A 72089-nucleotide genomic window follows, 5' to 3' on the forward strand; every position below is an offset into this window, starting at 1 on the left:
CTTTTTGTTTGTCTGTTTGTCCGCACAGAATAAATATGATTTTCTCTGCAACCATTGGTCCGAACGACATGAGATTTTCACCATCGGTGCATCTCCACCTGTAGAATGTTTTAATGATAATTATGATGTCATAGGTCACATGGTTTGGCCACCATCTTGGAAAAACTGAAAAACTTTGCATCTCTCTTTCTCCGAAAGCGCTGAATAGAAAAAATTGAGATATGGCTCATTGTAAAGAACTCTCCATGGGGAGTAAAATATGTTAATGATGATGTCATAGGTGCCTCCATTATGACGTCATTCGACAAGTACAAAACTTCATCCTATCAAGATGAAATTTCTTGAGCGCCATGTCGGCATAAACTGGAGAGAAAAAAAAAAAATGATGTCATCGGACACGTGGTTCGGCCGCCATCTTGGAAAAACCGAAAAACGTTGCACCTCTATATATCCGAAAGCACTGAATAGAAAAAATTGAGACATGGCTCATTGTAAAGAACTCCATGGGGAATAAAATATGTTAATGATTATGTCATAGGTGCCTCCATTATGACGTCATTCGACAAGTACAAAACTTCATCCGATCAAGTTGAAATTTCTTGAGCATAATCTAGGAAGAAATTAGTTTAGAAAATAAATAATGATGATTTCATCGGTCACGTGGTTTGGCCGCCATATCTGTTTTACACAAAAGCCTTAAAAACCACTGAAAATGCATCCTGGCAGGGTTTTGCAATCTGATTGGTCTTTTTTCTTGTCTCTTATGGAAATCATACCTCCTTTGGCAAATTTAAGTGCTTGTATAGTTTCGCTCCCCCTAAAATGGTGCATTCCATCCCTGTATAACATGAAGGTGTGGAATGTATAAATTTGACCCACAAGTTGGTACATGTTGCAACATGAATTCTAAATGATGCTCTGCCTATTGTGATAGTATTATTGATGAAATATACTCTGAACATATAATGAGTAATGTAAAGTGATGATTTTTCCATCTTCCCAGTATTTATGCGATTCTCACTCATTTTGTTTTCCACGCTGTGCGTGGATTATAAATAAATGATGCTCCACATTTTCTGAATGTTTAGATTTTTTTTTTTTTTTTATGATCCTTTAAAAGTTGTTAAAAGTCGGTGGATCACAAGTTAGTGCATGAAATGGATTTGTAAGCCGATTAATACCTTCTTAAAATGTATTTATGTGGTTGTCTGTGACGAGCTTGTTGTGCATGGTCTTCTGGTGATCTTTTTGTCATAAGTGATATGGCCATGGTTGTGTATGTAGCTTCTTGTTTTGGTTCAACCTCGGCTTTTGTTCCTTATGCTGTTGGGATTTGACTGATGTTCAGTAAATGAAATAAAACTTTAATATCATGTGTTTGATTTGTTTGTTTATGTAATGAAAAACTCTTTCTTTTGTGTTCCCTATTATTTATCTTGTACATGATGTAAGGCTCATGGTGGAGCTGAGACACGGACACACAAACGACCCACAAAAACACACGACTGTTAGATAGGTACCAGCGCCGTCACAGCGATGGCGCCACTTTTTGTACCACACTCAGCAAGGGGAATTTCCACCTCCATGGATACCAACCTATGGTGTTTGTCCATACTTCTTCTCAACTTTTATAAATGCTGAACGTCAAGTAAGGAATCGGCACGTACCATTTTTTAAGTCTGGTATGACTAGGCCAGGGTTTGAACTTCCAACCTCCCAGACTCGGAGCCGGATGCTCTAACAATTACGCCACTAGGTCTGGTTCTTTTCAAATAACATTGAAAATTGTCTTGTTTTTTTTCTTTCCCTTTGCAGAGGTTGAAGCTTGTGGAAGGGCTATAAACGGAGAAGGCTGGTGCAAAGACTGGCAGTGAGAGGCAGAAGGGAGCAAATGGACAACAACACATTAAAGGGACTGGTAGGTAGGAAAAGGGGTTAGGAGTCAGTGAGTGTAGAAAAGAAAAGCTCAGAGGTGAATATCGAAGACACCAACGAGCAGCAGTTTTGAAGGCCTGAAAGGAAACTTACAGAAATAGTCTGTTGGAATGAAGTCACAAGCACAGTTATGATGTGTGATCTGCGATGGGACATTGATTTGACCGATTCAAAATTTTCCTTGCAAATGCAATTAACATTTTACAATATGTGCAATTTCAACTCCTTCATAAAAGGATATGAATACTTGCATGAAATTGTGCAAATGTAGTTTATATTCAAGTGCTGTACTGCATTTTACTAAACCTGCATGCAACTGCTTTTGCCCAAATTAATCTTTCTTGCAGGTGTCCCCCAAGCAAAGGTATTGAAATGGAATCCATCTTTGCCATCCCGATCCCTCTGTAGATAAAACTCCAAAGGCTGGCCGAGCGGTAGGATAGGCCTGATTTATAAGAATCTAGAAACCAAAACTTACACAACAATATACAACAACCCAGCGATCAATTGACTGGCGGTGTGGATTTGGCTGCATGTGCGCTCATTCAATTAAAATATGTGGGAGGATCGGTTCAAACTCCAAAAGAAAATGCATATCAATTAAAAATAAAAGTTGAATGATGGGGAAGGAATCGCAGAGGCAGGAGGATACATGTTTAACTCAAACACAAATGGACTCGTCTTACTTAATATTGTCTTAATCACACAGACACACCTGGGAGGGGGAATTGGGGGGAAAAAAGAAGAATGATGCTCTAATGTCTAAACTCTTCAACTTCCTGCAGCATGCCACAGCTCATGGTGATCTCGATGTGTCAGGCCTGCAGCAGGAACCAGATCTTATTCACAGTGGTGTTTGCCTGTGCCCTACAACTCGACCACTGCAGCACGGAGCGAACGACCCTTCCTCTCTCAATCTGCTCTCTCGTGCTGCATTGGTCACTTATCTTCTCCTATCTTGCTCTTCTGAGCAATTATTCTTTCCCCCTTATTCTGATTCTGAGCTTCAAGATCTGAGCAATTATTCTGAGCTTCAAGAGCTCAGATCTCACGAGTTCAGAAGCACGCGAACCAACCAACTGGTGCCCAACTTCCGGAATAACATCATGCAAGCTGCTTTGTACATGATGAAGCTATTGATCGTTGGATTACCAGACAAATCTCAAATCCAATTGGTCACAATGTATCACTGACCACGTGTCATGATGCACATAGTATCAACAGAACAGGTCTGCTCAACCACTACTCTGCATTGGACTAACATCAATAGTGAAACAACAGAGGGATTAAAGGATGGTGAAGTGCTATCTAAACACTCTGGTGATACTAATTGGGGTAAGTGGTAGGACAGCTAATCCAGACATCAGGATATAGTTAACTGATCTAATTAAATTATCCCTTCCATTAGGCCATTTATTTTCACTATTCTGTGAAGTTTGTATATCTAAGGTACAAGTAGGTAGGTACAGGATTGCTCAAGCCGACAATATGTGTGCTTTGATGTTGCACCTACTAATGCTCAGGGCCAAGGTAATGGAAATGTATGTGCAAGTGCTGAGTGAAAGTGGGCAAAGCCACAGTGGATTGTCGATAATTTGGCCGAGAATGAGCGAAGCGAGGTTGAGGTCGTTTATTCCTGGTACATGATCAAACACCCTGCAACCCCTGCCTGCAGAAAACTGATGATTTTGTTTTTTGGAACCCTGGCCACATTTCATCCAATCATCAGGTGCCTTTGGTTAAAAAAAATTATCCATGGGCAGGAGATCCTATGTTGAAAGTTTGATGTCAATTGCTCAAGCGGTTGCCAAGAAAACTTTAAAAAAAGAATATCGTTGAAGACGTGAGCATGAACCACCTTTAGAGGCCATTTTTCCCCGCAGAGCAGGGGTTGGCCTTTTTCAGGCACGTGGTCCCCTTTTTGAAGCAATGTTTTATGGCCAGATGCCCTTCCTGTCGCCCACCCTGTTAGTCGCCTCTTGCGACACACAGGGAATTACCAGAGGGGGAAAAAAAAAAGGAAATTGTGTTGGTATTATCGTGCAAGCCCCATCGATGGAGTGATATGGAATGCAGCTTTGAACTGCAGGAGAAAAGAAGGAAACAAGAAATTATCATGCGAAACCATTCCTATACCTTTCTTTAATATAGACTTGGAGTCGAGACTCTATAGAGTTCATAGGACATCTTACCACATGCAGTCTTTGGGAAAAAAAGACATCAGAAGGGTCTTTTCAACTCTATTAGTTTTCGAGCACAATATATTTTCTACGAGGCGCCATTTTCTCTGAATTTCGATATTCACCAATGCTGAGATAGCAAGTGGAAAATTTGATTGGACGAGATGGCGTAAAATGGTGTAATATTTTGACAAGTACTGCAAAACTGGAAGCTTCTGGAAGTGGCAGAATGGTGATTTGTGTTCTTGATCAAGTATATAATTCCATTGAAATGAAATAAAACATTGAAAGGCTGGAGAAAAAAAACATTTTTCAGATATTTACCGCATTTTTCAGAAAACATTGATGCACCGTCTTTCACACCACCTTATTCAACACGTTACATTAGTTCTTCAAGCCTGTTGTTTGTGTCCTTTATGATGTCCCTAAAAAGTACGTTTCCCAGTTTGGAATAATTTTCAATTTCATTTGACAGGCAGACAGACTAAACGAAAAATCACTCATAGAGCGACACTTGGAAAAATAGAACAAAGCAGAATGGCACTCAGTAGAGCATTCTTTTGACCTCTTAAATAATTGGTGGTTGAATTCAGTTAGCTGACATGAAAATCCAATTCAAATTTCAAGTCAATGGGATGAAAATTGAGGCTTTTAGAAATTTGAAAAAAGTGGTTGACCTTTTGCCTATTTTGACCTTTTGGCCTATGCTGATCTCAAAAATAGTTGGTTGAATTCAGTTAACTGATATGTAAATCCTCTTCAAATTAAGTCAATTGGATGAAAATTGAGGATTTTAGAAATTCAAAACAGTGGTTGACCTTTGGCCTACGTTGACCTTTTGGCTGATGCTGATCTCAAAAATAGTTGGTGGTTGAATTTAGTAAGCCGATATGTAAATCCTATTCAAATTTCAAGTCAATCGGATGAAAATTGAGGATTTTAGAAATTCGGAAAGAGTGGTTGACCTTTGGCCTATGTTGACCTTTTGACCTCAAAAATATATAGGATTTTGTCGGACCACGAACTCTACCATTTGGTAAAGTTTCGTGAAGATCGGTTTAAAATTGTGTCCTGTAGGCAAGTATAAGTGAGCGGACAGACAGGCAAACACACACACACACACACACACACACACACACAAACAAACACACAAACTGGAGTGATCAACATACTTGCAAAAAAAAAAAAAAAAATCGCCAAGTAACAAACAAACACACACACACACACACACACACACACACACACACACACACACACAAACCGGTGAGCAACATACTTGTGAGTAACATACTTGTGAGCAACATACTTGCAAAAAAAATTTTTTTTTTTTTTGCCAAGTAATAAATTGTACGAAACTTTAAACATAGGAGGGACTTCACATGGAGAATATTTTATTGCGAACTGACGACATAGGCCACATGGTATGGCAGCCATATAGGGTTAAAGTAAAAAAATTTGGACATCATTTTCTCTGAAACCGCTCGACCAAAAAAATTAAAACTTGGCATATGTCATCAACTCCACTGTGGGGTAGATAGGGTGATAACGATGATGTCATCATTGAGGTGGATTTTCAGCCATAATTGGTTGAATTTAAATCTTTATCCAAAAAATCTGAAACTTCATATATCTGATCGATGACTCGATGTGAGGGAAGAATTACATTTATGGCGTACATAAGCCAAGCCAAGAAACTATGCGACATAATAGGGTGCTTGGATGATACGGGTATATGGGCCATAACAGTGGTGGTCCACAATGGGACTTTTGTTCAGAATGAATGCACTGAGCAAGACAACACGCCCGACGAGTGCCGTTCTAGTTCAGGACAGGGATTTGAATTTTACCAAGATGTGCACAATGTCCTACTTTTTGAAAGATACCATGGAATCTTTAACTTTCACAAGTGAATGCTTGCAGGTGAGTCAACTGGTTGAACATCCATTCTGAAGGATGATGTACTTTGATGAATATCCTTTCCTGGAAGCATCAGGATGAGTTTACAGTCAGAAAAAGATTGCAAGAGTCAGTATCTCAAAGGTGAGTATGCTACCTGTGAACTATCCTGGTAATCCCAAATAATGGGTTTTTACCCAGCTTAACATCCCAAAAGGAATTTGCAACAAACAGGTTATTTTGCCTTTGTAAACATTTTATTGCCATTTTAAAAAAACCATTAAAATACATTTATGCAATCGTTTTTGTTAGCATCCTGTTTCTTGGTGTTTAAAAGGCAGCTATTATTGTTCTGTTTTAAGCAAAATAAGTACAAAATAAAAGAGCTTCAAGTTGAAATGACCCAATTAAAAATGACTTTTATAAGCCTTAAGCTCAGGTTGCACTTGTTCGTGAAAATGGCATTGTCCGTTAATCCATTTCGTTCTCCACATTCACATACCCGTAGTGTCTGCCTACCCAATGGAAATGGTCATCCGTTCTTACTTTCAACCATTGTGACCTATATTCAATACAAAAAGTAAAAATTGTGTGTAGTGTTTATTTTTGCTGTCATTCCTCCTTCCAAGTTTAACAATATTTAGCGAATGGTTATAAAGTTTAAAAGGGTAATTGAGCCATGTAAGGTAACGTCTTTGAATGCAAATTCATTTGAAAAGTGGATAAAGATGATCGGCCGTGCCGAATTGGAATTCGGAATTGATTGGATGGAATCGATTGGATGCTCGTGTGACAAGCGGAACATGTCTTTCGATCCTGGCAAACCTCATTCTAACCATTTTGCTCTGGAAGGATCTTAAAAATGAACCCATTATTTCAGTGGTTGGGCACTAGAAGTGGGATCAGTCCTGAACAGCTAGGCCTCACCACTAGTATTGCCTTCTTGGACTATCGTATATTAAAGTTGGCCTCCAAAGTCAGCTGCAGACTGTACATCCTGGTTTTTCATTCGAAGTAATTCATGGAAAAATCCAAACTACATAGCCTACAAGGCTTTTGTTCATAGCTCAATGGAATACTGATCCTCTCTGGGCTGGTGCTCGTATTTCACATGTCTCTCCTCGATTCTATAGAATCTAAGGTTCTAAATCTAAGGTTGGCATCTTCTGCGACGAGGCAGAAGCACATTGGTTGTTGCTCTCATCCCAGACAGGTTGGTTTACTTTGCTTTTACCACCTCTCCCACACCTGTTATGATTTCCCGATTCTTTGAAATTACAACATTCTGCTTTTTCATCCGTCTGACCCTCCCTAGCTCCTCTTGGACTTGAGGGCTCTTTCAGTAACCACATCCTGGTTAAACTCCAAAAATAAAGGCTTGCCTGTCAACTCTTTTGTTCCTCTTCCCACAACACTCCCAACCCCACATTTGTGGATCAACCTTCCCGAGGCAGTTAAATCCCACTCTTCAAGTTGGTGGTACACCACCATCTCATGTCAACCCAATACAAGGCGAAACAAAAGCCATCATGCTATGAATTATATGGGCGCATTATTAGATCTGTGCTCTGGCAAGGTGATTGATAGGCAATAGGCAAATAATATGCAGCCTAAGCAGAAGCCGAGAGAGCGATGTAATAATCAGCCTGCTCGCTATCCATATACAAATGGAAATGCAGACTAGAGATTTAACAAAAGCAGATAAAACTGTTTGGGAAATATACAAATTTTGACATGCCACCTATCCAAATCAATATATATATATATATATATATATATATATATATATATATATATATATATATATATATATATATATATATATATACTTGCCTATCAACTCCTATCATATATAAAATCAAAGACAAGCACAGCCAACCAAGACTTTGTACAGAACAATACTCCACCCACACCAAATCATTACTTCTGACCAAATCTGAAATTTCACGAGTTGAGATAATGTGTGAGCACCAGTCAATATGTCAAAGCTACAGATTAGTCAATCTACCTGCCACCATTGATTAGTAATATAGATTGAAACTGTAAACATAGCATAAGCATTTGTTCTGAAATTATTTACTCTCTAAAGGCATTGAGTGGCAATTATTGCATGCAACGCAAGTCAATAATCCAAAGCCAAATAATCTCTTTGCACTACATGCAGTCTGACCCCGATTAAGTATTTTCATGTGAATGCCAAAGTTTGATTAAAAATCGCGGAAATTAATAAACCAGTTACTACGGATTACCGGTTGCTATGCAAACATGCGTCGGTATCGGATGATATTGCATCCTTGATACACAATTCATAACTTGGGCCTCAGACCTTCAGCAACACAATTGGGCCTGAGGTAGTATATGGGACATGGATGAAATGTCACCTTAGAGCAAGTCTGCATTTTCCATTTTCCCACATAATTGGTGGAGTTGTATGCAGTAAAAGTTCTTCGTTGGCTGTTTTCTTCTTTTTTGATGAATAGATTATCCCAATTGATCTAACATTTGTGTCAAATAGACGGTACATGGTATTGCATTTTTTTATGTCGAGTCACTGCTGCTGAAAACTAGAAAGCATCGCAAAATGCAAAGCTCGTCTGTTTTGTACTCTATCGAAACTTAACACAAACAGCTAAAAAATAGAAATGAAATCGATTTGTGTTTTCCATGTTCTCATAATAAAGGTTTGTTGAAAAATTGATAACAAAAGCTCAATTGGTAAAAAGTTATGGCCTGGACAAACACACTAACACACATACTAACGCACACACGATTGCAAAATCGGCTCCCGCTGCACAGCGCACAGGCTAAAAAGTTTAACAATTTCACATCATGGATTTTGATACATTTTACTTAAAATCCATAATCCATAAATTTCAAATCCATAAATTTGTTCCTATACATGTCAGCTGAAGCAGCAGGTCTTTGGCCTAATATGAGATTGCACCTGTTTCTTATGGAAATATTCCACAACAAATTGCATTCATGTCTATGAAAAAAAAAAAAAAAAAAAAGGAGTGCTGGACTTCTCAGGACAGACACAACTTACCCTAGAAGTGTAGACAATTGTAAACATCCTCACCAACAACTACAGATCTGTCATCACCAACAACTCGTGAAAACGTAGAAATGTGAGCCAAAAAACGGAAGAGCCAAGTGTAACCACAGCCTTACAATAACTGAATAACAAGTGCTTCTTTCTTTTTAACTTGAAATGGGATTTCAACCTTGGTTACACTTTTATCACAATGATCTAATGGAGGTTGGGAAGTCAGCTTGGGGAGTGGAGGAATTGTAAACGTGTGAAGCATCAGTCCACCAGCAGAGAAATGACAGCGATGACTGTTACACCGCCAAGCAAAAAGGAGATCTGTAGGACCACAGACCTGTGGGAAAAGCAATTGAATGTCTCATAAATTTCGTACACATTTAAAATACAAGTATCGAGGCTCGTGGAAGAGCAGAAAGACAGGGAATGGATGATTGACTAGACAAAGGGAACAAATGTGGAGGAATTGTTGAAGGGTGAATACATGGCATCTCAGTAGGTGGAGTAAGGCGTAGTCCCACATCCAGCAGCTCACCTTGGTTGGTTATTTGTAAGTAGGTCAGGAAGCACGTTGACGAGAGCAATGTACAGGAAGCTTCCAGCCGTAAAGGGTAGAGTCCAAGCTATGTTGTTACCTACAAATGCGAGAGCTAAATCATTACATGGAAACTATTTTAATTTAAACTAAAAGGGCATAAACAGTGAGGTAAGACATGGACTGCAAATGTTTTGAGCTGTACATGAACTGGCATGACTGATGGAAAGTCTTTATTACCTGCATGTGATGGAGAGTGACATACGAGTAGGAAGAGTGCTCCGGCAACACCGCTGCCCGCCGTCACTGCCTGCAACCAGGCTGCTTGCCAACGGTCAAAGCCAGCACGAAGCAGGATGGAAAAGTCTCCAAACTGGGATTGAGAAATAGATTTCTGCATTGGCATTTATACAGGTGATGTTTTCATGTAATTTTTTTCTGCTTGTCAGTTATCCATGTGTTAAAAAAAAAAAAATTGGAAAAAAAAAATCGCCCTCGCAAAACTTTTTTCTGTAGTTGTTTTGATTGTGGCATCTGCAGCCATGACTGGTGCCCCAAATGAAACATGGTTAAACTGGAACAGCACCCAAACACCGAATTTTCATTTATGCACTCCCTTGGAGGTGACTTAGTAGCATGCATGCAAAGTTTCAGGGTGCTAGGTTTCATGGTTTTGGAGTTATGGTTGGCACACACGTGCACACACACATACACACACACACACACACACACACACACACACACACACACACACACACACACACACACACACACACACACACACACACACACACACACACACACACACACTATTATAGATTGAAGTACCTCTTCATATAATGCCTCAGCCAATGTTATATATGCAAATGATTGACAAAAGACCAGTTCTGTTTGATTTAGAGATAATCAAATGCCATTTTATAACAAAAACCCTCCTGCAAAAATGCTATTTTAATTTCATATCGTCACCCTCATAACAAAAGTGCCTGTCATTTTTTGCAGTTTGGAGAAAAAGGCAAAAAAAACTGCTGCAATTCTACATCAATGAGTATTTATTAACTATTTATTGTACATTTTTTATTATATTTATTTTATTTTAGTTATTATATATTTTTATTAGTCCCCTACCGGTGTACACCAGAGGGGACTATAGGTTTGCACGCCGTCCCTCAGTCCGTCAGTCCGTCAGTCCGTCAGTCTGTCACGCAAAGAACAGTTTTCTGGACTTTTTTTCTAAACTCTTAATGCTAATGATTTCCAACTTGGTACATGGTTTCCTCATCATAAGTTACAGATCAAGTCCGAACTTCACGACGTTTCGATCATTTTTGACAAAGTTATGGCACTTTGTTTATTCTAGAGTTCTCAAGCCGCACCGCGCGCCCTCAGCCTCGTCTCGCGAACGTCAAAAGCGCGACACCGCGTACTTTCGGGAGGGGCGGAGCCAAGCCGAGCAACATATATATATACACATCGATCATTGATCGTGAACCGGAAAATATAATAAATTACTGATATTTAGCGACTCGAAAGGTTCTTTATCAACAACTTATTTTGTCGTGCTTCTGCTGACCTGTCCACAAGGTGTATAAATCGAAGTCCCGAGTGCGAAGCACAGGTGAGCCCGTCCTGAGGTAATTAGCGATTGGGAACGATTCAGAACCTGTGGGTAAATAACCCTTTGGTAATTTCCCCAACAGTTTTCCGGACGACAGACTGCCGGTCGGGGACATGTATTGCAGCGAAATACTCAGAATGCTTGTTTATATTATTTTGAGAGGGTGAAAAAATTGCCTAAGTCACTGAAAAATTGCTTAAGTCAAGAACAAATCTGTCTAAGTCACACCGCGGACTTAGGCAGATTAACATAAAGTGGTTCAGGAAGTTATACAATGACTTGGGCATTTTTACAGGTGTCACAAATGATAAAAGAAGTGAGTAAGGCAGAAAATCTCAAAATGGCCAAAAAATGACAGGCACTTTTGTTATGAGGGTGACGATATGCAGTTAGAAGAGGAGTACATTCACACTGGCAAACTAAGAAATGAACTAAAACGGCACTCGGTAGAGCACATACCTCCCCCAGGCTGAACAGTTTACGTTTCGACTCATAGGCCGGATCTGCATCCGGACCTTAACCAAAATCTAACCGGCTTGTTCTCGTTACCAACCCAACTTATCCACCAAGTTTTGGCAGAATCCATCCACAACTTTTTGAAATATCACACTAGATATCATTCTTGGCCCTATCTCTCAATTGTGAAGAATCACTTAAAAAATAAAGAAACACTCTAATCCAGATCTTCATCAAAATCAGATATGCATAAATAACATAAATAATAAATGAAAGGCATCATTATCTCACCTCATGTGGAATCTCATGCAATAAAATTGCAAATGTGGTCAGGAATCCAACCTGCAACAATAACTCAGAGTTGAAGTCATACTTTTATTGATGCAAACTTCTTAACTTCCTGCGATTCAAAAGGAGGCCAACACTTATTTGATATTCTAATGAAGGAGTTCACCTCTATAGATTGCCAACTCGCAGTAGTTGTTTTGAAGTTTCAGGACTGAGTCTGGCATATTAAGACTCAAGTTTCTTACCTTGAAGCTAACGGAAAAACTCCCAGCAACAGCAAGTCCATGTGTGAAGTTGTCGATGGAGTTTGCCAACAAGTTAAGGTAGCCACTCATCTGCACACATAAACATGAGAAAGATAGAAAATGAATAAATTAAATCCTTCATTTCCCATTTCAAGCACTTGAAGAACCTCAACATTTATTGTTTTACCTGTTATTACAATATACAGGTAGTGGACAAAAAATGGAAACGCCAATGTAAAGTCACTTAATAGGGCGTTGGGCAACGACCTGCAGCCAGTATGGCCTGTATGCGCCGTGGCATAGAGTCCACCAGCGTCTGGAATTCTGCAGAAGGGATGTGGCACCATTCTTCCATCAGAAAGTCAATCAACTCACACCTGTTTGATGGAGGTGGAAAACGCTCTCAGGTGTTGTTCCAGAATATCTCATAAATGCTCGATTGGATTCAGATCTGGTGACTGAGTAGGCCATGACATATGGATAACATCAATATCGTGCTCATCAAACCATTGAGCGACAATGGATGTCGGGTTGAAATTTGCAGTCAATTGATCTGCAGTTGCTCTCCTGCTTTGCCTTGCACTTCAAATTAATGGACGGATATCACGATCCTGGAGTATGCACTTCCGCTCACTGTTGCCCTGTGCTGATGATGTCTTTCCCTCTGAGTTCCATGCAGACAACACTTTAGACATCATTGCTCGTGAAAAATCAGCAAGTTGAGTCTCTGTCACTGAAGCTCTGCCAAATGTGCACCAACAAAAACCACTCTTTCAAAACCACGGAGGTCTCCTCTTGCAGCTATGTTAGCCATAATTATAGGCAATCAGGCCTGTGCTGCATTATTAGGTTATTTCAGAATATTTCACTGAAATAACCCCCTGAGTGAGTCCCGGTGTCCGACCATCTGTCCATATGTATGTTCACATTTAACTGAAACATCTCACAAACTACCCGACCGATATGGACCAAATTTGGTATACTGCATCAGGACAGTAAGGTCTCATGGGCTTGTACTCCCCATCCAGATGTGCCCCCTATTGAGGGAATGAAAGGGGGATTTTGCCCCCAAATACACGTATTGGTATTTCATTCCAATATCTTCTCAGAAACCCACAACCACATCCAGACCAAACTGGCCATGCGGTATCGTGACCATGCCCTTACCTTAGGTTGTGCTCCCCTTGGGCGTATCTCCACTGGAAAGGGGGCCATGGGCTCCCTCCCCTAATCCCTCATATTCATTAAAACATTTTTCGTCCCCCAATCCCTCACAAACTACAGACTTGGCATTTAATATGGAATTTTTTTTTTTTCTTGACTTGGGTTTACTTTCTTAACTCGGTATATCAATCTGGTGAGTTTCTTTTACACTTTGGTGATTTATTTGTTAAAAGAACCATGTCACTGATTGTCTGTCGCAGCAAGAAGTCAACAACAGGATTATATCACAGGTGGCGTGGCAAAATGTACGGACAGGTGCATTTGACGATTGGCTTCACATTCGGGTATACAAAGGTTGTTGCGTTCTGTATTAGTGGAAAACAACTGCTGCACGTCTCCAAAAGTTATTGCTGCTTCCTCTGGAGATGGTCCGTCAACTCGACAATGCTGTTTGTCATGGAGTGGTGGCTTTAGGAAATTACGGCATGAAAGAGTGTGCTATTGCTCGGCAGTATGGCATCACTCAAGGTCAGGTGTCAAAGATCCTGAGACGAAATGTTCAGAGGGGTGTCTCTACTCCAATACCGAGGCCAGGACGTCCCCGCCGAACCACAAGGAGAGATGATCGCCAGCTGCACCGGTTAGTCCGCAATGGCCATACCAAGTCAGCTAATCGACTTAGGGCTGAGTGGCAGCAACTGACAAATGTGCCTATATCCAGAAGGCTAGTCAACCAACGACTGGTTCAAGCAGACTGTCGTGCCAGGCGTCACCTGAGAAAGCCATGCCTGACCAGACAACACCGCCAGCGCCGATTGCAGTGGGCCAGAGAGCACCGTCAATGGCAGCCAGGACACTGGAATCACGTGATCTTCAGTGACGAGTCTAGATTTCTGGTCTATCGTCAAGATGGCCGCGTCCGAGTGCGCAGACAAGTGCATGAAGCCTACAACAAAGATTGTATAGTGCCAAGAGTCCAAGCTGTAGGTGGTGGGGTGACCGTTTGGGCTGCTTTTCATGCAGGGGGCAAAACTGACCTGGTTGTTCTGAATGGAAACTTGAACCAGTTCAGGTACAGGGCCATTCTGGAAGAAACATTGCTTCCATTTGCTCGTGCAGCCCTTCGAGGAAACTTTATCTTCTAAGATGACAATGCACGGCCTCATCATGCTCGCGTGATCCAACACTTTCTTGCTGACCGTGGTGTAGAGCATATGGAGTGGCCTGCCATGTCCCCGGATATGAATCCGATAAAGAACTTGTGGGCAGAATTAACGCGTCAAATCGACCACTTGGACCAGCAGCCGACCTTTGTGCGTGAATTGCAGCAGGCTATCGTCACTGCATGGCAAGCGATTCCTGTCCAAACCTTGGCAAATCTCGTGAACAGCGTGCCTCAACGTCTACGTGCTCTCCTGAATGCTCATGGGGGTTACACGAAGTACTGAACTGTAATTTTACTGTCCGTAATCCCAGTCGTAATTTAACTTTTGTTTTTTGTTTAAAATTTTTTTGCCTAATGTGCAAAATAAAGAGATACTTCTGGAAAACGTACAGAAGTTTAACACAGTACTGTCCATGAATTGAGTTCGATATCAGTTTACATCACTTTCAAGGATCAATTTATTTGTTTCGAAATGTCAAATGTGGTTTTTGTTTCTTTTTAAGATCACATTAACAAAATCTAGAATAATTTCAACATTATTCCAATGAACTTTTGGTTCTAAGACATCTTGAAAAGTAAGTTCACCCCCACAAAAAAAATATTCCATATTAAATGCCAAGTCTGTACATGACCAATATGGACCAAATTTAGTACGATCCATCAGGACAGTAAGGTCTCGTGGAGTTGTGCTGCAGATCCGCTCCCTTTAAGAGGCTGAAAGGGGGGTTTCACCTCAAATTCAGGTAATGTATTTTAAAATCTTCTCAGAAACCGTGGGGAAATAGGGGTCAGTCCCCCACGGGGGGGCTATTTTTTATACATTACCCTAAACATGCATGCATTTGCTTAACAAATGGGCCACACCTGTGTGGAAGCAATCACTTCAAATATACTTCATGTCCCTCATTTACCCAGGCATTTCCATTTTTTGTCCACGACCTGTATGATAGTCTTACGTACACACATAGAAAAATAAAAAGTTGGTATCGTCTTCAACTATCGTGAGTATCACAGTGGTCGAACTTTCACGTCTGTGTATAAACTTTTGATAAATCGAATCATACACAGATTTTGCAATGTTTGGCAACCAAACCTTCTCAAGCCTGGTGCAACATCATCCCACATATTCAAATAACGAGCGCATTTAATTTGTTTAAAGCATCAGTGACAGAACTAATGAATCGTGGAGAAAACAAAGTACTTTATCATAGACATCTAATCTAATAACATGTACCGTATCGGTATTAAAGTCCGCATTCTGCTAACAATAAACATACCTTGATTGGGCCACTGCTGCCTGACCATGACAGTCCATTCGACATGGTACATGCAGTTCTCACTTCTGCACCCAAGTTATGCTGAAAAATAGTAACAAGTTCATTATTACAACAACCGAGTCCCAAAACAGGTTATCAGCATCTGTACTAAAAAGTTTTCACTCTCTGCAACAACATCTACATCATTGAAACCGGGCGAAGACTGGGTGAACAATTCCATGAATTGACGTGCTCGACGTGTGAAGCGACAGTCGAAATCTCTCAAAGTGGTTTGCTCAACACTTAATTCTTCCTGGACATTGGTTCAGCAACATGGCAATCTCCGGTATCTTTCTCCATTTCAGTACCACGGCTAGTCACAAGCGCATAGAGCAAAGCCTCATCTACAGGATCAGCAAGTTGGCTCCCCATAGGATCGGCAAGCACTTTTCATTCACTTGGACTTCATGTCTCATAACCTTTCAATCCTTTTATTTTGCTTTATCAACCCAAACTCTTCTTTTTCTTTTTCTCGTCCTCTGCTCTCTCTCTCTCTTCTTCACCCCTTCTCCTCTCTCTCCCTTTCCCTTTATCCTTATCTCTCTCCTTTATATATTGTTTATTATAGGTTTTATTTTAATATCGGTGGATGTGCGGAGTATCGTTGAGAGAGAGGAAGACAAATGATGAAGTGCGAAAGATGATGGGAATAGAGCCTGTGATTGATGCTGTGAAGAGGAACAGGTTGAGAAGGTTTGGTCATGTGTTGAGGAAGGATGAAAGTGACTGGTTGAGAAGAATGATGGAAATGAATGTAGAAGGAAGTAGAGGACGGGGAAGACCGAGAAAGACTTCGCTAAAGATGGTGGAAGAAGAAATGCGGGCAAGGGGGTTAACAAGGGGAGATGCAGAAAATAGGGCAAAATGGAGAAGATTGTCATGGGGACCGCAAGGCTAACCCCCGCTCTAGCAGGGAAAATGGCCTTAAAATGCATGTTGTTGTTGTTGTTGTTGTTGTATAGATTTATCTTAAATATGTATCACTTTTTACCATAGCCACCGACGGTGGATGGAGGTTATGTTTTCACCCCTGTCTGTCTGTTTGTGAACAAGATGTCTCAAAATGTTGTGGACGCATTTGGAAGAAACTTGGTGGAGAGGTTGTGTGTTTGACAAGAACTAATCAATTCGATTTTGGTGAAGATCTGAATATGGATTCGATATGAGAATTATTTAATTAACAAGTGATTCTTCACCACTGAGTAAAAAAAAAAAAACACATTTAGAGGCCATTTTTTTTCCCCGCAAAGCGGGGGTTGGCCTTTTTCGGGGACCGTGGTTGTTGTTGTTTTTCGGTCCCCTTTTTGAAGCAATATTTTACGGCCGGATGCCCTTCCTGCCGCCAACCCTTTTTGTCGCCTTTTACGACAAGCAGGGAATTACCAGTGAACTGGTACTCAAAGTGAACTACTTCACCATTGAGTGATAGGGCTAAAACCGATACATAGCACGATATCTCAAAAGGTTATGTATGGATTTGGACTAAACATGGTGGACCGGTTGGGTGTGTGACAAGGAAGAATTTATTTGATTTTGGTGAAGATCTGAATATGGATCGAGAATTATTTAATTTTTCCTGCTGCAATCTATTTTACTTCGATGAAGGATTAATGCCTGAAATGTCAATTTATTCCCCCACGGAGATTAGCATACCTCAGCAGTGCTGTATTTACAATGGCACCTCACCACCATGCCCACAATTAGAAGGGACCCGTAGCGACATATATATATATATATATATATATATATATATATATATACACACACACAGTCGTGGCCAAAAATATTGGCACCCTTGCACTTTTTTCAAATAACTCACAATTTTCTCGAAAAATAAGTTGAAATTGACAAATGTATTTGGTCTCCACAATTCATTATTTCACTGTTAATATTACAGAACCTAATACAGAATTCAGAACTTAATATATCCTTTTAAATAAATAAAAAATTGTATTGACAAAGCTATTGACCCCCTAAACTTAATACTGTATTTGGTAGCACAACCTTTGGACAAAATAACTGCAGTCAAGCACTTCCTATACCCATGAATGAGGTTCCTACACCTCTCTACTGGCAGTTTGGCCCACTCTTCTTGTGCAAATTGCTCCAGTTCTCCCAGATTTGAAGGGTGCCTTCTCCCAACTGCAGTTTTCAGATCTTCCCACAGGTGTTCAATGGGATGTAGATCTGGACTCATTGCTGGCCACTTCAGAACAGTCCTGCGATTTGTCTTGAACCATTCCTGGGTGCTTTTTGAAGTGTGTTTGGGGTCATTGTCCTGCTGGAACACCCATGCCCTTCGACGGAGACCCAGCTTTCTGACAATGGGTTGAACATTGCGCCCCAAAATGCCATGGTAATCTCCTGATTTCATGATGCCATGCACACATTCAAGGCACCCAGTGCCAGAAGCAGCACAGCAACCCCAAAACATCACTGAACCTCCTCCATGTTTGACTGTAGGGAAGGTGTTCTTTTCTTTGAAGGCTTCATTTTGTTTTCTGTAAACATAGAGATGATGTGCTTTAACAAAAATCTCTAATTTGGTCTCATCTGTCTGCAGGACTTTCTCCCAGAAGGATTTTGGCTTGTTCAGGTGTGCTTTGGCAAACTCCAGTCGGGCTTTCTTATGTCTCTCTCTCAGCAGTGGGGTCCTCCTGGGTCTCCTACAATTTGAACCCCCTTTCATTGAGTTGGCGACGGATGGTGCAAGTTGAAACTTTTGTACCATGTGTCTAAAGGTAAGCTTGAATCTCTTTGGCAGTTGATCGAGGTGCTTTCTCCATCATTCAAACAATCCTTCGCTGCAATCTTTGACCAAGTTTTCTCTTTCGGCCACGTCCAAGGACGTTTGCTACAGTGCCATGGACCTTAAACTTCCTGATAACATTGCGTACGGTGGACACAGGAACTCAAGATCTCTGGAGATGGACTTGATGGACTTGTAGCCTTTTTTTTTTTTTTTTTTTTTTTTTTGTATACAAGATCGAGGCTCGTGAAAGAGCGAGCATTAATCACACAGAAAGACAAACAGACACATAAAACAAATAACATCGGGAGCGGTAGACAAGATGGGGAGAGAGGGGGAAGGACACAAACACAACATTTGAGATCAGGGACCGAGAGACATGGAGACATCGAGAGATCTGTGGGAGGGAGAGGGCTTTGGGGGGGAGGCATGTGAAGGGGGTGGGGGGGTGGGAGAGGTATAAACATATGGACACTGCCAGGATTTCCAGGAAAGAAGTTGGAATTTCAAACAAGGTGGATCTGGGGTGAATTAGTGGGGGTAGAAAAGATCAAGGTTATGGATGGGGGAAGATAAGAGATGGTGGTGAACAGCTGTTTTAAAGACCTGGAGGGAGGAGAGGGATTGAAGGGAGTGTGGGAGTTTGTTCCACAGGCGGGAGAAAAGAGGAATGAAAGAGTGAAGGTGAGCAGAGAGCCTAGATTTAGGCAGTTTAACCATCAGAGGGTTGCTGGCAGATCTTGTGCGACCTGTCGGAATATTTGGGGGACAGAGCACAGAGAGAGCTGGGGGAGCAAGGCCGGAGAGGAGTCGTTAGAAGACAGAAAGACCACCTACCTGCCTGCGGTGAGTGAGTGAAAGGCCCTCAGAGAAAGCTTCATCGCGGGAGATTCCAATGATCTTGAGATTGTCCATGCTTGGCTACAATCTTGTGTCTGACCTCAGACAATTCTCTGGTTACACCCGCCACCAAAGGTGGATGGAGGTTATGTTTTCACCCCTGTCTGTTTGTCCGTTTGTTTGTATCTCAAAAACAAACGGTTTGTTTGTATTTGTAACAAAATATCTCAAAGTTGTGGACGGATTTGGACGAAATTTGGCCGAGATGTAGCATATGTGACAAGGACGAAATGATTAGATTTTGGTGAAGATCCCGATTCCTACAATAATTTTTAAAGTGATTCTTCACCATTGGGAGATAGGGCCAAAAACTATACACAGCAGGATATCTCAAAAGGTTTTGGACGGATTTGGACAAAACTTGGTGGCCCGGTTGGGGGTCTGACAAGGACGATTAGATTCGATTTTGGTGAAGATCTGAATATGTATTCATTCGGAATGTGAATTATTTAACTTTTAAGTGATTCTTCACCATTGGGAGATCGGGCCAAAAACGATACATAGCAGGACATCTCAAAAAGTAATGGATGGAATTGGACGAAACTTGGTGGAGAGGTTGTGTGTGTGAAAAGGACTAACCCTAACAACTCGTTTCAATCCTGGTGAAGATCTGAAGGTGGATTCGGCGATAATAAATATTTCTTTTTAAAATAATTCTTCACCATTGAGAGATAGGGTCAAAAGCGATATGTAACATGATATTTTTAAAATGTTATGGACGAGTTATGAATAAACTTGGTGGATGAGTTGGTTAGGTGACGAGAACAAGCCGATTAGATTTTGGTTCAGGTCCGAATCCAGATCCGGCCTATCAGTGGATACAAAACGTAAACTGTTCACCTAGTGCAGATATGCTCTCTACTGAGTGCCGTTCTAGTTACCCTCGCCTGAGGAGATGGTATTGCATTTGAGTCCGATTGTTACTTGGCAAAAAAAAAAATAGATATATATTGATCACTCCAGTTGTGTGTGTGTGTGTGTGTGTGTGTGTGTGTGTGTGTGTGTGTGTGTGTGTGTGTGTGTGTGTGTGTGTGTGTGTGTGTGTGTGTGTGTGTGTGTGTGTGTGTGTGTGTGTGTGTGTGTGTGTGTGTGTGTGTGTGTGTGTGTCCCCGCTCACTTATACTTGCCTACAGGTCACAATTTTACACCGATCTTCATGAAACTTCACCAAATGGTAGAGTTCGTCGTCAGACAAAATCCTATATATTTTAAGGTCGAAAGGTCAACATAGGCCAAAGGTCAACCACTTTTTTTTTCTAATTTCTAAAATCCTCAATTTTCATCCGATTGACTTGAAATGTGAATAGTATTTACATATCGGCGAACTGAATTCAACCACCAACTATTTTTGAGATCAGCTTTGGCCAAAAGGTCAACATAGGCCAAAGGTCAACCACTTTTTTGAATTTCTAAAATCCTCAATTTCATCCGATTGACTTGGAATTTGAATGGGATTTTCATATCAGCTTACTGAATTCAACCACCAACTATTTTTGAGATCAGCATAGGCCAAAAGTTCAACATAGGCCAAAGGTCAACCACTTTTTTCAAATTTCTAAAATCCTCAATTTTCATCCAATTGACTTGAAATTTGAAAAGGATATACACATAGACTAACTGAATTCAGGCACCAACTATTTTTGAGATCAGCATAGGCCAAAGGTCAACGAAAAATTCTAATTTCTAAAATCCTCAATTTGCATCCGATTGACTTGTAATTTGAATGGGATTTTCATATCAGCCAAATTAATTTAACCACCAACTATTTTTGAGATCAGCATAGGCCAAAAGGTCAACATAGGCCAAAGGTCAACCACTTTTTTCCAATTTATAAAATCCTCAATTTTCATCCCATTGATTTTTTTTATTTATTTTTTTTGTATACAAGATCGAGGCTCGTGAAAGAGCGAACATTAATCACACAGAAAGACAAACCGACACATAAAACATATAACATCGGGAGCGGTAGACAAGATGGGGAGAGAGGGGGAAGGACACAAACACAACATTTGAGAGCAGGGACCGAGAGACATGGAGACATCGAGAGATCGAGAGATCTGCGAGAGGGCGAGGGCTTTGGGGGGGGGGGCATGGGAAGGGGGCGGTGGGAGAGGTATAAAACATATGGACACTGCCAGGACTTCCAGGAAAGAAGTTGGAATTTCAAACAAGGTGGATCTGGGGTGAATTAGCGGGGGTAGAAAATATCAAGGTTTTGGATGGGGGAAGATAAGAGATGGTGGTGAACAGCTGTTTTAAAGACCTGGAGGGAGGAGTGGGATTGAAGGGAGTGAGGGAGTTTGTTCCAGAGGCGGGAGAAAAGAGGAATGAAAGAGTGAAGGTGAGCAGAGAGCCGAGATTTCGGCAGTTTAACCATCAGAGGGTTGCTGGCAGATCTTGTGCGACCTGTAGGAATATTTGGGGGACAGAGCACAAAGAGAGCTGGGGGTGCAAGGCCGGAGAGGAGTCGGTAGAAGACAGAAAGACCACCTACCTGCCTGCGGTGAGTGAGTGAAAGGCCCTCAGAGATAGCTTCATCGCGGGAGATTCCAATAATTCTGAAAGCTTTGGTTTCAACAGCGTGAAGCCGAGCTAGGTGTGAGGCAGGAGCACCGGCCCATAGGGGAGAACAGTATTCCATTGAGCTGCGGATGAAAGCCTTGTATGTGGTGAGGAGCTCAGGTGTGCCGAGGAAGGACTTCGCACGACGGAGGATGCCCAGTCGGCGACTGGCTTTGGAGGCCAGCTTGGAAATGTGGTTTTCCCAAGAAAGATCATGGCAGATAGTGAGACCCAAAATCTTGAGCGACAGAACTTCTTGGAGAGGATTGTTGAGAAAGTAGATGGGAGGGTTGTCCAGTCGATCTTTTCGGAGAGACATAGTAAGAGTGTGAGATTTGTCAGGATTGAAAGACATGTTCCACTTGTTTGACCAGTCTGTGATTTTGTCCAGGTCTTCAGAGAGTGAAGAGGCAGCAGACTGCCGATCTGAGGGAAGAGGAATGGAGCGGCAGAGAGTGGAGTCATCAGCAAAGAGATAGAGTGGATTTTCGAGAGAGTCAGAGAGATCATTGATGAAGACCAGAAAAAGCACGGGGCCCAGAACACTGCCTTGGGGAACTCCAGCCTGAACAGGAAGAGGAGATGAGAGAAACCCATTCAGGGCCACACGTTGACGACGACTAGAGAGGAAGTCCGCCAGCCATGCGTAGAGATTTCCATGGATACCAAAGGAGGAGAGTTTGGTGAGCAGAGCGGGGTGCCAGACCGTGTCGAAGGCACGTGATATGTCGAGGGAGACAGCTCTAATTTCCTGTTTGGCATTGAGGACCTCCATCCATTGTTGAGACAGCAGAAGCAGCATGTCCAGAGTAGAGTGACCTGGTCTGAAACCAAATTGATGATCAGAGATCAAGCCATTGGAGAAGAGGAAAGATTTCATATCCGAAGCAATGATGGATTCCATGACTTTGCTGATAATTGGGAGAAGGCTGATTGGTCTGTAGTTGCTAGGATCTGTTTTTGCACCTTTTTTGTGCAAAGCGGTGATGTTGGCTGATTTCCAAGCAGATGGCAGTTGACCTTGAGCAAAAGAGAGGGTGAAGAGAACAGAGAGAGGGTGAGATAGAGCAGCAGAGCAGGATTTTAGGACCCGTGGGCTAATGCCGTCGGGTCAGTTGCAGAATCAGAGTCGAGGGTTGACAGAAACTTTTCCACCTTGGTCAGGAGGAAAGGACACGGAGTCCAGGAGCAGCAGGGTACGACTGGGTATGGTGGGTACAGAGAGGGATGGGTTTGGGACACAAGATTTAGAGGCAAACACAGAGTTGAGGCATCAGCTTTTTCACGTGCGGAGTCAGCTGTGTAGCCGTTTGAGGTAAGGGAGGGGATGGAGGGGGAACAAACACCAGAAACGGATTTGACCAGACGCCACCAGGATTTGGAAGAGGGAGACAGATATGAGAGTTCGGTCTTGAGAACGGAGAGATATTGTTTCCTGGCTCTCCTGAGGGTGGACACACACTTGTTTCGGGCTTTGTGAAAGGAAATGAGATTTCCTTCCGTTGGATTTGCTTTCCAGGAGACGAAGGCAAGTTGTTTCTGGGCAACAGCCTCACCACAAGATTCCGTGTACCATGGACGGGAGGAAGGGTATGACAACTGAAGACGAGATGGGATAAATCTGTGCATGAGAGAGAGCAATTTACTTTGGAAGAATTCCCAGGATGAGTTGATGTCAGAGGTGGTAGAGATGGGAGACCAGTCCAGATGATTGATGGCTGCTTGAAGACCATGCCAGTTGGCCTGAGTGAAATGCCAGACTCGTCGACGCTGAGCAGGCTCCCTGAGGATGGTCAGAGAGATGTCCACTTTAACAAGGACATGATCAGATGATCCGATCGGTGCAGAAGAAGAGCAGCAGACATTTTCAGGGAAGTTAGTCATAACGAAGTCCAGAAGGGAAGATGTTCCGTTGACTGAGATCCGGGTCGGGAAATTGACAGATTGTGTCAGTCCCAGTGAGTCGCAGAAGTCCTTTGCTGAGGAGCCATGGCTGGTGAGAGAGGTACCCACACCCAGCCAACTGGCATGATGACAGTTGAAATCACCACATATGAGGAAGAGAGAGTTGGGATGAGTAGATAGAAGTTGGTCCATATCATCAGACAGCGAGATGTAGATGGAGTCATCACTGTTTGGTGGACGGTACAACACACATATGAACAAGAGGTGGGAGCGAAGGGGAAGCCGTAGCCAGAGGTATTCCTGGGGGTGAGGTGGAGAGAGTGCAGTGCAGGGCGAGTGAGGAAGAGAGTTTTTGATAAAGATAGCAACCCCGCCTCCAGGACGAGGCTCAGGTCTATCATACCGGAGGAGGGAGTAGCCCGGGAGAGATACTATGGAATCAGAGACATCATAAAGGAGGAAAGTTTCTGTTAAGCAGATCACGTCTGGTTTGACAGAAGCAACCTGTATGGAGAGATCAGTTAAGTTTGAACGAAGGCCCCGGATGTTTGAGGTCCATACCGTTAATGAAGAGGAAGGGGGAGCATCAGATACAGAACAGGGGGGAGGAGGGGTAGGGTAAGATGTGGAAGAGGTGGAAGAGGTAGGGAGAGCTGTTGAAGGTGTGTCAGAGATTTCAGAATAGCTCGGAGAAAGGGAAGGATGGGGCGGACAAAAGGTTTGATGGTGATTGGGTGAGCCACAATGAGGTGTTATTTGAGGAGGGGGAAGAGCGAGGCAGAAGGTTGGGGGAGATGGAGGTGAGAGTTTGAAGGGGGAAGAAGCGGGGAGGACGCTTTGAGGAGGGGGAGTGAGAGGGGGGAAATTGAGAAGCAATGAGGGTGGGGAGATTTGAAGGGGAGGGGTGAGGGGGGAGTTTGGGAGGGAAGGGACAAGGGGAGGGATTTGAAAGGGATGGGATATGGGGGAGATTTGGAGGGGAGGGGTGAGGCAGGAGTCTAGGAGGGGAGGGGCGAGGGGGCGTCTTGGCGGGGAGGGGTGAGGGGGTAGTTTAGGAGGGAGGGGGCAAGGGGGGAGATTTGAAAGGGATGGGTGATGGGGAAGATTTGGAGGGGAGGGGTGATGGGGAAGATTTGGAGGGGAGGGGTTATGGGGAAGATTTGGAGGGGAGGGGTGAGATTGGATTTTTGAAAGTGTACGATTTATGGGAAACGAACATTTATTGCAAAATGAGTTTCTTGTGACCTTCGAGTTAAAAATACGTTTAAGGACGCTGGATGGAGGATGGAGTGCAGGAGAGTTTAGGGAATGTAGAAAAAAGGCACTATAGGAGATGGATATTTTTTTTGGGATGAATTGATTTGGTGAGCAAGTCGAAAGCAGCCTTTTAAAGAAGAAGAAGAAAAAGGTGTTATAAAATATGACGGAATACATAACTTGAGGGGAAAGTGTAGACATTGAAGGTTAATGAGTGAAAACTATCTGGGGAAATGGGGGAGAAACACGTGGTCGAAGAACGAACGAACAAGAATGAATAAACGAATGAGAACAGAGAAGGAAATGTTTTTTTTTTTTTGTTTTTTTTTTGAGTTGAGATTTACACAAGGAAGTAGGTAGGCTATGGGTGAAAAGACTGGGAATACAGAGAACGAAAGTTATTGGATCACAAACGACGGACCGCTGAGAGAAAAACAAAGCCTCAAGGTTGTACAGTGCACACTGTACAAGGCCTCAAGACACGACACGAATTAACACGATTTTCAATACAAGTATGAAAGATTTGCACCGAAAAATCTTCGTCGGGACACAATATACGTACAACACCATAAATAAATACAGTTTTAACGAAAATACAAATGGGAACAATCACTTAACTTCGATTTCAAATCGTTCGCGACGCGGCAAAGGCCTTGCTTGCGACACGGCAAACAGACGATCAATTTATGAAAGATAAACACCGAGAAACAACTTGGAATTTGAATCCGATTTTCATATCGACTAACTGAATTCAAACACCAACTCTTTTTGAGATCAGCATAGGCCAAAGGTCAACAAAAATTTCAAATTTCTAAAATCCTCAATTTTCATCCGATTGACTTGAAATTTAAATGGGATTTTCATATCGGCTATCTCAATTCAACCATAAACTATTTTTGAGATCAGCATAGGCCAAAAGGTCAACATAGGCCAAAGGTCAACAACCATTTCAAATTTCTAAAATCCTCAATTTTCATCCCATTGACTTGAAATTTGAATAGGATTTACACATCAGCTAACTGAATTCAACCACCAGATATTTTTGAGATCAACATAGGCCAAAAGGTCAACATAGACCAAAGGTCAACCGCTTTTTTCCAAATTTCTAAAATCCTCAATTTTCATCCGATTGACTTGAAATTTGAAGACGATTTGCATATTAATCATCTGCAATTTAAACTTGTAAATATTACAAATAAAACTTTTCTACAGCTGTGTGCTGTGTTAAACCATATATCTATGTAGATCTTCTGTCTTTTGCAATGGTTCCCCAAATGGGGGCCCACAAAACTCTAATACGGCCCCTGTATCTCAGTCTAAGTTTTGTTGATTTCATTTCGTAGTCTCAATATTTAAATTAAGGGGAGAAATTTTAGGGGGATTGCAATCCAATTTAGTGAAATAACCACCAAAGTCAATAAATAAATAACATTACTAACTATAAAGCAATTTCACCAAAACATAAATCTTATTATAATAGAGCAATTGATTGAGCAATTTTGGTGTTGGCTTAGCGGTTAAGGTGCCGGCTTGGGATCCTAGGATCCTGGGTTTGAATCCCGGTCGATCGCTAAATTAACGCCAGGGGGGTTGACTCAGCCTGTCATCCTTCCGAGGTCGGCAAATTGAGTACCAGCTTGCTGGGATGAATGATCCCGGTGTGTACCCCGATTTAGAATAGGTACACCGTATCCCTGCGCATCGAAAGAGGCGAATAAGGGTTGGTGCCAGGAAGGGCATCCGGCCGTAAAAACATTGCCTCAAACAGGGAACCATGATTGTCATGGGGCCCGCAAGGCTAACCCCTGCTCTAGCGGGGAAAATGGCCTTAAAACGATCATTCATTCATTCATTCAAACGTATATGGTTATGTCGCTATGTATGTTTATATGTGACGAAAACGTCTTCTTCTTCTTCTTCAAATAAAATTACCACCCTCTTATTTAACCCTCTTAATTGCGATAAGACTGCTGAAACCCCACAGACCTTTGACGACCCTTTAATCCCCCCAAGACCCTGAAGACCACCAAGACCCCTGAAGACCCAAAATATCCAGAAGACCCCAAAGACCCAAAACACCCCCAAAGACCCAAAACACCCCCAAAGACCCAAAATACCCTTCAAGGCCCTAAGGCTAAAAAATACCCTGAATACCCAAAAACCCAAAAGACCCCAAAGACCCAAAACACCCCGAAGACCCAAAACACCCCAAAGACCCAAAACACCCCGAAGACCCAAAACACCCCGAAGACCCAAAACACCCCGAAGACCAAAAACACCCAAAAGAAACAAAACACCCTGAAGACCAAAAACACCCCAAAGACCCGAAACACCCCGAAGACTCAAAACACCCAAAACACCCAAAAGATCCCGAAGACCCAAAGACCCTTAAAGACCAAGAGGAACCAAAAGACACCAAAGACCCTTAAGACCCAAAAGCCTCTGAAGACACCAAAGGCCCAAAAGTCCCTGAAGACCCAAAACACCTCAAAGACCCAAAATACCTTTAAAGGCCCAGAGGATCCAAAAGACCCTGAAGACCCAAAACACTATGAAGACCCAAAAGACACCGAAATGGTCAAAGATGCCTACCCCTCTGAAACGACATGTGGTGAGGCGCGCAGAGCGCGCCGAGTCACGCTAGTAACTTTAATAAAACAACTGAGTAGCCGTCTCCACTGAGAAATGTAATTACCTCCGCCACCAAAGGTGGATGGAGGTTAAGTTTTCACCTGTCTGTTTGTCTGTTTGTCCGTTTGTTTGTGAACAAAATATCTCAAAAAGTTGTGGACAGATTCGGAAGAAATTTGGCAAAGATGTAGCGTATGACACAAGGACTAAATGATTAGCTTTTGGTGAAGATCCGGATTCGGATCCAGCTACTCGAATTTTTAAGTGATTCTTCACCATTGGGAGATAGGGCCAAAAACGATACATAGCAGGATATCTCAAAGGGCCAAAAACGATATATAGCAAGATATCTCAAAAAGTTATGGATGGATTTGGACGAAACGTGTTGGACAGATTGGGTGTCTGACAAGGAAGAATCGATTCAATTTTGGTGAAGATCTGGATCCGGATCCAGCCAGTATAATTTTTTAAGTGATTCTTCACCATTGAGTGATATGGCCAACCAGGTGGAGGTTCTCGTTTACCATGTATTTAACAAGTTAGATCAAATATCCTTTTCGAATCAGTTATCAAACCGGTGCGTTAGCAGGTGAGTCGGCTGGCATTTCTGCCACTACCTTGGATGTATATTTTTGAACAGGAGAGCAAAGGTCCCCTGTTGGTGTGCTCTTGGTTATGCCAGCATGCCGTTTTGACTTCCGCTGCCTCTTCTGTTGTGGTTGTTGATCGGGAAACGCTTTTTCCAAAATGAAAAAAATGATGAGACCCGCAATGACCCAGAGGCCCACATTCACACAGCTTTGATGGCCTGATGGATAGAGCATGGACGGACAGGTTAGGCCAAAACCAAAAACATCTCAAGATAACCATTGGTCATATTTTTAGAAACCAATTCAACAAATGATAATGAAAATTGATATATGTGGGAAAATTACATGCCCAGACCAGGAATCGAACCCAGGTCCTCTGGAAAACCGTACCAGTGCTTCACTATGCCCCCAGTGGTGTTTATAACAGAGGACATGGACTCATCCCCCCATTGGAGGAAGACTCTCTCGTGTTCAGGCCGTTGGTGCTCCTATGGTTGGCAGCGAGTGCCCCGGAAGCATTGACGGAAAGAGAGTGGCAATCATATGTGTGGGAAAATTGCATGCTTAGTGAGGGTAGCCCAGATAGCTCAGATGGCAGAGCACTGGCACGGTTTTCCAGAGGACCTAGGTTATATTCCTGGTCTGGGCATGTAATTTTCCCACATATATCAATTTACATTATTTAATCCTGTTCATTAATCGAAATGCTAATGTAGTTTTTATACAAGGCTTACATGCTAAGTGGTTGTTCCAGGCTTCGGGGAGGAGGTGGAGGAACACATCTCCCAGTAAACCACCAACTGCAAAGCTGAGCAATCCAGGCTGACCTGGTGACGAGACAGCACACAATACAAACCATTCATGTGTTACTCCAGTAGAGACTACATCATTTCAAAAAGTATCTGAATCTGGCAGTATTTGTTTGAATGGTGATGATCCAAATTGCTTTCTTCTTATTCCGTATGCAGCACATGACTGTAAGTAGCATCATTGGCTGAGAGAACTTGGAACTTGGTCAGTGTCAGCCATAGCTCGCTGACTCTTCGCGAAGGACACTGTAGGATCTTTAACGTCCATCAACTAATGCTGGCATACATGATGCCCAGTTTAACATCATTCCGAGGGAAAACACACACCATGATGCCTCGCCCTGCCTGCGAGACAAGAGGGTCACAGTCTTGTAGCTGGGCTGAGATTCGCACCCAGGTGAGATGGCTCGCACGCGAGTGTGCATACATCCAGGCCATCCTGCCAGCCCAATTGCAATCCGCAAGGAAGTTGGGGGTACTCATGGCATCACCCCTCAATATAAAATACCTCTTGGCCATCCTGCCAGCCCAATTGCAATCCGCAAGGAAGTTGGGGGTACTCATGGCATCACCCCTCAATATAAAATACCTCTTGGCCATCCTGCCAGCCCAATTGCAATCCGCAAGGAAGTTGGGGGTACTCATGGCATCACCCCTCAATATAAAATACCTCTTGGCCATCCTGCCAGCCCAATTGCAATCCGCAAGGAAGTTGGGGGTACTCATGGCATCACCCCTCAATATAAAATACCTCTTGGCCATCCTGCCAGCCCAATTGCAATCCTCAAGGAAGTTGGGGGTACTCATGGCATCACACCTCAATATAAAATACCTCTTGGCCATCCTGCCAGCCCAATTGCAATCCTCAAGGAAGTTGGGGGTACTCATGGCATCACACCTCAATATAAAAGTGTAATCTGCCATCTTTCTAATATACCTGCAATTGTACCATCTCTACCTCCAGATATATATTTAACTTGTTTCGGGCAACGTAGGTGGCATTGCCTTTAGGCAGAATTTTAATGAGTGAAGTTCAAAATAAACACTGGTACTACCTATATGAGGTGTCAAGGTACATACTGCATGCCCCTCGTGACTGTATATATATATATATATACATGGTAGATTGGGGCTCATTGTTGATCATATCAGCAGTGCCGTTTCTTATTTGAACCGAGACATTGTATTGCAGTTACAACTAGAATGGCACTCGATAGAGCGCATACCTCCACAAGGCTGAACAGTTTACGTTTTGTATCCCACTGATAGTCCGGATCTGGATCCAGACCTGAACCAAAATCTGATCGGCTTGTTGTCGTCAAAGCAACTCATCCCCCAAGTTTTGTCATAACTCGTCCACAACTTTTTGATATATCATGCTATATATTGTTTTGGCCCCATCTCTTAATAGTGAAGAAAATTCTAGTATCCGGATCTTCACCAAAATCTAATCATTTTGTCCGTGTCACACACCCAACCTGTCCATCAAATTTCGTCCGAATCCGTCCACAACGTTTTTTGAGATATCCTGCACACAAAGAAGCAGACAGGGGTGAAAACATAACCTCCATCCATCGCAGAGGGTGAATTGTTTTGTAGTGTCGGTAAAAATTGTGAATTTCACAATCGAGGAGCAAAGTTCTGTGGTGACGTTTCTGGTAGAACTTTGTTGCGTAACCGTTTCTTCCTGACATTAAACTACCTGGCCTTATGTCTTTGCTCTGTCTTCTTTTCCACCTCTGGAGTAGCTTCAACAAGTCAATCCATCATTATCTATCAGATTCAAATTTGCTTTGTGATCTTCCAGTATTTTAAATCTTCCATGATATTTCTCAGCTCCCTGATTTTGCTGGAATAAATTCCTTAACAGCATTAAGCACACTATTGCAAAACAGCTGATTAGAATGTCCAAGATATTTCGCTTCAAAATGCAAATGCTTTATCTATAATAATAAAAGGTCTCATTTTAGGAAATTCAGCCAATTGTTGAATTTGATCACCTGATTTCATGCAGATCTATAACAGGATAAATCTCTTGTGGAGTTATTACCTCCACCACCAAAGGGGGATGGAGGTTATGTTTTCACCCCCGTCTGTCCGTCTGTCCGTTTGTTTGTGAACAAAATATTTCAAAAAGTTGTGGACGGAATCGGATGAAATTTGGTAGCGAAGTAGCGCATGTGACAAGGAGGAAATGATTCGATTTTGGTGAAGATCCGGATCTGGATCCGGCTAGTAGAATTTTTAAGTGATTCTTCACAATTGAGTGATATGGCCAAAAACGAGGGGTAGATCAGGGTATGAAAGACTGGACTTATGGTGATTCCTGTGATTGATTTTGATTAAATGTGATTCTGTATTGTGATTTTCTGGTCTACTTTGAGATACAAAACGTAAGCCGTTCACCAGGTGGAGGTATGCTCTCTACTGAGTGCCGCTCTAGTTCATATGACTGTTGTTGTTTGCATTTCAGATCGAGCAAAGCAGATTGGCAGTGGCAAACCTGGGCTGCCAAGATGGACTAGAGGTATGCACTCTTGCCTCTGAGCTGTCTAGCCTGGGTTCAAATCTTGGCCCAGCTATAAATTGCCATCCTGGTATCTCACAGACAGGGTGATTCATCAATGTGTGTGGACGTTAAACTGGGCTTCCTGTCCGCCGACATTCGTTGGTGGACGTTAAAGATCCCACAGTGTCATTCACAAACTAGGCGAGTTATCGCCGGCACCCCGGCCCGATTCCTAACCTACGATTCGTAACCTACAGCTCCAGCTAGGGTGAATTGCATCAGCAATGATGCAACCAGCAGGCACAGGCTGTATATATAATGAATGAAGTGCAAACTCGAAATTATCTAAAACTTACCACTCAACAATAGACCACCATGACCCTCTGCAGTCACCATGAGAAGGGGCAGTATCCCAGATAGACCAACTGCGCAGGCTCCTCCGATTGACCAGAGCCACAGGTGCAATCCCACAGGTGGAACTTGCCAATCACACACCTCCACTTGCTGCTCATCCACAACGCTTGACAATCCGCGTGTTGCTTGGTAGTGGCACGAAGCTGGCGATTTATGCTCGGCATTGCTCGTAGAGTGAGGGGAGCCCAAGGCAATGAAGGTTGCCACAAGAAGCAGCCAATGAGCGGGCATGGCAGTGTGGTGCGAGATGACTGGTTACATGACCTGCAGGGATTCAAAAACAAAATTTGGAACAAGTTGTTTGTTTATTTCTAACAGTGATTCGAGGCTCATGAAGGAGCTTGTTCATCGTTGATATCCTCCTGGTTACACATGTCACACTGTCACAGGTGCAGGATAAGGGCATTAGAAGACATTATTTTGCTTTTGCATCAATTACAAGATCATCAGTAGACAGTGAATAAATGAACACAGAATATTGGATTTGAACCTGAGATCCCAGCATCACAAACAATAACAGCTCAGATTGGAACACCCAAGCAGGTGTGCGTTAAACACCTCTGCAAGTCCGACGTCACTCTGACACAGGATACCCGAATGGCTCATTCATCCCAGTCATGCGGTACTCATTTTGCCTACCTCGGAATGATGACGGGCTGAGTCAACCCACCTGGTGTTAATTCAACAGCTGACAGGGGCTTGAATTCAGGACCCTGAGATCTCAAGCCAGCCACCAGCAGGCTTTATACAGTAAACTTGTACGTAAATTTAATGTAAGCGAAGCTAATATAAAATCTACATGTGGTCATGTGATATATGGATATCAACTAGATGTAAGTTAATGTCGATGTTGAGTAAACATTTTCGGTGAATAGATCATCTTATAACCACAAGAGGATACAATACGGGCACAATGAGCCAACTTTTTATTTATTTATTTATTTATAATATGTAGAAGGCTCCAGGCACAGACTATATCGTCCTCATCGAGGCCAGGTCTAAATAAAAGAGCTGCATTGATAGAGAAAAGTAAAGAAGGAGAGAATAGTCTAAGAGTTTTTGAGAAAGCAGAGAATCTGCTTTTTGAAAAGGGGAAGATCATAAGTGTTAGGAAAGACATGTGAAGGTAAAGAGTTCCAGAGTTTGGCAGTGGAGGGGAAGAAACAAACATCATAACGGCCCACCCTTGAGTTGCCAATGGCCACACAATAATCATGAGATGTAGTGGCTTGTCGAGTATTCCGTGGTCTCGCTAATGGCGGAGGTGCACAAGCAGCAAGTTCTTGGGAGCAGAAACCGAAGTAATATCTGTAGAAAAGAGAAAGAGCCAACTTTGCGACCTAATTCGAGTGGGTCAAGTTTTGAGGTCAGATTGGGAGAGTTGATAAGTCGGATTACTTTGGACTCAATTTTGTCCAGTATGAGTGTGGAGCTAGAACCTCCCCAGATGTGAGAGCAGTACTCCAAACAAGGACGAATCAATCCTTTATATTGTAGCGACCCATGGGTCCCCCAAGCAAGACCGGCATCAGAATCTCCTTGCTCCAGCCGGTGACGTCACCGGCGAGGATCCCCGGCGCCAGAGTGGCTGGTCACGTGACCGCCAAAGCGTGCCGCGCGTGCGGGTATAATGAGCTACACCTGTGGATCACGTGACCACCGAAGCACGCCTCGCTTGAGAGGCGTGGCTTTCGGTTTCGGTTTTTGGTTTTGCTATATAAGGCAGCCCGATAAAGGGGCTTTTTAGTGTTACAGTGTTCCCGAGTTGGTTTTACGAATAAACATCTTCTCGGACGAGTTTGTGCCTTGCCATCCTTTTGTCCGTATCATGCTGGAGCCCGGACACCTTCACTGGTGACCCCGAATTTGAACACGCAACCCCGACTGCTCCCGCACGGATGCGGGGGCTGCGAACGGACACGGCAAGCACGCCCTAGCCAGGGAAGCCACCTAAGCTGGTGACGCCGGCTTCTCCCGCACGGCTTCGGGCGCAGTTTCGAACGCGGTTTCGAAATGCCGGAGTTTCGGAAACAACGACGGCCATGACTATGAGGTTCGCGCACCGCGCTCGGCAGCCTCCCCCGAGGCCTGGACCAGCCCCTCGGTTGGCTCGCCCGCTTTTCGCGTGCACCGCTCGAGCCTTCTCGGCACTGCCCCCGCACACTGCAACCTCGGGAGGCCCGCGAGGAGCCTCGGCAGCCTCCCCCGAGGACTTGCCCGGCCCCTCGGCCGCCCCCCGTCCACTGCATCCCCCGAGGCCTTGTCCAGCCCCTCGGTTGGCTCACCCGCTTTTCGCGTGCACCGCTCGAGCCTTCTCGGCACTGCCCCCGCGCACTGCAACCTCGGGAGGCCCGCAAGGAACCTCGGCAGCCTCCCCCGAGGACTTGCCCGGCCCCTCGGTTGGCTCACCCGCTTTTTGCGTGCACCGCTCGAGCCTTCTCGGCACTGCACCCGTGAACTGCAACCTCGGGAGGCCCGCGAGGAACCCCGGCAGCCTCCCCCGAGGACTTGCCCGGCCCCTCGGTCACCCCCCCCCCCGTCCTGCACCCCCCGTCCGACCACCCGCCACCACACCGGACCCCTCCCCCCCCCCCCCCCACGACTGGCCAGGGGTCGTTTCGGTCGGGTCATCCGGACCCCCCTGGACCAAGTCCATTCTGGGGGGGCGTGTGTAGCGACCCATGGGTCCCCCAAGCAAGACCGGCATCAGAATCTCCTTGCTCCAGCCGGTGACGTCACCGGCGGGGATCCCCGGCGCCAGAGTGGCTGGTCACGTGACCGCCAAAGCGTGCCGCGCGTGCGGGTATAATGAGCTACACCTGTGGATCACGTGACCACCGAAGCACGCCTCGCTTGAGAAGCGTGGCTTTCGGTTTCGGTTTCGGTTTTTGGTTTTGCTATATAAGGCAGCCCGATAAACGGGCTTTTTAGTGTTACAGTGTTCCCGAGTTGGTTTTACGAATAAACATCTTCTCGGACGAGTTTGTGCCTTGCCATCCTTTTGTCCGTATCATGCTGGAGCCGGGACACCTTCAATATAGTTGAAGAAAATGTTGAGAGGAGAAGAATCTTCGACACCTGAACAGGACTCTCAGTTTCTTCGAGGCAGATTTAGCTATTTGTGTAATGCGCGGATTCCAGGATAGATTTGAAGTTATGGTAATACCTAGTAGGTTTATTGTATCACATGGTGTAATTGTGGAACTTTCAAAGGAGATTGGAGAGATGAGAGGAGTTTTGGAGAGAGATATGGGAAGAAATTGAGTTTTAGAAGCATTAACCTTAACCTGGTTACATTTGCCCTACTGGGAAATCTTGTCCAAACCCGAATTTAAAGAGGTGGCTGTGATGAAATGAGATGCAGATCGATTGAGGGAAGATGGTGCAGATGGGAAAAACATGGAGGAATGCAACGTTGAGTCATCAACATACGAGTGCATTTGGTTATTTGTAGAAGAAAGGTCATTGATAAAAAGAAGGAAGAGTGTTGGAGACAGAACAGAACCCTGAGGAACACCGCTGTTGATAGGGAAGGAGGGAGATGTTGAGCCATGGACAATTACAGAGATAGAGTGGTCAGAGAGAAAGCTCGATATGAGCGAGCAGAGTGAAGGAGGAAAGCCGAAAGAGGGAAGCTTGGATATCAGACCCCGATGCCAACTGGCCTCTTCAGTCAAAGTTTTCTTTTTAGACCCTTTAATTAATTAATTAATTCGTTTTGCAGCCTGTGACTGGTTGGCTGCATCATTTTCTTGGGGTACGGCTGTGCCCATCTGGTGTTAATTCAGATAGTGCAGTGCCCCCTTACCATTCAGCTGGTACTCATTTTGCCGGCCTCGGAACGACGACAGGCTGAGTCTACCCACCTCGTGTTAATTCAACGGCGTGGCAGGGGCTCGAACTCAAGACCCTAGGATCTTAAGGCAGCCATGTTAACCGTTAAGCCAAAAATAGGCTCGAAGCTCCATCAGGACCCGAAGGTATCTTTCCCACCGGATTAGAAACTTGTACTCACAGCAAGGTCACAATGGCCACTTTGAATGGGGATATCGGGTCTTCCTTTCCGACGCTGTGGTCAAAATACCAACCGAACTGTCAATGGGATTTAAACGTTGCAGTTACGTCATGACGTGCACGGGGTCTCCGACGTGCCACGTTTCCACCGAAAAGAGGATTCCCAACGGCGAAATGGAGGAGTTTATCGAACGTTCACAAACACGCAACGTTGACGTCGAAACATTCCCAAACATCGTCAATGTTTTCCGCGGGTAAACTTGCACATCGATAAACTTTTAAAAAACTTATTTAGGCCTCTGAAGTTATAAACGCCGCCTGCACAGTCTTCCCGAGAATCCATGGATCCCGGAACGTGACCGCACACAAAACCGCTCGGCAGGAAGGATCGACGAGGAGAGGAAGGGATCGTTTCACCTACCCCTGAGAGTTAGTAACCGCAGCAGCCAATTTCCAAATGAGGATGCTTCAATCCCGTTAGGCTTCGATGCGCACACATTCCCAAACTTTGCTTCCTGGACACGGACGCAGAGGTCAGCAGAGGGCGCCAATTGCTCATTCAAAGTACGTATTTATTTATTTATTATTAAAAATTTAGTTATTTATTTCTTATTTTACAATTATTTTATTGATTTATTGATTTATTGTTTAATTATTATTTATTTATTATTAAAAATTTAGTTATTATTTATTTCTTTATTTTAAAATTATTTTATTTATTTATTTATTTATTGTTTAATTTTTTTAAATTTATTTATTCGTCTCCCTTCCTACGTAACAAGGACTAACTAAGGAGCGTTTGGTGTGAAACGCTCCATCATGGCCATACAAAGAAGCTTGTATGAAGGAGGCCATCACATTTGTGTCGGATCCGTATTACTTGCACTGTCTATTGATATGTATTTATCATATTCGGTGTCGATCAATGGGGAACGGTGAGACGTGTGTATATACTGGGAGTTGCGACATGACGTGTAAGGGTCACGTGGGTCATGGTTCATGAGGAATTTTTGGTCACGTGGGTCATGGCTCATGAGGAATTTTTGGTCACGTGGGTCATGGCTCATGAGGAATTTTTGGTCACGTGGGTCATGGCTCATGAGGAATTTTTGGTCACGAGGGTCATGGCTCATGAGGAATTTTTGATCACGTGGGTCATGGCTCATGAGCCCCCTTTTGTATCCGACTTGGAGGTCGTTTATGTGCCAGGTAATTGTAATGCCACGTGTGCACATTTATGTGTGGTGCTCTTATCATATTTAGTTTGGTGTAACTTGTAAACAGACATGTTATCACCGAAATATGCATAGAACTAAAACGGCACTCAGTAGAGAGCATACCTCCGCCAGGTGAACAGTTTACGTTTTGTATCCCAGAGTAGACCAGAAAATTACAATACAGAATCACATTTAATCAAAATCATCCGTCCACAACTTTTTGATATATCTTGCTGTGAGTCGTTTTGGCCCTATCTCCGAATAGTGAAGAATCACTTTGTAGCGGTTGTAGCGGTTACCGCTGGATGCACACAATCGCCTTGCACCGGCCAGAACACGGCCAGACGCGCCTCTCCCGGGCATGCCCGGACTCACTGTTCCCGGGCACGCCCGAACCTCCCGGGCACGCCCGGTCTCGTCTTTCCCGGGCTCGCCCAGAGCGTCCGGGCATGCCCGCTATCGCCTTTCCAGGGCTCGCCCAGAGCGTCCGGGCAGGTCCAGACTCGCCTTTCCAAGGCTCGCCCTTGACACCCGGGCATGCCCGGTATAGCTTTTGCCGGGCAAACTTCCCGACATAAATGTGTATATATATTGCTGCCCGATAAACGGGCTTGTGAGAATACCTGAGCTGTTTTGTTTCAATAAAGCAACTCGGACGAATTCCATCTTTGGTCGCGTCAATTCTTTCGACTCGCGTTGGAGCGCAGTTCCTTCATTGGTGACCTACCGACATGGATACGGCAGTGACGCTTAAACTGCCTACCTTCTGGGAGGCTCACGCGGCTGTTTGGTTCGCTCAGGCGGACTCTCAGTTCGCCCTGCGAGGCATCACCGCGGACGACACCCGCTTCCACCATGTTGTGGCGGCGCTCGGTTCCGCCACCGCGGCCCGCGCCTTGAGCCTCCTCGAGCACCCGCCGGCTGCTGACAAATATGACGCGCTGAAGAGACTCCTCCTCGACGCTTTCGCCCTCTCACCGGCAGCACGCGCACGGCGCCTGCTCGCTGTGCCAGAGCTCAGCGACACGCGCCCGTCCGAGCGCATGGACTATATGCTCTCGTTGCTCGGTGAGCACTCTCCGGATTTTCTGTTCCGCGAGCTGTTCCTTCGCCAGCTGCCTCACCCGGTACGCCTCGCCCTAGCTGGCACGTTGATCACGGATTCCCGCGCCCTCGCCAGGGAAGCCGATAAGATCTCCTCGGCGGGCCAGCACATCGGCGCGGTTACCTGGAGCCCGCCGCCGTCCGAGGCGACGCCCACGACGCCTGAGCGCCCTGCGCGGTTGGAGGCCGAACTGCCGGTGCAACCGGCGGCCGCCACGCCGCACCGCCCGCTTCCGACACAACGGCCGGGGCCTCCACCTGACCAGGCGTGGTGTTATTACCACGCCAGGTTCGGACACAAGGCTCGGACGTGCCGGCCCCCGTGCACTTTCGGCAGGTCGGGAAACGGCCGGGCCGGCGTTCATTCCCGGCCATGAGCGCCGGCCACTCGGGCAACTTGCTGTTTATTCGGGACAAAGCGTCTGGGCGGCGTTTCCTGTGTGACACAGGCGCCCAACTGAGCGTCATACCCGCCTCCGAGCAGGACAGGCGGGACGCCGTTTGCGGCCCCTCTTTGGTTGCTGCTAATGGCTCGGCCATACGCACTTTCGGCCCACGCGTCGTCACCCTCTGCTTCGGCAGCCAGCGTTTTCAATGGACTTTTGTGACCGCCTGCGTCCCCATGGCTTTGCTGGGCGCCGACTTCCTCTGCACGCACGGGCTGCTGGTCGACGTCAAACGTCGTCGCCTTGTCAACGCCGAGACCTTCAGCTCCATGGCGTGCACGATGAGCAGCTCTGCGCCGACCGAACTGGCGTGCACCCTCCCGACAGCGAACGAGTTCGCTCGCCTGCTCGCGGAATTCCCGGCCCTCACGCGGCCGACGTTTTCGGCCGTCGCGGTGCGGCATGGGATCGAGCACCACATACCCACTACGGGCCCGCCGGTCTATGCCAGGGCCCGCCGCCTCGACCCGGCCAAGCTCGCCGTGGCGAAGGCCGAGTTCGACGCGTTGGAGCACCTCGGCATCGTGCGGCGCTCCGATAGCGCGTGGGCCTCGCCACTGCACATCGTGCCAAAGCCGGGGGGTGGATGGCGCCCGTGTGGCGACTACCGCCGTCTCAACGACGCTACCACCCCCGACAGGTACCCGATCCCGCATATTCAGGACTTTTCCGCCCGTTTGGCGGGACAGGTCATCTTTTCGAAAATTGACCTGATACGGGGTACCACCAGGTACCTGTCCGGGCGGCCGACGTCCCGAAGACGGCCGTCATCACGCCGTTCGGCCTGTTCGAATTTTTGCGGATGCCGTTTGGCCTCAAGAACGCGGCCCAGGCGTTCCAGCGCTTGATGGACGGCGTGCTGCGCGACCTGCCATTTCTTTTCGTCTTTCTGGACGATATCCTCGTCGCCAGCACGTCCCGCGCCGAGCACCTCCTCCACCTCCGAACACTGTTCGGTCGCCTCAGCGAGCACGGCTTAATTGTCAACCCGGTCAAATGCCACTTCGGCGCGACGACCGTTGACTTTTTGGGCCACCGCATCACCAAGACCGGGGCCGTGCCGCTGCCGACCAAGGTCGAGGCCATCACCACGTTCCCGCGTCCCCGTTCCATCAAGGCCCTCCAAGAGTTCCTCGGCATGGTGAATTTTTATCACCGATTCGTGCCCCGCGCTGCTCAGCTCATGCGGCCCCTTTACGAGGCCCTCCGGCGCAAGCCGGCCAAGCATGACATTGTTTGGTCCGCAGCCATGGACGCGGCCTTCGCCAGCGCCAAACGGGCCCTCGCCGACGCAACGCTGCTGGCTCACCCGGTGCTCAACGCGCCCATTGCCCTCACTACGGATGCCTCCAACTACGCGGTGGGCGCCGTCCATGAGCAATGGGTGGACGGGGTTTGGCAGCCACTCGCTTTTTTCAGCCGGCAACTCCGGCCGAACGAGTTAAACTACAGCACGTTCGACCGCGAGTTGCTCGGGCTATTCCTGGCCGTTCGCCATTTCCGACACCTCCTGGACGGCCGCCCGTTCACGGCTTTCGTTGACCACAAGCCATTGGTCTACGCAATGGCTAAGGTCATGGAGCCGTGGTCGGCCCGCCAGCAGCGCCACCTCTCCGCCGTGTCGGAGTTCACCTCGGACATCCGGCACGTCGCCGGCAAAGACAACGCCGTGGCCGACTGTCTTTCTCGGGCCAGCGCGAACGCCGTCCACCTCGGCGTGGACTTCGCTCTCATGGCGGCCGACCAGACCACCGACGCCTCGGTGCAGGCACTCCGTGCGGCGGACACGGGCCTCCGCCTGGCCGACATTCCCTTCGCGGGCACCATCCTGCTCTGCGACATCTCCCAGGGCCAGCCTCGCCCCATCGTGCCCGTTTCCTGGCAGCGCCGCATCTTCGCCTCCATCCACGGCCTTTCTCACCCGGGCCGGAAAGCTTCTCAGAAGCTGGTGTCGGCGCGTTTCGTCTGGCACGGCCTTCGACGAAACATCCGCGACTGGGCCAACGCCTGCACGGCCTGCCAGCGGGTCAAGGTCCACCGCCACACCCAGGCACCTTTCGTCCACTGGCACCTTTCGCCGTGCCTGAATGGCGTTTCGACCACGTCCACGTGGACCTGGTGGGTCCCCTGCCCCCCTTGCGGGGGTTCACCCACCTGCTCACCATGGTGGACAGGACCACCAGGTGGCCGGAGGCTGTGCCCCTCGCCTCCACCACCACCGCCGACGTGGCGCAGGCGTTCATCGCCACCTGGGTCGCGCGCTTCGGCGCACCAGCGGACATCTCGTCCGACCGCGGCCCACAGTTCACGTCTGAGCTTTGGGGCGCGGTCGCCCGTTTGTTGGGGGTCACGCTGCACCGCACCACGGCCTACCACCCCCCAAGCCAACGGGTTGTGCGAGCGGTTTCACCGCTCCATGAAGGCCGCACTCATGGCCGGCCTTCAGGACGACGGTTGGGCCGACCGGCTGCCGTGGGTCCTTTTGGGCCTTCGCACGGCCCCCAAGGAAGACCTCCAGGCGTCCGCCGCCGAGCTCGTCTACGGCCAGCCGCTCCGCGTCCCGGGCGAATTCGTGCCCGATGCTACCAGTCCCTGGTCCGCCGCTCGCCAGCGCTCGGACCTCCAGGAGGCCGCCCGACGATTTGCCCCCGTGCCGACGTCCCGCCACGGTGGCCCTCAGTCCTACGTCCCCCCGGCGCTTCGCACAGCGGAGTACGTCTTTGTGCGTCATGACGCGCACCGGGGGCCACTCCGGCCGCCGTACGACGGGCCCTTCCGGGTCCTGCGACGGGGCGACAAGTCTTTCATCGTCGACTTCGGTGGCCGGCCGGACCGGATTTCTGTGGACCGCCTCAAACCGGCGCACATGGACGTCGACCGACCACCATGGTTGGCCCTTCCTCCGCGGCGAGGCCGCCCCCCGTCCACAGTTCCCCCCGCTCGACCACCCACCACCACGTCGGACCCCTCCCCACGACCCTCCAGGGGTCGCTTCGGCCGGGTCATCCGGACCCCCCTTAAATTGACCCTACCGGTGCAGGTCGATTCTGGAGGGGCGTGTGTAGCGGTTACCGTTGGATGCACACAATCGCCTTGCACCGGCCAGAACACGGCCAGACGCGCCTCTCCCGGGCATGCCCAGACTCACTGTTCCCGGCAAGCCCGAACCTCCTGGGCACGCCCGGTCTCGTCTTTCCCGGGCATGCCCGCTCTCGCCTTTCCAGGGCTCGCCCAGAGCGTCCGGGCATCCCCGCTATCGCCTTTTCAGGGCTCGCCCAGAGCGTCCGGGCATGCCCGCTATCGCCTTTCCAGGGCTCGCCCAGAGCGTCCGGGCATGCCCGCTATCGCCTTTCCAGGGCTCGCCCAAAGCGCCCGGGCACGCCCAGCCTCGACTTGCCAGGCCGCAGCCAAACACGCCCGGGCAGGTCCAGACTCGCCTTTCCAAGGCTCGCCCTTGACACCCGGGCATGCCCGGTATAGCTTTTGCCGGGCAAACTTCCCGACATAAATGTGTATATATATTGCTGCCCGATAAACGGGCTTGTGAGAATACCTGAGCTGTTTTGTTTCAATAAAGCAACTCGGAAGAATTCCGTCTTTGGTCGCGTCAATTCTTTCGACTCGCGTTGGAGCGCAGTTCCTTCACGGTTACCTTATTCGCATGTCGCGATTAACTTATTCGCATGTGACGGTTACCTTATATTTGGTCATAATCCACGATCCACATGCACGGGCCTGTGGGGCTTTTGGTTTGTTGGACGTGACGCACACGCGGTTGTCGGAGCCACGCCCTCCGAAGAGGGTTGTGGCTTTATAAAAGCTGTACCACTTCCGTTCGAGTTTAGTGTGCTGGAGATTTCTGTACGAATAAACGAGCTTCGAACCCTAAGAAATGGTCTCGTCTTCACGCCTTCCGTGACTCCTAAACTGGTGACCCATTCGGGGGCTTCAAACGAACACGGCAAGCGCTCCCTGGCCAGGGAAGCCACCTACCCTCGGCCCGGCTCTGTTCCACCCTCGGCCCGGCTCTGTTCCACCCGTGGCTCGGCTCCACCCTCGGCCCGGCTCTGTTCCACCCTCGGCCCGGCTCTGTTCCACCCGCGGCTCGGCTCCACCCACGGCCCGGCTCTGTTCCACCCACGGCCCGGCTCTGTTCCACCCGCGGCCCGGCTCGGTTCCACCCGCGGCCCGGCTCTGTTCCACCTGCGGCCCGGCTCTGCTCCACCCGCGGCTCGGTTCGATTTCGCCAAGCGCGCCCTGGCCAGGGAAGCCACCTAAACTGGTGACCCCGGCTTCTCCCGAACGGATGCGGGCGCGGTTTCGAACGCAGTTTCGATCGAACTGCCGGAGTTTCGGAAACGACGAGCGGCCATGTGGTTTGCGCACCGCGCTCGGCTCCTCCTCTATGACCAGAGGGGCGAGCTTGCTCCAGGACCCTCCGAAGGAACGCAGTTACGAGATGTGGGTGGCACTGCTGCTCATCTCTTGCGCGCGCACTGACGTTGGCGGCACGGCTGCTTCGTTACCTTCGCACGCGCTGCTGCTCATGTCTTGTGCGCGCACCGACGTTGGCGGCACGGCTGCTTTGTTATCTTCGCGCACACTGCTGCTCGTCACCTTCGCGCAACTACACACTACAACTGCAACTCGCGAAAACTCTACAACTACAGCTACAGCTCACGTGTAGAAAGCTGCAACTCGCGCAACTACTTCTCTGACTCTGCATCCTCGGGAGGCCTGCGAGGAACCACAGCAGCCTACCCTGAGGCCTTGACCAGCCCCTCAGTTGGTTCAACCTCTTTTCGCGTGCACCGAGGCCGAGCACTGCTCGAGCCTTCTCGGCACTGCCGAGCGCACCCGCGAACTGCAACCTCGGGAGGCCCGCGAGGAACCTTGGCAGCCTCCCCCGAGGACTTCACCAGCCCCCCAGTCGGCTCAACCCCACGGCAGCGTTTTTTCGCGCGTACCGAGGCCGAGCACTGCTCGAGCCTTCTCGGCACTGCCGAGCGCGCCTGCGAACTACGTACATGCCCGTGGAGTGCATTCTGGGGGGGGCGCATGTAGCGGTTACCTTATTCGCATGTCGCGGTTAACTTATTCGCATGTGACAGTTACCTTATGTTTGGTCATAATCCACGATCCACGTGCACGGGCCTGTGGGGCTTTTGGTTTGTTGGACGTGACGCACGCGCGGTTGTCGGAGCCACGCCCTCCGAAGAGGGTTGTGGCTTTATAAAAGCTGTACCACTTCCGTTCGAGTTTAGTGTGCTGGAGATTTCTGTACGAATAAACGAGCTTCGAACCCTACGAAATGGTCTCGTCTTCTCTTCACGCCTTCCGCGACTCCTAAAACTTTAAAAATTATACTAGCCGGATCCAGACCCGGATCTTCACCAAAATTGAATCGATTCTTCCTTGTCTCACACACAACCTGTCCACCAAGTTTCGTCCAAATCCATCAATAACGTTTTGAGATATCCTGCTATATGTTGGTTTTAGCCCTATCTCTCAATGGTGAAGAATCACTTCAAAAATTAAATAATTCTCATATCCGAATCCATATTCAGATCTTCACCAAAATCTAATAATTTTGTCCTTGTCACATACGCTACGTCTCTGCCAAATTTAGTCCGAATCCGTCAACAACTTTTTGAGTTTACAATTTTTTACAAAATCATTAAAAATGAAAAGCTGAAATGTCTTAAGTCAATAAGTATTCAACCCCTTTGCTATGACACTCCAAATTGAGCTCAGGTGCATCCAATTTCCTTTGATCATCCTTGAGATGTCTCTACAACCTGATTGGAGTCTACCTGTGACCAATTGAATTTATTGGACATAATTTAGAAAGAAAACACCTTTCTATACAGGGTCCTACAGTTGACTGTGCATGTCAGAGCAGAAACTTCACCATGAAGTCCAAGGAACTATCCGTATAACTCCGAGATAGAATTGTGAGGAAGCATAGATCTGGGGAAGGGTATAAAACAATTCCTGGTGTTGAAAGTTTCCCAAGAAGACAGTGAGCTCCATCATTAGGAAATGGAAACAATATGGAACTACTCAGACTCTTCCTAGAGATGGCTGTCCGACCAAACTGAGCAACTGGGCAAGACGGGCCTTGGTCAGAGAGGTGGACCAAGAACCTAATGACCATTCTGACAGAACTACAGAGTTCCTTGGCTGAGATGGGAGAACCTGCTGGAAGGACAACAGTGTCTGCAGCACTTCACAAATCTAGGCTTTATGGGAGAGTGGCCAGACGGAAGCCACTCCTTAGAAAAAAGCACATGACAGCACACCTTGAGTTTGCAAAAAGGCACATGAAAGACTGATTCACTCTGATTTTGCAAAAGGACTGACAGCATGAGGCAAACAATTCTGTGGTCTTGTGAGACGAAAATTGAACTCTTTGGCCTGAATGCAAAGCACAACATCGAGCAGAAACTGAGCACAGCTCATCACCCATCTAACACCAACCCTACTGTGAAGCATGGTGGTGGCACCATCATGCAATGGGGCTGCTTTTCAGTGGTAGGGACTGGGAGACTTGTAAGAATAGATGGAACAATGAATGGAGTCAAGTACAAACAAATCCTTGAGGAGAACCTGCTTCAGAGTGCAAACGATCCTAGACTGTGGTGAAGATTTACGTTCCAACAGGACAATGACCCCAACCATACAGCCAAAGCAACACTGGAATGGATTCAGAACAAGAACGTGAAAGCACTTGAGTGGCCCAGCCAAAGCCCAGACTTGAATACCATTGAGAATCTGTGGAAAGACTTGAAGATTGCTGTTCACCGATGCTCCCCATCCAAATTGACAGTGATTGAGCAAAAAAATTCTAAAAAAAAAATTCCACTTTGACATTATGGGGTATTGTGTAGATCAGTGCCACAAAATCTCAATTTAAGCCATTTAAAATTTAGGCTGTAACACAACAAAATTCGAAAAAGTCAAGAGGTGTGAATACTTTCGGAAGGCACTGTATCTAATAGGTCCTTCCAGGAGAGAGTTGGTCCAAATCTCTCCTAAATATTCCAGATGTATAATGGGATTCCTCAGGGTAGCAGCCTGTGTCCAACTCTCTTCAATATATTGATCAATGATGGAGCCTCCCATTTCAGACTCCACAGAAAGATCGTTCTGTTTGCAGATGACATAGCCATGTGGACTCGGTGTAAAAAATTGGCCCTTTTCAGGAAAAAAAAAACTTCAAAATTATATCAGTCTAGTCAAGCAATGGGCCCATAACTGGTGGTTTAAGCTGGCTGGTGATAAATCTAAATTTATCATTTTCTCCCGTAAGAAAAGGATTGATTACATGTTGATGATAGTGAATGGCATCGACACATCACATAGCTTCTGACATCAAACCCTTCCTCTTCTCCAATGGCTTGATCTTAGATCATAAATTTGGATTCAGAACAGGTCATTCTACACTGGACATGCTGCTTCTGCTGTCTCAACAATGGATGGAGGCTCTCAATGCCAAACAGGAAATTAGAGCTGTCTCCCTTGACATATCACATGCCTTCGAGACGGTCGGGCACCCCGCCTTGTTCACCAAACTCTCCTCCTATGGTATCCATGGAAACCTCCACGCATGGCTTGCGGACTTCCTCTCTGGCCGCAATCAACGTGTGGCCCTGAATGGAATTCTCTCATCTCCCCTTCCTGTTCAGGCTGGAGTTCCCCAAGTCAGTATTCTGGGCCCTGTGCTTTTTCTGGTCTTCATTAATGATCTCTCCGGCTCTCTGGAAAATCCTCTCTATCTCTTTGCTGATGACTCCACTCTCTGCCGCTCCATATCTCAACCTTCAGATCGGCACGCAGCAGCCTCTTCACTCTCTGCAGACCTGCACAAAATCACAGACTGGTCAAACAAGTGGAACATGTCTTTCAATCCTGACAAATCTCACACTGTCACTATGTCTCTCTGAAAAGACCGTCTGGACAACCCTCCCATCTACTTTCTCAACAATCCTCTCCAATAAGTTCTGTCACTCAAGCTTTTGGGTCTCACTATCTGCCATGATCTTTCCTGGGAAAACCATATTTCCAAGATGGCCTCCAAAGCCAGTCGCCGACTGGGCATTCTCCGTCATACAAAGTCCACTCTGGGCACTTCTGAGCTCTTCACCACATACAAAGCTTTCATCTGCAGTTCAATGGAATACTGTTCTCCCCTCTGGGTTGGTGCTCCTGCCTCACACCTAGCTCAGCTTCAAGCGGTTGAAACCAAAGCATTCAGAATCATTGGAATCTCTCGCAATGAAGCTGAATTTGAGGGCTTTCTCTCTCTCATCGCAGGCAGGTTGGTGGTCTTTCTGTCTTCTACCGACTCCTCTCCAGCCTTGCGCCCCCTGATCTGTCTGTGCTCTGTCCCCCAAATATTCCTACAGGTCGCACAATATCTGCCTGCAACCCTCTTCTGGTGAAACTGCCAAAATCAAGACTCTCTGCTCACCTTGACTCTTTCATTCCTCTTTTCTCCCGCCTCTGGAACAAACTTTCACACTCTCTTCAATCCCTTTCCTCCCTCCAGGTCTTTAAAGGAGAAAGGAAACGACCAAAACAACGTTGCAGATTTCGAAAAATAAACATATCTTAAACACTTCTATTGAGTTCATTTCAGAAATATCTTCGCGGTTTTATTAGAATTTGTCAAAATATCGCCGAACAAGCAAAATCAGTTTTGTCAAAACCGCAAACCGGAAATGACGTTTGCGAAGTAACCCAGTTTTTCGTTCTTAAAGCCTTGTTGGCTTCGTGACGATCAGAACATCACTTTGTTTTCATTACGATCAGTTGGAATCATGCCCAGTCGTTGTGTGGCTGCTGGTTGTTCTAATTGTCCAAGTGAAACTGTCTCCGTTTTCAAATTCCCGGAGGATGTTGCCAACTTCATCGTCGGTGTTGTGCAGCGAACATTTTGAGCGCCACTGTTTCAATGAAATCCCACAACTTAAAGCAAGTTTGGGATTTGTTGTACAACATAAACGGGTGCTCATTCCCTCAGCTGTACCGTCTATTTTCGTTCGTTCGGCAGAGAAACCAGATAAAAAGACGCGCAAATCGCAAGCTGCAGAAAAACTAGCAACGAAAAGGGTGCGTTGTGTGGCTTCTGTTTGTTTACATTTGACATTTGGTGACCTATATTCGAAATTTCTATCACTACATGCAGGTGAAATTGTGGTTTGTGATACATATTATTTATTTATTCACAGGAAGTTTCATCACTTCTCAAAGTAGCACAACCTGCTGCTGCAACTTCTACATGTGATCAGAGCCAGGCACCTGCTGATTGTGAGGCTGTGTCCAGTGAGGTTCGTCACTTTGTTACAAATAATAGCCACAGCATAATTCTTGTTTTTGCAATTTTCTAGCGAAGTAATCGCATAACTAATGAAATATGTATGGTTTATTTCCAGGTTCAGTCAACAGAGACATCTCTTCAGCCTTGCACCAGACGACACGTGCGTGTTCAGGTGTCACAAACCAAGCTCGGCACTCTTAAACACAAAGGTATTACTTGCTGTATTATTATTAATATGCTTTTTCTGATTCTATTACTTTTCACTTGTTAATTGTTTTGATGTTTAATGTTTGCTGATGACTTCCAGGTTCTCAAACTGATGTGCTCAGCCATGTGTCACACATTGGCACACAGACTGAGCCACTGCCAGGCCACTGTGTAACATGTGGCCATCAAAATGATGCTGTGGCAGCTGCTGGAAGAGATGTCGGCTGTGACAGCCCTGAACCTCTTGATGAGAGTGATAACGACTACCTGCCTTCATCTGCTGACGAGACTGACGACAGTTGCAGCTCCGAGCAACAGACTCCTGAGACAAACAATGTCCTCGACGACACAAAGTATATAGTCTTCTGGAGCAGCTTGCTGTGACTTTTCAAGTTGGTGCGCTGCAGCTGGTGTGGAGAGACGGGTCTCAAGGTGGATCTTAACACAAACGGCACCATGTTGCTGGTGCATTTTCAATGTGGTGTATGTTCTCTGACAACAGAGTGGAAGAGTCAGCCTTATATAGGCAAGTCACTCGCTGGCAATATCATTTTGTCAGCTGGCATTCTCATGTCAGGTGCTGTACCAAGCAAGGTACTCAAGGTTCTCCACCATATGAGAGTGGCAGGAATTTCATCGAGAACTTTCTCGCGACACCAGAACATGATGCTTTTTCCTGCCATAAAACACGTTTGGTTGGAGAACAGAAAGTGGCTCGTGGCATCCCTGCAAGCACAGCGCAGAGGTTTGATGTTTGGTGGGGATGGACGCTGTGACTCGCCAGGACACTCGGCGAAGTTTGGCTCTTATGCTATCGTGGAGCTGGTGGCCAAAGTCATCATCGATGTTGAGCTTGTTCAGGTAACATCAGCAGATATATGTAGACATACACAATACACATAGAACTAGTGTGGGTACATAGAATATTGGTTGTGGACAATTTAAGTTGACTTAGATGTTCTCAACACACGATTATGTTTACAGTGCAATGAAGTTCCAAGCTCATGCCACATGGAGAAGGAGGGGCTGAAAAGAGTGATGGCATTTCTGAGCAAAGAAGGCCTGTCCATAGACACAATGGTCATGGACAGGCATGTCCAGGTTAGGAAATGGATGAAGGAAAATGCACCTGAAGTCAAACGCCACTTTGACGTTTGGCACATTGCAAAAGGTGGTGAACGCTTTTACATTATAAAGCTGTATCGAACTTTGTTCTTTCTATGGGAAATATGCATTTTTCCCGTTCTCTTTTTTTGCAGGTGTTAAGAAGAAATTGCTATCTCTGTCAAAAGAGAAAGAATGCCATGGAATTGTGCAGTGGATGGCCAGCATCATCAATCACCTGTACTGGTGCACCAGCTCCACACCCCCAGGACAGCCAGACACCATCACTGCAAAGTGGACATCCATCCTCAACCACCTTGTCAATATTCATGTCCATGATAACCCTCATTTCCCTTCATGTGCACACGCTCCACTGGTTGGGAGAGAAGCCAGAAAACAGTGGTTCCATCCATGTGAGTGATAAATGTTCATGTTATTGTCATAAGATTCTTGACTAAGTTTCATTTAGTGTTGCATATTCACATGTCATGCTTGTTGGCAGGTACTCCAGCAATGGTGAAGCTGGAGAAACTTGTGCGTAGCCCTGCTCTGCTGAGGGACATGAGACAGCTGTCTGGTCAAGAGCAAACCTCCTCTCTCGAGGCCTTCCACAGCCTCCTCAATCACTTTGCACCCAAGATGTATTCCTTCTCCTACCATGGTCAACTGAGCAGGTATTTTTTTATCATTTATTGATTTAGAAAGTTATAGATTCTTGTGTGACTTACACACGTCACAAATTATTTATGTTATGATTTTTAGAACTCTCCTCGCAGTCATGCATTTTACCGAGAATGCTGGTCGAGAACAGCAGAGGACTGCGGCAGGACAGGCACGATATGCCATCAACTTTCCAAAGTGGAAGAAGGGAGAGTATTCTGTGAAGAAGATTTTGAAAGACCCTACATATCTATCTATCTATAATTCCAGTAATCTCTGTTTGTACGTTTGTACGTTTGTACGTCTGTACGTCTGTACGTCTGTTTGTCTGTGACCGCTGTTTCTCGACAACCACGGGTCCGATATACTTTTAACTTGCCAGGTATATTGCTGGGGACCCGAGGATGTGCCTTTTCAAGGTTTCATATTAATCGGACAATTACTTACCGAGCTATGTCCAAAAAACGATTCAACCAATCAGAGAGCAGCGAACGATCGCGTGTGCCGAACGTGGAGGACACACTCTGCCTCGGATGGCACATTTGAGAGCGTATTCATTTATTTCACGTTTGCAAACTATGTTGGCGTTAAACTATGTTTTAAAACTAATAAAACCGAATTTGCGATTCATTCGCTTTCCTGCGCGTTTGTGCACGCGATGGCGATTTCTTTACCAAACTCCGGAAGCCGTTCGCTTTGGACCAAACCATTGCATGTAAATAGAGGGGGGGGATTGTCACCGTACTCGCAAGCCGTTCGCTTTGGACCAAACCATTTCATGTAAATAGAGGGGGGGGATATAATTTTAGATATAGATATAGTACGGGCAATGCCCTAGTGGTACAAATTTCAATAATATTCTCCAAAGTATGCTCTATTCACTGAAGAAACAACACTGCATGATGACACATTTGATTAAAATTTTTATTTCATGGAAGAACGTTATATTGCAACAGACATTTATCTTGCACAGTATTATTCTCATGTTTGTGATTGCAGAGTACATGAGAGAGATCATGGAGGTAGTTGTTGCACAGTGCACAACATCAGCAAAAGACAGACAGACACCAAACATATCAACCGCCTGCGCTGTGTGCTGGTGTCAGCCGTCCAGCCAAGGATGAAGCTGTCGCTCTGCTCCAGAGCCGCTTTGCAGCCTCTAATTCTTCTGCTGTGGATGTTTGAATCCCACGTAGTCTGCAGCTGGGAAATGATGACGTATTTTGTTGACCACACATGACGGCAATGGCACACGATTGTCTCTTCCGAGATGACCCCAACACGAGCGGACAAACTGACGATACGCTACAAATCTGTATCTCCTGAAACACAATTTCCAGCCGTTAGAAATCTCTTATTAGTGTTGCATCTTGTGGAAATGCGTATGTTTTTGCTTATATTTACATTATGCTACCAGCATGCCAGTAGGTGATAAGGGCAGATGGTTAAAATGTTACTTTCTAAGTCAATTCTTGTAATCTCCGAGAATTTCTGTTGGTCAAACAAATTGTCGAACCTGTTTACATCCTGTCTGTGGAAATCCCTTGCCAATTATTTGCTCAAATACTTTGCCAAACCCATGTGACGTCACGAAGGCTTTATTTTTTTTTCATCCCTAATTGCCTTTTAGCTTTCCATACCGCCAGACTTTTAATGAAAAGATACATTTTTTATCATGATCTGCTGTTAACAAGAATTATTTAAGTGATCTAAAATCATGTCGGTAGCACTTAAAAATGTATAAATGTACATATGTGTTTGAATTTACATTTTCACCCTCGGGGGCCCTAAGGGCCGATCAATTGGCGCACAGCACAGCTTATTGCATCAGCCCTAGGGCCCAGAGGGTTCAATATAGTTTGGAGATGATGTGTAGAACTTACTCATGTTGGTTTCTTTGTGATGGCCCGTGCTTTCCATGATGGTCAATGTAGGCGTAGTTAGCTGTTCGCAGCACATATGTGTCCAAACAGCATGGTGCAAAACCAGGGTTGTTGATAATGCATGAAAGTACTCCAGCGTTTTCCATTTCCTCTCTAACTTTAGGTATCTCCCTGCAGCACTTGCACTCATTCACCTGTGGCATGGCCTCACAATTACCACAACTGCACCTGTCCAGAAACAATAAGTATTTGCATATGTATGTCTGTTCTTACTAAAGCCTGTACATGAGCACTACAACTGATACACCTGCAGTGCTGCACTAAGTCAATAAAGTCGTATTTCGTTTCTGTGTTTCTGTCCATTTCTTGCCTCACGGCACCGAACATTAATTAAACTAGGGCATGCCCGTACTATATATATATCTAAAATTATATCCCCCCCCTCTATTTACATGAAATGGTTTGGTCCAAAGCGAACGGCTTGCGAGTACGGTGACAATCCCCCCCCTCTATTTACATGAAATGGTTTGGTCCAAAGCGAACGGCTTGCGAGTACGGTGACAATCCCCCCCCTCTATTTACATGAAATGGTTTGGTCCAAAGCGAACGGCTTGCGAGTACGGTGACAATCCCCCCCCCCCCCCCCCCCCCGTCTATTTACATGAAATGGTTTGGTCCAAAGCGAACGGCTTGCGGAGTTTGGTAAAGAAATCGCCATAGCTCGGTAACTACTTGTCCGATTAATATGAAACCTTGAAAAGGCACATCCTCAGGTCCCCAGCAATATACCTGGCAAGTTTCAAGTATATCGGACCCGTGGTTGTCGAGAAACAGCGGTCACAGACAAACACACAGACATACACACATACACACACACACACACACACAGAGATTACTGGAATTATAGATAGATATTAGTTATGTATTCCATTGACCAGAAAAAGAAACTTTTTCAATTAAAAAAGAGACATAAAAATGAATACCATTCAGTATTTTGGAGGCGCCCAAGATCAAAATCGATCGCCATTGTGTCTGTGTCCGACGATTTCTCTTCTTCACTCTCTGGACGGTATGGTTCGAATCTGTATGGGAGAATCGAGTGAGATTCCCCAAGATTATTAACTTTCTCTTCATTTTCCGCATCAGATTGGTCAGAAATATCGCTGATATCCAGACTTACGCAACTATCGGAGTCGGTGTCTGCCATTGTTTACTATTGCGCAGTCACATCGGCTTCCTCCGATGACGTCACGATGATGATGATAGTCATCACCAGATGCTGGCCGGCACGGAGAAATCGTCTGCTATTGGCATTTTAAAACTCGGATACCTCACGATTCACGCATGCTAGAGCAACAATTTTTGCGCCAAACTTAACCTTTTTTGTTGCTACAATTAATTAATCTTAAGCATTTGATGTCTATACTCATGTCCGTTCTCCTTTAAAACAGCTGTTCATCACCATCTCTTATATTCTTCCACCCTCCAAAACCTTGATCTTTTCTACCCCTGTTAAAACACCACAAATCCACCTCTTTCAATCCCCAACTTCTTTCTTGAAATTCCTAGAAGTGTTCATTTGTTTTATACCGTGTACCCTTCCTCCCCCAGCCCTCCCCCTTCCACAGATCTACCGACGTCCCTGCTCTCTACTGTTGTTGTGCTTGTGTGTTTCCCTCTCCCTCCCCCTCATGTCTCCCGCTCCCTTCATTGTATGTTTTATGTGTCTGTGCATGTTTTATGTTCAATGTGTTAGCTCTTATATGAGCCTCGATTCTGTATACAAAAAAAAAGGCGCTTCTCTTAAGACGGCGCTTTGAAGTGTCCTTTCTTGGAATTATTTTTGATAAGGGATTAACGTGGCCCTCCCATATGAAGAAGTTGACAGTAAATGTGCCAACGGCTTAAATTTATTACAGTGCTTATCTGGTACAGATTGCGGAGCACATAGGTAAAGTAGCTTCCTTATATATGGTGCCTTTCATCCGCTCTCATTTCCATGATGGTTGTCAGGCCTTTGGGGATATGTCGATGAGCAATCACAAAAAGCTGGAGAATATCCAATATAAAGCTCTCCGTGTCTGTTTGGGGGCTTTTATAAGCTCTCCGGTGTCGGCTTTTCTGGTGAAGGCGGGAGAAATGCCATTGCCTCTGCGTTGGGAAATTTCTAGAATTAAATACAGGCCTAAAATCATTATGGCTGGTGATAACCATCCTGGTAGAGCCTTATTTGCTAACTGTTGGGAATACCAAAAGCTTGGGAAGAACGCCACTTCTCCTCCTGTAGGACTAGCATGTAAGAGGGCCGCTAGGGATATGGGTCTGGATTCTCTTCCTGTAAACCCACTCCATAAAGTACCGATTTGACCTCCTTGGACTCTTGAAACTCCCCTCTCGGACACTGTCGTCTAAATCCCTACCTTCGTGGAATAGGATGTCACCTTACAGGGTACGGTGAACATTGCGCTGTGAACATTGCAGGGATCGCAAAGTTCTGACCCACCTATTTTTAAATTGCCTGCTATTTGAGGGATCCAGGCGACGCCTTCTTCAGAAGATTAGAAAGATTGGAATTGATGTGTCGGATCTGGCAGAAATTATAACTTTGTTGAACCAGAAGCACCCCCACTCTGCAGAGCTGTACTAAGGTTCTTTAAAGAGAGCGGGAAATCCCTATGAAACTAGAACGGCACCCAGTAGAGTGTATACCTCCACCTGGTTGGCCATCCCATATCACTCAATGGTGAAGAATCACTTTTAAAATTATACGAGCTGGATCCGGATCTTCACCAAAATTGAAACAATTCTTCCTTGTCACACACACAACCTGTCCAACAAGTTTCGTCCAAATCCATCCATAACTTTTTAAGATATCCTGCTATGTATCGTTTTGGCCCTATCTCCCAATGGGGAAGAATCACTTAAAGATTAAATAATTCTCATATCCGAATCCATATTCAGATCTTCACCAACATTGAATCGATTCTTCCTTGTCACACACACAACCTGTCGACCAATGTTCGTCCAAATCCGTCCAAATCCGTCGGAGATCTCGCGAGATCTTGGAGACGGCGGCAGCGATTCTCGAAGCTCCACACGGTCTCCACGTTTTCAAAGTTAAGTCTGTTCACAATTGTATTTTGTCGAAACAGTATTTATCTTTCGGTGTGTGAAGTTATAGTGTGCACCTTGGAAGTTTCTCGGTGTTTATCTTTCATAAATTAATCGTCTGTTTGCCGCGTCGCAAGCAAGGCCTTTGCCGCGTCGCGAGCGATTTGAAATCGAAGTTAAATAATTGTTCCCATTTGTATTTTCGTTATAACTGTATTTATTTTATGTTGTGTGTACGTATATTGTGTCCCGAGGAAGATTTTCGGTGCAAATCTTTCATACCTGTATTGAAAATCGTGTTAATTCGTGTCGTGTCTTGAGGCCTTGTACAGTGTACACTGTACAACCTTGAGGCTTTGTTTTTCTCTCAGCGGTCCGTCGTTTGTGATCCAATAACTTTCGTTCTCTGTTTTCCCAGTCTTTTCACCCCATAGCCTACTTCCTTATGTAAATCTCAACTAAAAAAAAACTTTAAAAAACCATTTCCTTCTCTGTTCTCATTCGTTTATTCATTCTTATTCGTTCGTTCATTCTTCGACCACGTGTTTCTCCCCCATTTCCCCAGATAGTTTTCACTGTTATTAACCTTCAATGTTTACACTTTCCCCTCAAGTTATGTATTCCGTCATATATTATAACACCTTTTTCTTCTTCTTCTTTAAAAGGCTGCTTTCGACTTGCTCACCAAATCTATTCATCCCAAAAAAAAAATCCATCTCTTATAGTGCCTTTTTTCTACATTCCCTAAACTCTCCTGCACTCCATCCTCCATCCAGCGTCCTTAAACGTATTTTTGACTCGAAGGTCACAAGAAACTCATTTTGCAATAAATGTTCGTTTCCCATTAATCGTACACTTTCTAAAATCCAATCTCACCCCTCCCCTCCAAATCTTCCCCACAACCCCTCCCCTCCAAATCTTCCCAATCACCCCTCCCCTCCAAATCTTCCCCATCACCCATCCCTTTCAAATCTTCCCCCTTTCCCCTCCCCTCCTAATCCTCCCCATCACCCATCCCTTTCAAATCTCCCCCCTTGCCCCCTCCCTCCTAAACTACCCCCTCACCCCTCCCCTCCAAGACTCCCCCTCGCCCCTCCCCTCCTAGACTCCTCCCTCACCCCTCCCCTCCAAATCTCCCCCATATCCCATCCCTTTCAAATCCCTCCCCTTGTCCCTTCCCTCCCAAACTCCCCCCTCGCCCCTCCCCTTCAAATCTCCCCACCCTCATTTCTTCTCAATTTCCCCCCTCTCACTCCCCCTCCTCAAAGCGTCCTCCCCGCTTCTTCCCCCTTCCAACTCTCACCTCCATCTCCCCCAACCTTCTGCCTCGCTCTTCCCCCTCCTCAAATAACACCTCATTGTGCCTCACCCAATCACCATCAAACCTTTTGTCTGCCCCATCCTTCCCTTTCTCTGAGCTATTCTGAAATCTCTGACACACCTTCAACAGCTCTCCCTACCTCTTCCACCTCTTCCACATCTTACCCTGCCCCTCTTCCCCCCTGTTCTGTATCCGATGCTCCCCCTTCCTCTTCATTAACGGTATGGACCTCAAACATCCGGGGCCTTCGTTCAAACTTAACTGATCTCTCCATACAGGTTGCTTCTGTCAAACCAGACGTGATCTGCTGAAAACAGAAACTTTCCTTCTTCATGATGTCTCTGATTCCTTAGGAGCTCTCCCGGGTTACTCCCTCCTCCGGTATGATAGACCTGAGCCTCGTCCTGGAGGTGGGGTTGCTATCTTTATCAAAAACTCTCTTCCTCACTCGCCCTGCACTGTACTCTATCCACCTCACCCCCAGGAATACCTCTGGCTACGGCTTCCCCTTCGCTCCCACCTCTTGTTCATATGTGTGTTGTACCGTCCACCAAACAGTGATGACTCCATCTACATCTCGCTGTCTGATAATATGGACCAACTTCTATCTACTCATCCCAACTCTCTCTTCCTCATATGTGGTGATTTCAACTGTCATCATGCCAGTTGGCTGGGTGTGGGTACTTCCCTCACCAGCCATGGCTCCTCAGCAAAGGACTTCTGCGACTCACTGGGACTGACACAATCTGTCAATTTCCCGACCCGGATCTCAGTCAACGGAGCATCTTCTCTCTGGACTTGGTTATGACTAACTTCCCTGAAAATGTCTGCTGCTCTTCTTCTGCTCCAATCGGATCATCTGATCATGTCCTTGTTAAAGTGGACATCTCTCTGACCATTCTCAGGGAGCCTGCTCAGCGTCCACGAGTCTAGCATTTCACTCAGGCCAACTGGCATGGTCTTCAAGCAGCCATCAATCATCTGGACTGGTCTCCCATCTCTACCACCTCTGACATCAACTCATCCTGGGAATTCTTCCAAAGTAAATTGCTCTCCCTCATGCACAGATTTATCCCATCTCGTCTTCAGTTGTCATACCCTTCCTCCCGTCCATGGTACACGGAATCTTGTGGTGAGGCTGTTGCCCAGAAACAACTTGCCTTTGTCTCCTGGAAAGCAAATCCAACCGAAGGAAATCTCATTTCCTTTCACAAAGCCCGAAACAAGTGTGTGTCCACCCTCAGGAGAGCCAGGAAACAATATCTTTCCGTTCTCAAGACCGAACTCTTTTACCTGTCTCCCTCTTCCAAATCCTGGTGGCGTTGGTCAAATCCGTTTCTGGTGTTTGTTCCCCCTCCATCCCCTCCCTTACCTCAAACGGCTACACAGCTGACTCCGCACGTGAAAAAGCTGAATGCCTCAACTCTGTGTTTGCCTCTAAATCTTTTGTCCCAAACCCATCCCTCTCTGTACCCACCATACCCAGTCGTACCCAGCTGCTCCTGGACTCCGTGTCCTTTCCTCCTGACAAGGTGGAAAAGTTTCTGTCAACCCTCGACTCTGATTCTGCAACTGGACCCGACGGCATCAGCCCACGGGTCCTAAAATCCTGCTCTGCCGCTCTATCTCACCCTTTCTCTGTTCTCTTCACCCTCTCTTTTGCTCAAGGTCAACTGCCATCTGCTTGGAAATCAGCCAACATCACCGCTTTGCACAAAAAAGGTGCAAAAACAGATCCTAGCAACTACAGACCAATCAGCCTTCTCCCAATTATCAGCAAAGTCATGGAATCCATCATTGCTTCGGATATGAAATCTTTCCTCTTCTCCAATGGCTTGATCTCTGAGCATCAATTTGGTTTCAGACCAGGGCACTCTACTCTGGACATGCTGCTTCTGCTGTCTCAACAATGGATGGAGGTCCTCAATGCCAAACAGGAAATTAGAGATGTCTCCCTCGACATATCACGTGCCTTCGATACGGTCTGGCACCCTGCTCTGCTCACCAAAGCCTCCTCCTTTGGTATCCATGGAAATCTCCACGCATGGCTGGCGGACTTCCTCTCTAGTCGTCGTCAACGTGTGGCCCTGAATGGGTTTCTCTCATCTCCTCTTCCTGTTCAGGCTGGAGTTCCCCAAGGCAGTGTTCTGGGCCCTGTGCTTTTTCTGGTCTTCATCAATGATCTCTCTGACTCTCTTGAAAATCCTCTCTATCTCTTTGCTGATGACTCCACTCTCTGCCGCTCCATGCCTCTTCCCTCAGATCGGCAGTCTGCAGCCTCCTCACTCTCTGAAGACTTGGACAAAATCACAGACTGGTCAAACAAGTGGAACATGTCTTTCAATCCTGACAAATCTCACACTCTTACTATGTCTCTCCGAAAAGATCGACTGGACAACCCTCCCATCTACTTTCTCAACAATCCTCTCCAAGAAGTTCTGTCGCTCAAGCTTTTGGGTCTCACTATCTGCCATGATCTTTCTTGGGAAAACCACATTTCCAAGCTGGCCTCCAAAGCCAGTCGCCGACTGGGCATCCTCCGTCGTGTGTAGTCCTTTCTCGGCACACCTGAGCTCCTCACCACATACAAGGCTTTCATCCGCAGCTCAATGGAATACTGTTCTCCCCTATGGGCCAGAGCTCCTGCCTCACACCTAGCTCGGCTTAACGCTGTTGAAACCAAAGCTTTCAGAATTATTGGAATCTCCCGCGATGAAGCTATCTCTGAGGGCCTTTCACTCACTCACCGCAGGCAGGTAGGTGGTCTTTCTGTCTTCTACCGACTCCTCTCCGGCCTTGCACCCCCAGCTCTCTCTGTGCTCTGTCCCCCAAATATTCCTGCAGGTCGCACAAGATCTGCCATCAACCCTCTGATGGTTAAACTGCCGAAATCTCGGCTCTCTGCTCACGTTCACTCTTTCATTACTCTTTTCTCCCGCCTCTGGAACAAACTCCCTCACTCCCTTCAATCCCACTCCTCCCTCCAGGTCTTTAAAACAGCTGTTCACCACCATCTCTTATCTTCCCCCATCCAAAACCTTGATCTTTTCTACCCCCACTAATTCACCCCAGATCCACCTTGTTTGAAATTCCAACTTCTTTCCTGGAAGTCCTGGCAGTGTCCATATGTTTTATACCTCTCCCTCCACCCCCTTCCCATGCCCCCACCCCCCAAAGCCCTCGCCCTCTCTTAAATCTCTCGATGTCTCCATGTCTCTCGGTCCCTGCTCTCAAATGTTGTGTTTGTGTCCTTCCCCCTCTCTCCCCATCTTGTCTACCGCTCCCGATGTTATATGTTTTTGTGTCGGTTTGTCTTTCTGTGTGATTAATGTTCGCTCTTTCACGAACCTCGATCTTGTATACCAAAAAAAAAAAAAAAAAAAAAGGTTTTGAGATATCCTGCTATGTATCGTTTTAGCCCTATCTTCCAATGGTGAAGAATCACTTGAAAAATTAAATAATTCTCATATCCGAATCCATATTCAGATCACCAAAATTGAAACAATTATTCCTTGTCACACGCACAACCTGTCGAACAAGTTTCGGCCAAATCCATCCATAACTTTTTGAGATATCCTGCTATGTATCGTTTTGGCCCTACCTCCCAATGGTGAAGAATCACTCAAAAATTAAATCATTCTCAAATCCGAATCCATATTCAGATCTTCACCAACATTGAATCGATTCTTCCTTGTGCACACACACAACCTGTCGACCAATTTTCGTCCAAATTCGTCCATAACTTTTTGAGATATCCTGCTATGTATCGTTTTTGGCCCTATCTATCTTCCAATGGTGAAGAATCACTTAAAATTTCAAGTAGCCTGATCCGAATCCGGACCGGATCTTCACCAAAATCTAATAATTCCGTCCTTGTCACACACGCTGCATCTCTGCCAAATTTCGTCCGAATCCGTCCAAACGTTTTGAGATATTCTTCTCACAAACAAACACACAGACAGACAAACAGACAGGGGTGAAAACATCACCTCCATCCACCTTCACCGTCGCTATTGTAATTGCGGTAATATATTGGGAGGTGTATATGGTGGAATTCGCTGTTTCATGGATTGAGTGCCTCTTAATGTGCAACTTTTCCATGTTTTACACTCATTAATTGTTATAGTCTAATCTCACAAAATGAATGATCTAAAAGACAAAACTAATTCCTCATTGAAATGTCGAGATCTGTACAGTGGGATACATTAATATACTGTAGTACTGTACTGTCACGGACGTATAGTTGGAGCTTTAGTTCTGAGTCTGCGAGGTCGGTGGTTCAAACCCTGGCCGAGTCATACCAAAGACTTTAAAAATGGTACGTGCTGCTTCCTTGCTTGATAGTGATACTCGGCATTTAAAAAGAACAGAGCACGAAAAGACAACCATAGGTTGACAACCATTTCGCAGGTACAATGAGCTTGGTGGCCTATTCCTGCATTTAAGTTCTTAAGGGATCTCATATTGTCTTCATAAACATGGAGGAAAGCAAAAAAAAAGAAAAGTGAAAAATAACGGTTATAAAAACGAATATTTAATGCGACGTTAAATATACATAAATATACAAAGGGAATCCCGCACACGAATCACGAAATCGCGAAAAGTAGGCGTGGTCTGGGATGGTGACGTATATCAGCTGGCGATCCCGCACGTGATCTGATCATTGAGTCGCGATGGCGAAGTTGTGGTCGGACGTGCGATTTGCGCTGTTCTCCCATTGCCTGTGTATATGGCTATCTACCTGTGTACCTGCGGTGCTCGGAAGCCCGGTAAGGCAAGCCCGTGGTTCGAGTTTCTCCACCATGTTGACAAATTATTCAGACCATGGCAGAGTTCTGCCTCGGACATGATACTTGATAGAACAGGAAACATAACAAACACCAGTCGTTTCAATACAAAATAACTTCCTCATCCGTAAATAGTGTACAAATGTTTGTTTTTTTTGTTTTTTTTAGAAATGTGCAGTTTATTAACTTTGGACGTTTATGGTAAACTACCACCTTTAAAATTGTAGGCCTGACTATCTTGCGAAATGCAGGTTGCCTCATTCGGCCCTTACTGCTCTATAGCCGCCGTGATGGTCCCAATGAATGAGATGTTTTCATCCCAACAGGAGGTCTTGTCAAATGTTGCTACCTCCGCTACCGAAGGTAGACGGAGGTTATGTTTTCACCCATACCTGTTTGTGTGTCTGTGAACAGGATATCTCAAAAAACGTTGTAGACGGATTCGGACGAAATTTGGTGGAGAGGTTGGTTATGTGACGAGGACGAAAGTGAATCACCTGGTGTTGGCCCAATGGTTAGGGTGGTGGGCTTGGGATCCTAAGGTCCTGAGTTCGAATCCCGTTGAATGAATGCCAGGTGGGGTTGACTCAGCCTGTCAGCCTTCCGATGTCGGCAAAAATGAGTACCAGATAACTGGTTATAGAGAGGCACTGCATCAGCGGCACAAAAAAATGATGCAACCAGCAGCTGGGTGGTTGCACACGAACCACCACCATTGAGTGGTAGGGCCAAAAACAATATAGAGCATGATATTTCAAAAATTGTCAACGGATTATGTCAAAACTTGGAGAAATTGGGTGTGTGACGAGGAGGAATTTGAATCGATTTTGTTAAAGATCCGAATCCAACCAGATACGACAATTTTTTTTATGTGATTCTTCACCATTGAGCGATAGGGCCAAAAACGATATCGGGCATGATATTGCAAAAAGTTGTGGATGGATTATAACAAAACTTGGTGGAGACGTTGGGTGTGTGAGAAGGAAGAGTTGATTCAACTTTGTTAAAGATCCGAATCCGGGTACGAGAATTTTTATGTGATTCTTCACCATTGCGAGATGGGGCCAAAAACGATATATAACATGTTTATTTCAAAAAGTTGTGGATGACTTGTGACAAAACTTTGTGGACGAGTCGGTTAGGTGACGGGAACAATCAGATTCGATTTTGGTTCAGGTCCGAATCCAGTATCAGTGGGTACAAAACATAAACTGTTCAGTCTGGCGGAGGTACGTGCTCTGGTATTCTCCTTTTGATGGTATTCTCTTGGAGAATTTATTTAAGGAGAATGGTATTCTCCTTAAATTGATATTGATTGATCTCCTTAAATTGATGGTATTCTCCTATCAGCTGATGGTGCATTAATCTACAATAGGAATGATGAGTGTAAAATTAGAGAAATAACCATTTTAGATTCCTTTGCGTTTGTCTGAATTGTTGTTTTCCACATTTTAATAACATTTTATTCCCAGCAATGGTTTGCTAGTTAGGCAGCGGACAGTTACTAAAGCCGCTGTCACACCTTGACGTTTTAGCCAGCGTATGCCGACGTATGAAAAATTTGTCTACGTTAAGAGCACGCTGAAGCACGCTGGCATACGTCGTAGTACGCCGAGCTCGTCGACAAATTTCGGGCATGCACAAAATTTGTCGACGTATGCCAGCGTATGACTCGCACCAGCACTCAATTTTGATACGTCGGCATACGCTGGCTAAATCGTCAAGGTGTGACAGGGGCTTAACCGACATACCCCGTAGATGAGGACACTGGACTGGCATCCTCGAGGTTGTTAGAATCTCGAGGTTCAAATCCAGCTGAGACAATTATATTTATGATTGGGATTCAAAGCTTCTGAAAACCGAGCTAGTCTCATGGATTTGCCACGTCGCTATCATTGATTGGCAGGAAAAACCGAGCTAACCCACCTTGATGATTGATTTATGGGGAGGGGGGGTTAGCAGCGCAGCCACGCTCCAAGCAATGATGCAGCCAACATCCACAGGCTGCACACAACATGAATGAACGGTTAAATTGTCAACATTGTGCTTCACATGTAAGGTGTTGCAGTAAGAAGGATTGGAAGGAGCGTTAATCTACCTGGTCCATATGCTCGTGTTTAGCTCGTATGCACCTTTGAAAAGAGTAGGTCAGTGTATTCCATTATTCATGTTGTCAATGGCTCCTGTATTCTATTGAGGAGAAACTGAAGGAAATCTTTCAGTGGTTGCCGTGCTTGTTGTGTTACGAATGGTTCAAATGACTGAATTTTTTATTTTATCCCGACTTGATTGCTGTACTACAGGCCTGTGCTAGGTCAGAACCTGGTATGCTCAATGTCCATCTGGTTCCTCACACCCACGATGATGTCGGCTGGTTAAAAACAGTGGATCAGTACTACTTTGGAGGTAAGTTGATGCTCATTTTTACCTGTGATGTGTCTCAGGTCTACAAAAAATCTGAGTGATTGTTGTTGCTGTTGTTGTTTCCTGTTGGGGGTCGATTTTTGAAATGTGCACCCATTGGTCGGACAGTTGCCGGACCCCACCCACATTTGTTACTTGACTTCACCCACCATGTCATCGAGACAAAATAATATGGCCGCCATCTTGGTTTTCTGGTGGGCCTAAGACATCAGGCCTGTATGCCTTTGCTGACTATACACTGCCTAGGATTGTTGCATCAGTTTTACATTGGTTTTGTTTGGGTCGACTGTTACAATGAGGCCTGAGGGCCACGAAAAATGTACATATGTCGAATAAAAAATTATTGGTGATGTTTAATCAAGCCCGTCAGCACGCACGGTATGTGGACGCTGGACTGGCATCCTCGAGAGCAATGTAAAAAAAATACCGTGGCCCTAAGATATCAGGTCTGTCGGCCTCTGTTGATTTATACGCTGCCCAGTTTGTTGCGTCACATTTCCATTGGCTGTGTTTGGGTCGATTGTTACTCACAATGAGGGGCCCTGAAAAATATAATCAAATGTCGAATAAAAATTATTAGCAAGGATTATAATCAAGTCCATCAGCACTCACGGTATGCGGCTCCCGAAAAAAATATTGTTACGTAATTTTTGAACGGCCCCATATTAGGGTTAAACAATCCATGACCATTGACCATGTGACGAATCAGGTCATTCTGATATAACCGTGGCGGAGGATGACATGGATTAGAGGTGTTGAGTTAATCTTTCAATAAATAGCGCATTAAATCTGTTTCCCAATCTTGCTGTTCATCTTTTAAGAATGTTTCAAAGGTCCACAGACACGGAATCTCATTCAAAATGCATTTCATGTCATCCAAATGTCTTTTTATGGTGAATTCGAATATGGCATTGATTTTTTGTTATATTCACTCTGAAACATAAAAAATGAAAGAAAACCGAACCACTTGGGAACGCCCCTAAAAATTGTGCCCCATACCTCAAAGCCGATGACGTAATCCATGTGACGTCACCTCCAGAACGCAGCTCGCTCGCAAGCATGCTCCACGTGCATTTGCTTGATACAAATGAAACACTTATTTTAACTCCAATTTACATTCTGTTTCCACTTTTAGTGAGAAGTAGGGGTCTGTGAAACCATTCATAAACTTTATTTGGTGCAAATCGGAAAATTTTTAGCCGAGTTACCTCAGACCGTGAGTTGTTAATTATTTAATTCACCCATAGTTGAATATGTGCAGGCTACTCCACGGAGCGACCTTGCGGGCTTGTTTTAACTCCAATTTACATTTTGTTTCCACTTTTAGTGAGAAACAGGGGTCTGTGCAACCATTCATAAACTTTATTTGGTGCAAATCGGATAATTTTTAGCCGAGTTACCTCAGACCGTGAGTTGTTAATTATATAATTCACCCATAGTTGAATACGTGCAGGCCGCTCCACGGAGCGACCTTGCGGGCTTATCAACGAGGCGAGGCATTCGTCATTAGTGCCAGTGGTATTGCGTGCCATCGCATCGTTGTGGCGATAAACAACAATAGCTCCGATCCCGCAATACAACCCACGCATCCGCGACAGGACCATATCATGATCACGAATTCTGCGCCAGTAGCCACGGACGGTAACGTGCGCTGGGTCCTGGCCATTTGGGCTGCTGGTAGGATATCGGACTTTGAAATGACTTACCCTTATTTTCTCTCCGCTTCTCAGCAGCTGTCCTCACACCCCTTTTTTCTCGGCATGAGGAACGACATTGCTTTTGATGATGGGTACTGCATCAGGTTTCAGCCTCCTCAACTTCTTCAAACTGAACAGCGAATAGAGCCCGTGATCAAAGTCACTGTCTTCGAAGTGGGCGCTGCAAATGACGCTCGTGTCGCTGGGGCCTTTCCAGTTTCCCCTCGTCAGCTTCACTTTAGATGTCCATATTCTCCGAAGATTCTCATCTTTCGGGAATACATGAAGGCTTACACCGTCTTTGGTTGTATTGCTTCATCCTGCTACGATACATCTTGCAGGCATTTTCGAAAGTAAGGTTAAAACTCTTAAAAACTTTCGCGAAACAATCACAGGAATTAAGACGATCAGTGAGATAGCAAACACATGTTGTGCACAATGCATTTGTACGTACTTTATACGGCGCGCGACGTTTCATCAATCGACTCTGAGCGAGTCGCGTTCTGGAGATGACGTCACCGGTCACGTGACCTGCGGTTCGCTGAACTCCACTTTTTTGATGGGCGGGGCATAGCAAGTTGTGAAAAACACTACAAATGTTCAAAATATTGGTCTAATTATCCCATTGTTGATTTTAAAAAAGAAACATGGGTGATTTCTTCACTAGGAAGGTCAAGTTAATATATAAATAACCAGAAACCTTTGAATTACATGGGACCTTTAAATGCTCGTTTCCCAATCGGCCCACTACCAGATTTGTAGCAGATTGTGACCACAGTGCAGCCATTCTTGGTGTTCTATGTCCAGCACTTTTACCTTTTTTGAGGAAGTGGCATTCTGGACAATGTCACTGATTATATTTTCTTCACCACACATCGTTTCTCTCTTTTTTAGGGAGCAATATCATCCAGCATGCTGGTGTGCAGTACATTCTGGACTCTGTCGTGGATAGTCTGGTTGTGGACAAGACCCGGCGATTTATCTACGTGGAAATTGCCTTTTTTGCCAAGTGGTGGGAGCAACAGACCGCAAAAAAGCAAGCAGTAGTCCGGAGTCTCATAAAATCTGGTGAGATTGTGCTGATGTTATCGACATCATAATAAACCTCTAATGTTTGAAATGATCGATTGAGATGGGGTTGAAGGAAAATAATGAAGTGGTGCATGAACACATCAAGATTTGCTCTACTTTTTGCATAATTTAGTTTTTGATTCTTTTTGTTGTCGCTCAAGCTAAAAGATAATGGGAAGTGATGTATTTTCTGTTCTATGTTCTGTACAGGGCAGCTGGAGTTCATTAATGGTGGTTGGTGCATGAACGATGAAGCAACTCCAACGTACATCGATATAATTGATCAAATGACACTTGGCTTGCGGTTCCTGAACGACACCTTTGGAATTGGCGCACGGCCCCTGGTGGCCTGGCACATTGACCCATTTGGGCACTCTCGTGAACAAGCCTCACTGTTCGCACAGGTTAAGAGTTTTGTGCTCATTGCTCAAGATTTATAATGTGCATGGTAATTGATGACCACAAAAATACAGTTCCCATATAAATTAATAAACCTTTATTTTTATTTAAAATGATGTTATTTGGTACACATGATGCTCTGTATGCTTGCTATCACTAGCAGTAGAGTAGAGCTTCCTTTTCCTTCCTTTCAGATGGGATTTGATGGATTTTTCTTTGGGAGGTTGGATTATCAGGACAAGGAGAAACGTCAGAAGGAAAAGAACATGGAAGGGGTGTGGAGAGGGAGTGCCAACTTGAATCCTCCATCAGCTGATCTTTTCACCGGTATGGCTAGTTAAACAAATTCAATAACCATTGTTGTAGGTCTTAATTAGGGAAGTGGAGCTTGGTGGTGCACTTATGACTTTGCCTCATAAGTGCTCTTCCTGAACCTCAACTGCTACAATGCCCCCAAGAAATGCCAGACTTTATTAATATTGCAACCTTTAAAAGTTTGTGTGCATCCATAACACCCTTACCATGATTAAACTAGAGCAATGTGACTGTGTTGCCAATATACCTCCGCAAAGTCCCACCATGGGTAGATGCCCTCGTTCACTGTCCTAAAAATAAACAAGTTTGATTTAAATCCCTTCAGCTGTTTTCAAGTATCACCTTTTCACCAGCCATGACAGGTTTCACATTGATCAGTGGAGCGGTTTCAGAGAAGGGATTTTTTTTAAATATTGGCTTTCAAGCTAATATTTTCCCTGCTAGAGCGGGGGTTAGCCTTGCGGTCCCCATGACAATCTTCTCCATTTTGCCCTATTTTCTGCATCTCTCCTTGTTAACCCCCTTGCCCGCATTTCTTCTTCCACCATCTTTAGCCAAGACTTTCTCGGTCTTCCCCGTCCTCTACTTCCTTCGACATTCATTTCCATCACTCTTCTCAACCAGTCACTTTCATCCTTCCTCAACACATGACCAAACCATCTCAACCTGTTCCTCGTCACAGCATCAATCACAGGCTCTATTCCCATCATCTTTCGCAATTCATCATTTGTCTTCCTCTCTCTCAAAGATACTCCGCACATCCACCGAACCATTCGCATTTCCACCCTTTCCAGCCTTCGTTGCTGCTCTACATTCATGACCCATGTCTCGCTCCCATAAATCATAACACTTCTTACACATGCAGCATACACCTTTCCCTTCAGCTTCAACGACACTCCCCTCCTCATCAGCACGCCACTCAGTTCCCGAAACTTCTTCCATGCACATCTCACTCATGCAACCGTTGCCGAGTCTGATCCACCTTCTCCATTCAGCATGTCTCCGAGGTAGCAAAATGTTTTCACACCTTCCAGCTTCACGCCGTCTCCAAGATCCAACTCAACATTTCCTCCATCTGCAGCTCCCTCTGTGCACACCTTACATTTGAATGCAGCTGCCACACTGGTTAATGACCCTCTCAGACCGCTACATTTTTGATGAACCCACTCAGCGCACATTGTACATTGAATGGAGTTCACTCCGACACCCTTCCTGCACACAGCACATGGCCACTTCCCAGTTCTTTCCACCACACCACATGCTTTACCACTTGCCATCACCTTCGTCTTTCCTATATTCACCTTCAGACCTTTTGTCTCCATACATTCCTTCCACTTGTTCATCTTTTCCTTCAGTCCATCCATACTTTCCGCAATCAACACCAGATCATCTGCATACAACAACTCCCACGGCCCATGTCTCGTCTGATCCACTTTCTCCATTCAGCATGTCTCCGAGGTAGCAAAATGTTTTCACACCTTCCAGCTTCACGCCGTCTCCAAGATCCAACTCAACATTTCCTCCATCTGCAGCTCCCTCTGTGCACACCTTACATTTGAATGCAGCTGCCACACTGGTTAATGACCCTCTCAGACCGCTACATTTTTGATGAACCCACTCAGCACACATTGTACATTGAATGGAGTTCACTCCGACACCCTTCCTGCACACAGCACATGGCCACTTCCCAGTTCTTTCCACCACACCACATGCTTTACCACTTGCCATCACCTTCGTCTTTCCTATATTCACCTTCAGACCTTTTGTCTCCATACATTCCTTCCACTTGTTCATCTTTTCCTTCAGTCCATCTATACTTTCCGCAATCAACACCAGATCATCTGCATACAACAACTCCCACGGTAAACCCTCCTTTACGTTCTGAGCCAGCCCCTCCATCACAGCTACAAATAGTAGTGGACTTAGTACCGACCCCTGATGCACTCTCACCTTCGCCTCAAACTCACCACTGTTCCCGTCCTTCGTCCTTACAGCTGTGCGCGCTCTGTTGTACATTGCCATCACTACTCTGATCAACCACTCCTCCACTTCTAACTTCCTCAATGCCCATGTCAATACTTCACGTGGAACCCGATCGAATGCTTTCTCCAGATCAACAAACCCAAGAAACAACTTCTTCCTCTTCTCCATATACTTCTCCTGCAACTGCCTCACAATAAAGAGCGCGTCTGTCATGCCTCTTCCTGGCATAAATCCAAATTGCATTTCGTCCATCTTCACCTTCTTCCTTATCCTCCTCTCCAACACCCTTTCCAATACCTTCATTCCATGCTCCAATAACTTTATCGCTCGGTACGAGCCACACTCCAGAGGGTCACCTTTCCCCTTGTATAGAGGGACGAGGGTACTCAGTTCCCAATCCACTGGAATGCGGCCTTCTTTCACCACCAGATGACAGATCTCTGTCATTCTCTTCACACCGCCAACTTCCTGCTGCCTTCAACATATCTCCCACAACTCCCGTCGGCCCTCCCGCTTTTCTACTCTTCATTGCTTTTATCGCTTCCTCAACTTCCTTCTCAGTTATCTTCTCTGCCGGTCCTAAAACTGGGTTACTCTCGATGTTGCCATCCCATTCATTCTCTGTATTCAACAGCATTTCCATATATCTTTTCCATCTTCCTTTAATTCCATCTGGGTCCACAACGATTTGTCCCACTTCATCCTTCAAGCAACTCACCCCCATCACATCACACCTCTCTTTCGCTATGTGCTTTGCAATCCTGAATACTGCTCTCTGACCCTCTTCCGAATCCAAGCCTTCTCCGAACATTTTCCTACATGCCTCCTGCGCCTTTGCTACCTCTTTCTTTGCAGCCCTCTTGGCTGCCTTATAACTTTCATGCTCTGCTTTTTCTGCTCCCGTACCCTTCGCCTTCTGCCACTCCTTGAACTTCTTTCTCTTCTCGTCAATCCTCTTTCCAACTTCATCATCCCACCACCATGTTTCCGAGTGCCTCGGTGGTCCTTTTGTCCATCCACATACCTCACCAACAGCTCCCAACAGACTATCTTTCATTGACATCCAACCACTTTCAAGCTCAACCACATCATCCTCTACCCTACTCAGCCTCTCTTTTAATGCCTCCCTTACTGTCACCTCTTTCAACCTCCACACCTTCATTCTCGGTTCGTACTTCACCCGCCGAGCTCTCTTCGCACCTTTCACCCTTATGTCGCAGACAACCAAGTGGTGCTGTGAAACAGCCTCCTCCCCCGGGATCACCTTTGTGTCCCGGAGGTGCCCCCTATCTCGCCTACGCACCATCAGGTAGTCAACGGTTGTCGTCGACCCACCTGACGTATATGTAACAAGCTTATTATCCTCTTTCTGGAACTGAGTATTACAAATCAACAAATCAGCTCCATCAGCAAACTCCAAAATCCTTTCACCTTCTCCATTTCTCACACCATATCCGTAACCCCCATGAACTCCCTCAAAACCATCCATACTCCTTCCCACATGTCCATTTAGGTCTCCTCCTACCACAACAACTTCCTCATCTTTCACGTTTTCCATCAGCTTCTCTATCGCACACCAGAACTTGTCCTCTTCATCGCTCCGACCAACCTGCGGAGCATATCCCGAGATGACGTTCACCAAGAGCTTTCCAATCATCATTTTCACCATCATCAACCTATCACTCACTCTCGTGAGTGAGAATCACTCACATGACATATGACCTTAAAAATGTACATTCTGCATATGTATGGGTATGGGATCCACGTTTGTGAAGTTTTGTGTTGAGCGGATACGGTTGGTTTTTCTATTTAAGATGCTTGCCAAACCACATGACCGAAGATGTCATAATTTTCAAACTATATGCAACAATGGTGTTCGATGATATTTGTAAAAGTTCGCATCAATAGGGTAAGCGGTTTCAGAGATATAATTATTTAATATTTTCCTTTAATCCAATATGGCTGCCACACCATGTGACCAATGATGTTTTCGTGATCATCTTTTAATCACCATGCCTAGTCCATGACACATAAAGTTTCGAGTCAATTTGGTGGTTTGGGAGAAGATGTTTTTCATGGTTTTAGGTTAAATCCAATATGGTTGCCAAACCATATGACCTATAATGTCATAAATTTAATATTTCAATACAAATGGGTCATAGATCATGTGCATGCAATTTCAGATTTTTAGGATAAGGAATTCAATTAAAACATTTTTGGCTGGTATACCACTTCACCTATGATGTCTTCATCGGGAGTACTTGACAATGTGCTAAGTTTCAAATTTTTCCATTCAGCAGTTTCCGAGAAATATTTTTTTATTTGCGTTTATTCCAAGATGGCTGCCATACCACGTGACCTATGATGTCACAATTATGATAAAAACAAGACCAAAAGTCTAACAGCGGCGTAGCCAGGCTTGTAAAATATTATAAACTACAAACACATATTATTAGCTTTTTAAACAGTCTTTAATGCTGTTTGTAACATTAAACAAAGAAATTTGGAGGAATACCGACATCCGTGAGGTAAGTTTTACTTACAGAACTGAGCGAAGATCTACTGTAATCTATGTAACCCACAAGGGCTCATTTACCAAGCAGCTAGCCAGCGCTTGCCAAGCCAGCCGTTCCTTAACGGTTTTGAATGGAGTGCTTGCTCGAATGCTTAAACCACTTGGCGATATCTCCACCAGAAACTTGGTAAATGAACACACACCCAATGTTCTTTAGACCCGACTAGAGTCCCTGTATAAAGAGAGTTGCGCCATGCGCTGACCCGAGATTTCTGGTCACGTGATTTCGTGGCGCCATTTTGTGTCTAACTTCACCGTGCGTGAACGTCAGCTTTGTAC

At 45.7% G+C, this 72089-nt stretch overlaps 4 protein-coding genes across 4 annotated transcripts in view; 3 read left to right on the plus strand and 1 right to left on the minus strand.

Moving 5' to 3' along the window:
* LOC137421565 (uncharacterized) overlaps window positions 1–1377 on the plus strand; it is a 9088-nt gene extending 7711 nt beyond the window's left edge. The window contains exon 2 of the mRNA XM_078771245.1: window positions 1–1377. This exon is cut by the window's left edge and continues 5748 nt beyond it. The gene's annotated coding sequence lies outside the window, so the exon portion shown is untranslated.
* Window positions 1378–9188: 7811 nt separating this feature from the next.
* On the minus strand, window positions 9189–36717 carry SLC39A13 (solute carrier family 39 member 13). The gene is made up of 10 exons (XM_068107738.2): window positions 36606–36717; window positions 32113–32434; window positions 29173–29265; window positions 28466–28656; window positions 15806–15886; window positions 12200–12289; window positions 11958–12008; window positions 9833–9965; window positions 9593–9692; window positions 9189–9394 (listed from the first exon to the last, which is right to left on the minus strand). The coding sequence occupies exons 2-10, from the start codon at window positions 32399–32401 to the stop codon at window positions 9319–9321; spliced, it is 1104 nt and encodes a 367-aa protein (XP_067963839.2). The 5' UTR covers window positions 32402–32434; window positions 36606–36717; the 3' UTR covers window positions 9189–9318.
* An 11062-nt stretch (window positions 36718–47779) lies between these two features.
* Window positions 47780–51429, plus strand: LOC137421563 (uncharacterized). The gene is made up of 7 exons (XM_078772614.1): window positions 47780–48482; window positions 48628–49341; window positions 49465–49651; window positions 49740–49997; window positions 50087–50258; window positions 50347–50526; window positions 51351–51429. Exons 2-7 carry the CDS (start codon window positions 48937–48939, stop codon window positions 51427–51429), a joined length of 1281 nt encoding a protein of 426 aa, XP_078628740.1. The 5' UTR covers window positions 47780–48482; window positions 48628–48936.
* A 9777-nt stretch (window positions 51430–61206) lies between these two features.
* MAN2B1 (mannosidase alpha class 2B member 1) overlaps window positions 61207–72089 on the plus strand; it is a 64318-nt gene continuing 53435 nt past the window's right edge. The window contains exons 1-5 of the mRNA XM_068107742.2: window positions 61207–61328; window positions 63650–63752; window positions 66362–66535; window positions 66749–66942; window positions 67132–67264. Of these exons, the coding sequence (XP_067963843.2) occupies window positions 61233–61328; window positions 63650–63752; window positions 66362–66535; window positions 66749–66942; window positions 67132–67264 (700 nt within the window). The 5' untranslated portion in view covers window positions 61207–61232. The remainder of the gene's footprint in view (window positions 61329–63649; window positions 63753–66361; window positions 66536–66748; window positions 66943–67131; window positions 67265–72089) is intronic.

Source organism: Myxine glutinosa, chromosome 2 (assembly GCF_964187855.1).
Source record: "Myxine glutinosa chromosome 2, kmMyxGlut1.1, whole genome shotgun sequence".
NCBI lineage: Eukaryota > Metazoa > Chordata > Myxini > Myxiniformes > Myxinidae > Myxine > Myxine glutinosa.

What these genes read in the sequence shown, in the direction of transcription:
- SLC39A13 (XM_068107738.2), bottom strand. Translation starts at nt 32,401, where the DNA reads ATGCCCGCTCATTGGCTGCTTCTTGTGGCAACCTTCATTGCCTTGGGC. An exon ending in TGGTGGTCTATTGTTGAGTG is followed by an intron (nt 29,266 to 32,112) that starts GTAAGTTTTAGA and finishes TCTCGTCACCAG; the next exon opens with GTCAGCCTGGATTGCTCAGC. An exon ending in GTTTTTCCGTTAGCTTCAAG is followed by an intron (nt 12,009 to 12,199) that starts GTAAGAAACTTG and finishes TTATTGTTGCAG; the next exon opens with GTTGGATTCCTGACCACATT.
- LOC137421563 (XM_078772614.1), top strand. Translation starts at nt 48,937, where the DNA reads ATGTTGCTGGTGCATTTTCAATGTGGTGTATGTTCTCTGACAACAGAG. An exon ending in CGTTTGGCACATTGCAAAAG is followed by an intron (nt 49,652 to 49,739) that starts GTGGTGAACGCT and finishes CTTTTTTTGCAG; the next exon opens with GTGTTAAGAAGAAATTGCTA. An exon ending in TACCATGGTCAACTGAGCAG is followed by an intron (nt 50,259 to 50,346) that starts GTATTTTTTTAT and finishes TATGATTTTTAG; the next exon opens with AACTCTCCTCGCAGTCATGC.